Consider the following 54,849-nt stretch of genomic DNA (forward strand, 5'->3'; position numbering starts at 1 on the left):
GCATATGGTGGAGTGGAGGGAGATGTTGGACATAGGGTGGAGGGTAGAGAGAGATGGTGCATGGGGAGAGAGAAAGAAATGTTGCACTTGATAATGAAGGGGAGGAAGGGAGAGATGCTGCATGGAGGGAAATAGAGAGGTTTGACCTGGGGTAAGGGGAAGAGAGAGAGAGATGGTGAACAGTGGTAAAGAAACAAAAATGTTGGCTATGGCAGTGGAAGGGAAGGTACAGAGATGGAAGATGGATGGTGAGCACAGAGAAAGAAGAAAACGTCAAATGGGCAAGAGACCCTGGTGAGCAAGTTAACAGAAGGCAAATAGAAACCTGAGCCAGGGACCAACATGATTTGAATAATAAAATGACCAGACAACAAAAGGTAGAAAAATAAATGTATTTTCTATTTTGTGATTACAATATGTCAGATTTGAAATGTGTATCCTGTCAGAGCTGGTGTTAGATAGTGAGTATGAGCTAGAACCTAACAGAGGAAAAGTCTTTCTTGTTTGTTTATTTTGATTACACCACAGTGTCAGTAGGAAAAGCAAATTGAATCAAATCAAATTGAAAAATCGATTCAATAGGCCACATTGAACTGAATTGAACATTTTTTCCCCTGAATTGGGCAGCACTAGTGCAGAACATACCCATTCTCTGCGCCCAGCACTAAAAAATAACATTTATTTTTTAGCTTCTGGGTAGAACCTACATGTGGCAAAATTACTGTTGATGCCTCAGTGCACCCTTCAGTAAGTATGTGTCGGTGCTTACCTCAGCTTACTAAAAAAAACCCCATAGTTTCCCTTTTAATAAAAGCAATGGAACTGGGTCCTGTAGATTCACCCTTAAGGTTGGAAAAATATTCCTCTTTGTCATTCTATGACCCTTAATATGTAACTCTGCCCCTTTGGAAGAGCAGCCACCTGGTAGATTATGGATGGTGAACTTTAGCCAGTAATAACCATGGCTATTTCTTTACAGTAAAACCAGATCAGGGCTTCGCAGACCTCTTCTGGGAATGCTATAGTCAGTTGGTCTTTCAGGATATTTGCAAAAGAATATGCATGAGATAAATTTGCATACAGTAGGTCTCTTGGGTACACAAATTTATCTCAGGCACGTTTATTGTGCATATCCTGGAGCTAGGTGATTCCAAAGGCCCAAGTGCTGTAACATGGTTTCTTACTGTTTCCAGTTAATCGTTGAACAGGGATTCTCATTTTCTCCCACTTCAACACTCTTTGGGACAAGAGCAGCACAGGAGGAGCTGGTGGAACATGGCAAGCTGAAACTCAGCACTCGCACCCTGTTCTATAAGATAGATCTAAGACTCTTTCTAATCTGGCTGAACATTGGGACCTTTTATTTAACGGTGTTTACTGATTGAACAAAAAAAACACAACCTAAAAATGAGTGTGTTACAACATTGCTGAACATGAACAAGAAAAAGTTAGATTTGATAGAATATATAGAAACATGATGGCAGATAAAGGCCAAATGGCCCATCTAGTCTGCCTATCCGCAGTAACCATTATCTCCTCCTCTCCCTGTTGGCTAAGGTTCTTAACATTTGCATCTCTTCTTCCTATAGGCTAATGCTCTTTGCACCTGTATTGTGAAGTCATAGAGCTGCCCATCCGCAGTAACCATTATCTCTTACTCTCTCCGAGAGATCCTACGTGCCTATCCCAGGCCTTCTTGAATTCAGACACAGTCTCTGTCTCCACTACCTCTTCCAGGAGACTGTTCCATGCATCTACCACCCTTTCTGTAAAAAACTATTTCATTGGATTACGCCGGAGCCTATCACCTCTTAACTTCATCCTATGCCCTCTCATTGCAGAGCTTCCTTTCAAATGAAAGAGACTCGACTCATGCGCATTTATATTATGTAGGTATTTAAACATCTCTAGCATATCTCCCCTCTCCTGCCTTTCCTCCAAATTATACAGATTGAGAACTTTAAGGCCTAGATTCACTAAACTCCGTGGCCGAGTCATGCTGAGCGACCGATTCACTAAGAGTCGTCATGCAAATTAATGTGATCGCACGCATGCCCCACAGCGACCCCACGGATCATTGCAGAGTGATCCAGACGCATGCACAGACCATCCTCTTTGCCTGGAGATGCGATCCGCGCAAGCGCTTGCTCTCCGCACAAGCTTGAGGTCAAAACAAAAGGGTTTGTGTGTGTGTGTGTGTGTGGCTGTACTTGCTGGCCCCACGAGTAGACTTCAGAAATCATTTCAAGCAGCCAGAATGGAACAGGACACGCTTTGCAGCCAGATGCTCTCTAGGATAATAGAGGGATACAGCCTAGAGCAGGGGTGTCCAACCTGCGGCCCAGTGAAGTATTTTGTGCAGCCCTGGTTGAGGGCGATGCAGTGTTTTCCTCTGCTGCCCCCTGGAGTTTACCGTCTTGCCGGCTCCCTCCTCTGTCTTGCTGCAGCGTTTGCGCAGCCCCAGAAACATTTTTTTTTTTCGGCCAATGCGGCCCAGGGAAGCCAAAAGGTTGGACACCCCTGGCCTAGAGAAAAAGCCACCCAAAAAGTTTGATTCCCTTCAGTTGCTAATGTTAGAGACAACACGGAACAGAACATGCTATGCATGGGCTTGCACTGCACTTTTTGCACAAGGGAGAAGTGTTTTAAATGTTTTATTTTTTATTTAGAAACATAGAAACATAGAAATTGACGGCAGAAAAGGGCCATAGCCCATCGAGTCTGCCCATACCAATGACCCACTCCTGATTCTTACTCTCCTAGAGATCCTACATGAATATCCCATTTTCTCTTGAAATCTAACACGCTGCTGGCCTCAATCACCCGCTGAGGCAGCTCGTTCCAATGATCGACCAACCCTGAAACTGGGATTTCAGGGTTGGGAATTCAAGGTGGCAGAGAGCAGGACAGTCGGCAAGGACTTGAGCGACTGGTCCTCAGCAGTCGTTTTTTTTGGATCGGCAAGCCCAATCAGTGTTCCTTCTTCTGTTTAGTGAATCAGTGGCTTCCTACTTTGCATATAGCAAAACCCCCAAGACAAAATATCCTTAAAAGACACCAAAATATAAGTTGGGCGTGCCCTAGGGCCTTGCAGAAAAGTTAACTCCCTAGACTCCACCAAAAATATATAAACCTCAAATCTAAATTTTTAAGATAAGGAGCACCCTCAGCGTGAGTTTGAAAGCTTTAAAGAGCCATTTCCCCTCATTTGCATGTGCAGATCGGATCGGGTGCGGATTGGATTGGGCAGAAGGATAGTGAATCAGGTCAAGGAACGCTCACAAACTAGTCGGGACATGATCGGTGAGCTTAGTGAATCTAGCCCTAAGTCTGTCCCCCATACGTCTTATGACGAAGACCACACACCATTTTAGTAGCCTTCCTCTGGACCGACTCCATCCTTTTCTATATAAAAAAAACCAAGCAAACAAGAAAAAGCACTTAGGGCAATTCTTACTTTTGCTAAGTTAATTTCTCCATTAAGCAAAATATCCCACAACATTAGCTACCGGTCATCTATACTGGAGAGTTTGAAGCATGTGAGCAGAATCATTAAGAGACTCTTTTACTACTTTTTTATGCGTCAATGGAATTAGCACATGCCTAAATACTAAGAAGCCCATGGGTATAAAATGAGCTTCTTAGCACTAGCTTTAGTAAAAGGGCCCCCCTGAGGCAGAAGAGTTGAGTAGAAAATTGAACTCAGGTCAGAAAACCCTACCCCCCAATGTGCAAATTACAACTGCTGAGTTACCAGGCCATCAACACATGTTTTTCAACTGTAGCATTCCAGATTAGCAACCAATTAGCCTTAACTGTTTGACTTGCAAGCCAGATGCATGTTGAAGTGTCACCATACATTTGAATATTATGTATTGTATATGTTTCTGCGACTGTGAACACTCCCTGTTATCTCAAAAATAGGTACATGCTTTGATTCTCTTTTTATTACATTTATCCAGAAATAAATGTCTACATTTATTTATCTTTCTATACCATTCTCCCAGAGGAGTTCAGAACAGTTTACATGCATTTATTCAGGTACTCAAAAGCAGTTTTCCCTGTCTGTCCCAGCAGATTCACAATCTATCTGGGGCAATGGGGGGGATTAAGTGACTTGCCCAGGGTCACAAGGAGCAGCATGGGTTTGAACCCACAACCTCAGGGTGCAGAGGCTGTAGCTTTAACCACTGCGCCACACTCTCCCCTGCATTACACAATTACATCACAAAGCCATTGTGATTTAAGCATGTGGGGAGGGGGGGATTATGTTATGATTATAGTAGCTCCTTGTCCAGGGGATTGGACTGATTCAGTTCTGAATTTGCCTCATGTCATTCAATTTCCCTCCTGTTCATAAGACAGTCAGAGCCAGAGTTACCATATGCCTCCAGAAAAAGGAGGATGAATTGTCCTCTTTTTTTTCTTTCTTTCTGGAGCCACATGGCAACCCTAGGCTCAAGGCTCACAGCTACATCTCCCTGCATACAACATAGGGAGAAACCAGGACTGGCAGAGCTTATCCCCCTTGACATTTGGATTTTGTTACTCATCTTTCCAGGAGAAGTAGGATTTGAACCCTGGCACAATAAACTAGTCTTGAGCAGCCTCAAAGATGTGCTTTGAAAAATAACCTTTTTCTTGGTTTAACACACAAGTGGAACATCTGACTGATAGCAAAGAGAACTATGGTCACTGTGGTGATGCCAGAGCGCCCCCACTTCCTCCTCCAGCCTGACATGAGTTGTGCATGTTTCATTGCAGGCAGCCAGCGGCGTGATCAGACCTGTGGAACGGTGTGCTTCTCATGCCTGCCAAAAGCCCTGCAGGCACAGAGGATGCAGGAGGAGCAAAAGTTGAGGAAGTGAAAGAGCCATCCACCAGCGCTGTGAGCACACAGGTTCAACAGACAGGATCCTTCTGGGAGATCCATCTCGCCAGCTTATACTCTACTTCAACAGAAACAATGAGAACTAACCAGGTTGTCAAGTACACTCTATTTGTGTCTTGCTATTTCTTCTGGGTGAGTAGCTTAGGGTGGGAAGGTTTGCTTCCTGCTCCCTCCCTTATGGCAGTTCCTTTGAAAGACAACTGAGTTTAATAGCCGTAAGATTCTGCTGATCTTCCTTATTTTTCTTATCATTTATATCAGTAATTCCCCAATTTTTTTACTATGGTGGATAGGTTACCTATTCCAGATGGGAGGCTTTTTTGGGCTAGTCCTGGTTTTAATAAAATTACATCCCAAAGATCCTACATTACATTACATTAGTGATTTCTATTCCGTCATTACCTTGCAGTTCAAGGCGGATTACATAAAGGAGTTATCTGGACATTTAGGAATACATAAGGAGTTATCTGGGCAGTTTCGGTGGTATTACATAGTGGAGCGGGTTGCTATTGGGGATTGAGATGATTCTTGCTATGTTAGTTTGTCTTTAAGAATTTCTTGAATAGCAGGGTTTTTATTTCTTTTCTGAAGGTTTTGTAGTCCGAGGTCATGATCAGTAAATTGGAGAGTTTGTAGTCTAGTTTTGCTGCTTGAGTGGCCAGGAGGCCATTGTACATTTTTTTTCATTTGACGTTTCTGATTGGAGGTTTGCGTGAATGGTGTGTGGGTTCTCCTATGTCTGGTTGTGGTTGTTTGGATTAGTCGGTTTAAGTAGGCTGGGCTGTCTCCATTTATGGTTTTAAATAGTAGAAGTAGAATTTGAAAAGTATTCTTGCTTGTATTGGGAGCCAGTGTGAATTGAAGTATACTGCTGTGATGTGGTCGTGTTTCCTCAGTGAGTAGATAAGTCTCAGAGCTGTGTTTTGCACTGTTTGTAGTTCTTTTATCATGGTTGCGGGGCAGGGGAGATAGAGGATGTTGCAGTAGTCTAGAACAGTGTTCTTCAACCACCGGTCCATGGACCAATGCCGGTCCACAGACATTTTCTGCAAGTCCACAGTACCAGCACATGCATCAGGCCCAACACGGTGTGATTGATGCGGCGTTATCTTCGATCCAGCTCCCTTTTCCTAACTGATTCAGTGCACAAAGCCAAGGGCAGTGGCTCCTACGGGCATCCTGCGCCTGAACCGGAAGCCTTCTCTCTGACGTTGCACGGTCAGAATGAGGCACGGGACGCGCAAGGTGCAATTAGTACTATTATGGGGGCAGGGTCTGGGGTGGAGATTGGGTAGAGATGGGCGGGGTCTGGCCCACGACTTAGCCCAGTGTTTTTCAACTGCCGGTCCACGGACCGATGCCGGTCCACAGAATAATTCTTTTATTTCTGCCGGTCCATAGGTCTAAAAAGGTTGAAAACCTCTGGTCTAGAAGACCCAGGACTAGGGACTGGACCACAAGCTGAAATTGTTTTCTGTCGAAGAATTTATGGACTTGGCTTAGGTTTTTCATGACTGCAAATGATTTCTGTATTGTTTTGTTGATTTGTGGCTGCATGATACAGCCTCTGTCTATCAATATTTCCAGAAGTTTTAGAGTGGGTTGAATGGGGTATGTGATTTGGTTTGTTATGGTTGGGATTTTGTTATTTTCGAGGAGGATGAATTTTGTTTTGTCAGGATTCAGTTTCAGTTTGTGCTCTTTCATCCATGTTGCTACTATTTCTACCCATTGAAATCAGTGCTGTAGATCCCATAATGCACCTGGATGATGTTGGCAGAATTGATCAAAAAGTCTCCCTTCTGGAATGGGTAACCTGGTCACCCTAATGGTGGAACCATTAAAATAGTTTTTAAACACAGATGAATCCTCAATACAATCTAATTTTTTGAGGAATCCCTGTAGAGAGTTGAGAAACCCAGTTTGGGAATCACTGATTTGTATAATGCTTGTCAAATGAAAAAGAAGTAGGTTCTTTGAAGGCTGTGAATGCTAAAAATAATATTAATTCATAAGTTTTCAAGAAATCACAAGTTCTTGTTGTAGCTGGTAGTATCCTGGTGGTTATCATGCTCCTGGCCAGGGTTATTCACAGGGTCGGGATCCTGGGTCCAAGCTCTGTAGTAACTATCTGATCTGGTACTTGTGCCATGCAAGATACTGCTCATTGAGGCTGGGTCTGGGAGTCACTTCCAGGTGCTGTTCACAGGATCTGGGAGGGGGATTGGGGGATGACTAGAAGTGCAAGAAGACAATGGCAGAGCCAGGCTGGAGTTACGGTAGGGCGGTGGTGGGGGTGGGGTAGGGGATATGTATATGTGACAACCAGGATAATTGCTGAAGGAGACAAAGCTAAATGAACTGCTAGAGTTTGTATTGGCACTTCCCTTGTACATCATTCACACCTTTATTGTTGTCTGTCCATCACTCCCCCTCCCAATAGTATCTTAGGGCTAGATTCATTAAACTCTTTTTTTTTGGGGGGGCGATCCATGGCCGAGTCTTGCTGAGCGACCAATTCACTAGAGTCCCCATGCAAATGATCTGATTGGACACATGCCCACAAGCCATTCCACATGCCCACGAGCTGCAGAGCGATTCAGACGCACGCACAGACCATCCTCTCTTCCTGGAGATGCGATGCACGCATGCGTTTGCAAAGCTCGCTCAGCTCGAGGTCAAAACAGAAGGGGGGGGGGGGGAATGGCTGCTCTCGCTGGCCCCACGAGAATGTGAATCTAGCCCTTAGATTAGACTGGAACAAAATCACAATCAGACTGGAACAACGCTGTAGTGAAGCCCGCTTTTAACCCGCTGGTTAAAACCATGGGCTCGCAGAGAGGCAGGGCAGCAGGGTGCTTTTTTGCACAAGGGAGGTGTTTTATTTTTATGGTTTCAGGGCTGCAGGCTGGGATTTCAGGGCGGCAGAGAGCAGGACAGTCGGCAAGGATGTGAGCGACTGGTCCTCTGCAGTCGCTTCAGTTTGGATCAGCCAGCCCAATTGGTGTTCCTTCTTCTCTTTAGTAAATTGAGATCTTCCTACTTTGTATGCCATTTCCCCTCATTTGCGTGGGTGGATCAGATCGGTCGGAAGGTTAGTGAATCAGGTCGAGGAATGATCACAAACTGGTTGGGACACGATTGGACTGTTTAGCGAATCTAGTCCTTAATCTTATCTAATCTTAATCCTTCTTCCAATAAGGTCCAAACAGTTGACAAAGAAAAGAAGAAATAAATCCATAATATAATCAATTACAGAGAAAAATAAATCATTCACAACTGCTCTTGAGGAACAGATGGATTTTCAACTTTTTATGAAAAAGGATACAAGAATAAATTTGTTTTATAATGGTGGGAAGATTATTCCAAACTTTCACAGATGTTTCCGGAATTGTTTTATATCAAATTCAGTAACTAAAGAAGCCTGCATTTTATAATTCAAATCTTTTATTATCATTCAATACAAATTAGCTTTATTATAAAACTATATCAAATCACAAATAACAGATATTTACAATCAATTCACAACATCCCCGACAGAAACTACCCCACGCTCCATCCCACCCATCCCCACCCCGGTTCTGCCCTGTCATGCCCCAGCCCCACCCCCTACTGCCTTCTCTCGTCAGGCAAGGCATCCGTGGTTGCGACGCAATGACATCACATGCACGTGTGCGTGAGGTCATTGCAATGTATCCGTGCATGAGCGGATGCCCTCCTATACGAAGAAAAGCTTTTCAAAACCCGGACAAAGTGCCAGGTTTTGAAAAGCTGTCCGACCCCCGGACATGTACTCAAAAGGAAGACATGTCTGAGGAAATCTGGTAACCCTACCACTGAAGCTCCTTGTGACTTTGGGCAAGTCACTTAACACTACATTGTTCCAAATACAAAATAAGTACACGTTTAAAATACAAGTCCATAAACCATTTTGATTGTAGCCACACAGAAAGGCCGTAAATCAAGTCCCATCCCCTGTACACTAGAATTTCTCTCCCACAGGGTCCCCTCCTCATCTTATTTTCTTATTCTCTCCTGCCTTTCCTTCCAATCACTTTGCCCTTCTCAGCATCCACAGAGCTTTTGAAAGGGAAGGGGTAAAACGCGGACCTGACGGACCTCGCGGATCTAAAACCACACGTCCTTAAAAATCTGAGGTCCATGTCCTTGCCATTTGTAGCTTCTGTCTCTGACAGACCTTTATGAGATTTTAGCGCTGACGGATCCGTCTCAGCATAAGGAGGGAAAAGTATTAGGATCCGTCAGCGCTAAAATCTCATAGAGGTCTGTCAGAGACTGAGGCCCGCGTTTTACCCCTTCTCCAAGAAAGGCAGAGAGAGGGGTACATCGAGCAATTCAGAGGAAGGAAAGCAGCCGAGGCTCTGCCTCATGCCTACGATCCTCAGACTGAACCCCAGCAGCACCCAGCAACATTTGGAGACTTCTTTTCCAAAACGCACGTCCCAAACCTATGTTCCCGCTCTCTTTGCCTTTCCGAAAACCTATATATAAGAAGGCTTCTGCTCTGTCGCTCCAGCACTAGTCTCTGGCTCTGACAGACCTCTATGAGATTTTAGCGCTGACGGATCCTAATACTTTTCCCTCCCTATGCTGAGACGGGTCCGTCAGCGCTAAAATCTCATAAAGGTCTGTCAGAGACAGAAGCTACAAGTGGCACGGACACGGACCTCAGATTTTTAAGGACGTGCGGTTTTAGATCCACGAGGTCCGCGTTTTACCCCTTCCCCTTTTGAAAGGAGGTAGGCCAAGTTCAAATAAACTAGACTGAACTCTGAGAGGATCACGAATGCTCCAGGTCACAAATTGTATCAGATGCCACAAAAATAATCTGAGGAAACTGTTGTGGTGTTTCAGTGCACAGTGGGAACTGAAAATACCCTGCTCTACATTTTTAAGTCTATGAATTGAATCTCTGGTGATTAGGACAGGGGAAGGGGTAGAGAAGGGAGGAGGGTTCAGATTAGAGAGTGGCACCAGATCTTTGTCCTGTCCCCTCACTGTCCCTGTAGTCTTAATTTTCTTCTCCACATATCACCGCTCAAAGCAGAAAGATGATTTAATGCAATTTATTGGTCTACTCTAAGGCATTGCAAATAAACATTTCAAGCCTATAGTGTGTATGTGTGTGTGTGGGTTCTACCTTTTAATTTGATTGAAAGAACATCAATAAAAATATAACTAGTGAGGCATGCTGGGTTCTATATTATGCACAGAAAGCCAAACATCAGCTGAAAAGGGCGAACATAATGCTAGGAATGATAAAGAAGGAGATCACGAACAGATCGGAGAAGGTTATCATGCTGCTGTACCGGGCCATGGTGCGCCCTCACCTGGAGTCCAGCACTCGTCGCCATACACGAAGAAGGACACGGTACTACTCGAAAGGGTCCAGAGAAGAGCGACTAAAATGGTTAAGGGATTGGAGGAGTTGCTGTACAGCGAGAGATTAGAGAAACTGGGCCTCTTCTCCCTCGAAAAGAGGAGATTGAGAGGGGACATGATTATCCGGCTCTGACCCACCCCCACCTCCCTGCTGCCTTCCCGGCCTTACCTGGTGGTCTAGAGGGCTTTCGGGGCAGGAGCGATCTTCCTACGCTCCTGCCCCATGCAGATCGCCATGAGGTAATGGCTGTAGGGAGTTCCCGACGTAGTCTCGAGAGACTACGGGAACTCACAACAGCCATTTCCTCATGGCGATCTGCACGGGGCAGGAGCGTAGGAAGATCGCTCCTGCCCCGAAAGCCCTCTAGACTACCAGGTAAGGCCGGGAAGGCGGCAGGGAGGAAAAAAAGATGGGTTATTTTAAAATTAAGACTGCTTTTTTTATTTTCCCCCTCCCCAGAAAAAAAATTGCAATTATATGAAACCGCAAATGGAGAAACCACGAATGGGGAGGGGGAAGTGTAGATAAAGACAGGTTGTTCACCCTCTCCAAGGAAGGGAGAACGAGAGGGCACTCTCTAAAGTTGAAATTAACATAAGGAAGTTCTTCACCCAGAGAGTGGTAGAAAACTGGAACGTTGTTCCAGATTCTGTCGTAGGGATGCATGTGAAAATCCTAGTGAAGAATTCAAACAGTGTGTATTTTTTCTACTTATTCTGGTTAGTTTTTACAGCTGTGCCTTATCTAATACAGCAAAATGATACAACATATCGAACAGAATAGTATTTGCAATATTCTGGAAATATAAGCAGGTATTTTAACATTTGGCTCTCAGTCAGCCCTAGCTCTCCAGTCCAGCATCTTTCTGTTGGCCGTGTCAACAGTATTGTAACAGAAATTATGAGGTTACTGGCAACCGTAAAATAATGTACCTATCAATGTTATAGGTAGGTTACTAAGTGGCCACCAGACTTCGGCTTTGCTAGCCCTTAATTTGCTGTTGAGTTACCAAACATTAGGCATTATGGCCCAAATTCTGTAACCAGCGCCTATTTTGGAGCCGCCTATCTAAATTGAACAAGCCCAATTAAGCTTTTTAATCAGCAATAATTGAAACTTAGGCGCCTATCAAGAAAGAGTGATTCTGTAATAAGGCGCCTCTAAAAATTTAGGCGGCCTTCAAAAAAAAATAGGTGCTACGCATCTTAGCCGTGGGCGTGGCTACGTATTAGGCGTCTTGTTACAGAATCGCTGCTCTTGAGCGTGCTCAAGCGCTCGCATGGCCGCCTAACTTTTAGTTGGGTCTAGAGCTGGCCTATTTATTGGGCGCCTTTAAAATAGGTGCCCAAATAGGTGCTGCTCAGCGTGATTCACTAAACAGCAGCCAACTGTACTTGAATCGTGCTGAACGGTGTCTATATTGACGCCTACCTTGTGGGTGCTTCTGATAGCATTTGCCCCTATCTGTATTAGCTATACCTAAATGTTAGAGCAGCAGGCTGAGAACTAGGGAAGCCAGGGTTCAAATTAGAGACTGACACGGGGAAAAAATCTGTCCCCGTCACTGCCCTGTCACCGGACCACCGTCCCCTTCACCACCCCGTCCCCATCTCTGCTCTGCCTCGTCTCCGTCCCCTTCCCTTTTTCCACCTCACTGCCCTTCGGCACCCCTCGCGCGGTCCGTGCATCTTCCCAACTCCCCCTTACCTTCTGGGCACGTGTGTGGGCGGAAGCTTCTCCTCTGATGCAACCGTAATTCACGTAGGCTCTGGCGGCTTTCAACAAGTACTCTGAAACCTTAAAACGTGCCGCAAAGGTAAGAGGGAGGGAGGGAGATAGATTTGTAGGAAGGAGGAAGGGGGCCGCGCGCGATTGGTGACCGTGCGCGTTCCCTCCCTTAACTGTGGGGACAAGGCCATTCACTGCTCCACAGGGCAGCAGATGGCCTTGTCCCTGCACCTGTGGTGAGCACCTTTCCCCCCTCCACCGTTTTGGTGGGTTACCCATGGCTACTCGCGGCTACCAACGGGTAACGTCCACCGTGCCATTCTCTAGTTCAAATCCCACTGATGCTCCTTGAGGTCTTGGATGAGTCACTTAATCCTCCATTACCTCCAGGGGTGTAGCCAAGCACCCAAATTTGGGTGGGCCTGGACCCTAGTTGGGTGGCCAAAGATCCCATCCCTCCATTCTCCAACTTCCTAGATATGCTGCCACTGATTGCCTCATATGCAAAACTTAAGTTGTAAGCCCTCCAAGGACAGAAAAATACTTACTGAACCTGAATGTAACTTGCTTTGAGCTATTACTAGGAAAGGTGTGGTGTACTTCTAAATCCAAACTCCAATAACAGGCATAATATGAAGTAATACAAACACTACTTATGTCTCAGCATCTATAGAGCAATTCCAACATACCATAACTTCCATGAGTCCCACAACATGAACCTACTTAGGAAAAAACACCACCACTGTGGGTGCTAGAACATCAATCAGTACACCGATTGGAAAACTAAGCATGCCAGATTAGTACAGATTAATCCTGCAGTCAGTGCTGACAGAAAACCATGTCTCTTTTACACATGCAGAACACAGACCTCACCCAGTAAAGAATGCGTAACCATAAAATACAAATTAAACTGAACCCCCAAGAAGCCAGAAAAACATTTGATATCATGTAATCATATTAATTTTGTATTTCTAGACAATCTTTCCAATTTTTTGTTTAATGTGATTTACATTTTTTTCAGGTATAAGTCCTTTCGCCAAAGAGCTTATATCTATCCCCTACCTGACTACACTTGGCTTCCTCCCGCCCCCTTTTGATGATGTCATCATTACTGGCAGCTACATGTACCACCCTAATGTTGATTGCGAATCCCTTTTGAACTAGTATCAATCCTATCATAGGAGCCAGCTTTTTGGGTGCTAGTGGGTGGTGGCCACCCCTAATATTGAGCAAACTCCCTCACTGTGTCCAGGGAGGAGTGATTTGTATTGTTTTTGGCACCCCAATCATTTTCAAATGATGACACCTATGAATCCTATGGTGATAAAATATTCTGTGCACCACCAAATGGAAACAGAATCATAATGCAGTAAAAATGCTTCTTTTCCTTGTGTCCTTTGAAAATGGATGTGGGACACATCTCACTGCCTTTCCATCTCTCTCTGTCTCTCTCTTTACTATCTCTCTCACTGTCTCTTTCTCTCCCTACCTCTCACTGTCTCTCTTTCTCTCTCTCATTGCTTCTCACTCCTTCTCCCTTTCCCTTCCTCTCATCTCTCACTCGTTGCCTCTGTCTGTCTCTCTTCCTCCTTCTTTCTCTCATTGCCTCTCTTTCTCTCTCTCCCCTTACTGTTTCTTACACTCTCTTTCACTATCTCTTTTCCCTTCCTCTCACTTTCACCCTGTCTCTCACTGCCTCTCTATCCCTCTTTCCTTCCCTCTCACTGTCTCTCACTTATTCCCTCTATCTCTGCCTCTCCTTCCCTCTCAATGTGCATGTGTGTTCCTCCCTCTCACTGTCTCTCACATTGCCTTTCTCTCTCTCCCTCTTCCTCTCACTGTCTCTCACACTCTCTCTTACTGTCTCTCTGGACTAGGTTGGCAGTGGTCTGATGATAGCAGTGGGAGTATATGCAAGAATGTCCAAGGAAGCAAGTAAGTGCATTTCTCCATTTCTTTGTCGCATTTGAAGAGGTCATAGTTTGTAGAACAGGGCTGTTTTCAACCCCTGCCTTCCTCTATGCTAAGTGATGGGGCTTCATTTTCAGTAGCTGACTTAACAGCAATATCTGGCAGTGCTTTTGGGTGGGCAGTTTATCTCTTTATGTTTCATCTCTGTATTTATAAACTGTATATGAAAATGCAGGAACCACAGATCCATAGGTACAATGGGGCAGAAGTAGAGCTGGCTTTGGTCAGAAGGGAGTCCTCGTTACACTCCTTATCAGGATGGAACATTCTCTGTGACAGAAATATTTGAAGTAACAATGAATGGCAGTCAATTACTCTTTTAACTCAACTTGTGTGAAAGTTTCAAACAACAATGAATCATTTTGACTTTCTACCCATGAAATCAATATCAGAGGAAGGAGCAGGGTGGTTGTACTCCATTCACGTCTAAACATTATTAAAATAATTTTTGCTAATTTCCATTTTTTCCCCCTGGATATTGGTTTTGTCTGTTTCAGGTGCTGTGGACTCTCTCATTACAGACCCTTCTGTCATATTAATTACTGTGGGAATATTAATGTTTGCTGTCACATTTCTTGGCTGCATGGGAGCTCTTCGAGACTTGCACATTCTGCTGAAAATTGTAAGCAAAGCATGGTCCACACATTCCTTTTTGGTGTGCAGAAGCTAAGCTTCAAGAAAGAAGTTGTAGGTTATGAGAAAAGGTTGAATGCCTTTCTCATGTGTGTAACATAGCAACATAATAAATGACAGCAGATGAAGACCTGAATGGTCCATCCTGTATGCTCAACAGTCACACTCATCAATTCAAGATTAAACCAACAATGAATATGGTTGAAAAGGTGACAGCGAAAGCTAAAAGGATGCTAGGTTGCACAGGGAGAGGTATGGCCAGTAGGAAAAAGGAAGTATTGATGCCCCTGTATAAGAACATAAGAATTTCTGCTGCTGGGTCAGACCAGTGGTCCATTGTGTCCAGCAGTCTGCTCACGCGGCCGCCCGCAGGTCAAAGACCAGTGCTCTAAATGAGTCCAGCCTCACCTGCGTACGTTCCAGTTTAGCAGGAACTTGTCCAACTTTGTCTTGAATCCCTGGAGGAGGTTTTCCCCTATAACAGACTCCGGAAGAGCATTCCAGTTTTCTACCACTCTCTGGGTGAAGAAGAACTTCCTTACGTTTGTATGGAATCTATCCCCTTACAACTTTAGAGAGTGCCCGCTTGGTCTCCCTACCTTGGAGAGGGTGAACAATCTGACTTTATCTGCTAAGTCTATTCCCTTCAGTATTTTGAATGTTTCAATCATGTCCCCTCTCAGTCTCCTCTTTTCAAGGAAGAAGAGGCCCAGTTTCTTCAATCTCTCACTGTACAGCAACTCCTCCAACCCCTTAACCATTTTAATTGCTCTTCTCTGGACCCTTTCGAGTAGTACCGTTCTGTCTTCATGTATGGCGACCAGTGCTGGACGCAGTACTCTAGGTGAGGGCGCACTATGGCCCGTTACAGCAGCATGATAACCTTCTCCGATCTGTTTGTGATCCCCTTTTGGTAAAACCTCATTTAGAATATTGTGGTACAATTCTGTAGGCCACACTTTCTAAAAGATATAAAAAGGATGGAGTTGGTCCAGAGGAAAGGCTACTAAAATGGTGTGTGGTCTTCGTGATAAGGCATACGGGAACAGACTTAAAGATCTCAATCTGTATACTTTGGAGGAAAGGAAGGAGAGGGGAGATATGATAGAGATGGTTTTTGCCTATGATACAGAGCAGGACTGGCTTAAGAACTTACTGGGTTGCCGTCCGTATATTGTTGATAAGTTGAGGCTTTTTCTCCACCTATTATAAATGTACTTTCATTGGGTATCTCCACCACTAGGCTAATATAACAATTTTTTTTGCTGATTGTATTTATATTTTGTTATTGCGATTTGGATTCTTGAGAGATGTTTAAATATCTCCGTGATGTAAATGTGCATGAGTCGAGTCTCTTTCATTTGAAAGGAAACTCTGCAATGAGAGGGCATAGGATGAAGTTAAGAGGTGATAGGCTCCGGAGTAATCTGAGGAAATACTTTTTTACAGAAAGGGTGGTAGATGCATGGAACAGTTTCCCGGAAGAGGTTGTGGAGACAAAGACTGTGTCTGAATTCAAGGAGGCCTGGAATAGACAGTGGGAGAGGGTGGCGCAGTGGTTAAAGCTACAGCCTCAGCACCCTGGGGTTGTGGGTTCAAACCCACGCTGCTTCTTGTGACCCTGGGGAAGTCACTTAATCCCACCATTGCCCCAGGTACATTAAATAGATTGTGAGCCCACTGGGACAGATAGAGAAAAATGCTTGAGTACCTGAATAAACTCATATAAACCATTCTGAGCTCTCCTGGGAGAACGGTATAATAAATTGAATAAATAAATAGAGAGAGAAAGAGATAATGGTTAGTGTGGATGGGCAGACTGGATAGGCCATTTGGCCTTTATCTGCCATCAAGTTTTTATTTTTCTATGATATAAAATAGTTGGTCATTGTCTTTCTGGGACATAGACTATCGTAGTCCGTCCAGTACTCTAGGTTCCAGCTACAGGAGTTGCCATCAAACTCCACTCCAACCTATCCGAATCACCTTCTTATTTGTGGGACACAGACTGTAAAAGTCTGCCCAGCGCTGTCCTCAAATTCTAAATTACTGGCGTTTCTGTCAAAGCCCTCTCTAGCACATCCTAAACTGGATTGCCATATGTGGGACACAGATAATACAAAGGACACTATGCAGGGTTTCACGTTGGAGTCGCCTCCCAGGAAAAGGATCTGGGTGTTATGATTGAAGATATACTGAAACCATCAGCTCAGTGTGTTAGGAATTATCAGGAAAGGAATGGAAAAAAAATGATGAGAATATTATAATGCCCTTGTATTGCTTCATGGTGTGGCTGCACCTCGAATATTGTGTGCAATTCTGGTTGCTGCAGCTCAAAAATAGATAGAGCAGAAGTAGAAAAGGTACAGAGATGGGTGATGAAAATGATAAAAGGGACGGGATGACTTCCCTATCAAGGAAGCTAAAACAGCTAGGGCTCTTCAGCCTGAAGAAGAGACAGTTCAGAGGAGATATGCTAGAGGTCTTTAAAATACTGAATGGAGTGGAATAGATGTGAATCTCTTGTTTACACTTTCCAAAAATATCTAGGTCTAGGGGTCATGCCATGAAGTTACTAAGTAGTAAATTTAAAACAAACCGACGAAAACATTTCTTCACTCAACGTGTAATTAAACTCTGGAATTCATTGCCAGAGAATGTGGTGAAAGCAGCTAGCTTAACAGGGTTTAAAAAAGGTTTGGATAATTTCCTAAAATAGAAGTCCATAAGCCATTATTAAGATGGGCTTGGTAAAATCCATTGCTTATTCCTAAAATAAGCAGCATAAAATCTGTTTTACTCCATGGGATCTTGCCAGGTACTTGTGACCTGGGTTGGCTACTGTTGGAAACAGGATACTGGGCTTGATGGACCTTCAGTCTGTTCCAGTATGGAAACTCTTATGTTCTAAGTTAGAGAATGACACAGGGACAAATTTGTCCTCGTCCCCTCAGGAACTTAATTTCCCATCTGTCCCCATGAGTTTTGTTGCTGTGCTTGTCCCTGCCCCATTCCTTTAAGCTCTGCCTTAATCGCACAAGCCTCGAATACTTAGGGTTTTAAAATGTTTGAGGCTTGTGCAGATGAGGGCAGAGTTTGCAGGAATGGGGCAGGGACAGGAAAAGAACTCCTGGGGATGGGATGGGATGGGAAAATGAGTTCCCGCGGGGACGGAGAAAAATTTGTCCCTGTGTCATTCTCTATTCTAAGGGCTAGATTCACTAAGCCCACTGATCAAGTCCCGACCACTTAGCAACCCCTTTGTGACCCGATTCACTAACCTCTGTCCCGATCATCCTCCGATCCATGCATGCAAATGAGAGGGAATGGCATTCAAATGTAGGCAGGCAGCGATTCACTAAAAAAAAATGAGGGACACCAACTGGGATGACCGATCAAAAATAAGCGACTGCTGAGGACCAGTTCTTTCTGACTGCCCTGCCTTCTGCTGCCTGGTTTTCTGCCTCGCTTCTCTGCTCTCAGCCCCGATCTCCTGCTCTTTGCCCCGCAGTGCAAGCCCGTGGTTTTAACCCGTGGGTTTTAAAGCGGGTTAAAACCACGGGCACGAAAGTGAAGTTAAAAAAAAACAAAACACTGCTTTTGTAAGCATGCGCAGACCATCTACAGGCAAAGAAGATGGTCTGCGCATGCTTCAGGATTGCTCACTAGCGATCCGTGTGGCTGGAGAGGGGTGTTCCTCCGATCGCCCCCATTTAAATACTGATCCATCGTGGATCAGTCGGCCTGCCACGGATCGGGCAAGATCAGCAGGTTAGTGAAACTAGCCTAAAGTCGGTCAGTAACAGTCTTAGTTTTTCACAGCTGGAGTTGCCATATAAGTACCACTTGCCACATCAAACACACATGCAACCATTTAAGTTTGGGTTGTTTTTTTTTTAAATTCTTCATTTTTATAACTTACATCAAGTGCATCAAAGAGTAACATCATTTTGACTTAACAACATCACTTGAAATTCTACATTTCTTCATATTAATTAGAATTATCCCTTTCCCTCCCATCCCTTCAATATCTCATAACACGTATACCATATAATAAAGTCCCCCTCCCCCACCCCATTCTTTCATTTGTATAAATCAGGGAAAATAATACCTATTCATTGCAATAATTTGTTAATGGCCTTCACACATCTTGAAATTTATTAAAAGTCCCTTTCTGAATAGCTAATGTTATTTCCATTTTATAAATATGACACACTGAGTTCCACCAAAAACGGTAGTTTAATCTATTCCAATTTTACCAATTACATGTTATTTGTTGTATGGCGATTCCTGTTAAAATAAGTAAGAGTTTATTATTTTTGGAAGATATTTGGCTCTTAACCCTCATAGACTTGCCAAATAATACTGTATCATATGACAATGCCACATGATTTTCTAACAAACTATTAATTTGGCCCCAAATTGATTTCCAAAAAGACAAAATAAACGGACAATAGAATAATAGGTTTTGTTTTTTTATACCATTCATTTTCTAATTAGAGATTCGCTATGTCTGCTCTAAAAACATGGCTCTTCCACCAAGCATTTGATGCTGTTTAAGTTTATGTTTAAATCTTTTTTATTAACAAAATGAACCAGAAACACACAATGGCAAAATGACAAGCAAAGATTTTACAATGAAATCAACCTGCCAGAGAGGACTTTACTCTGATGTCCTCTTAGACCTCAAGAGAACCCCCCCACTCCCTCATCCCCTCCTATCCTCATCCCCAAACTCCAAGACAAGATATAACTTGGGTCAGAAGGTAGGTTAGGAAACAGCTGAAGTCTATTCAAAATGCGGCTCCGACTCCTTGGAGGCAAAATGTTCAAATAAGGAGTCCAAATGTTAACAAAGTCTCTACTTCTGAGGCGAGAGGAGTAAACCATCCAGGCCTCCCATCCCATCAGTTCATGTAGTTTGTTCCTCCAATGCCAGAAGGAGGGCGGCTCATCAGCCAACCAATAATTCAAAATACATTTTTTTCCCCAGAATAGAACATTTACTTAAAAACAGTTTTTCAGCCGAGGTATACATAGAGAACCTGGAAAATTGAGCAAACAGCATATGAAGCGCAGAGAGAGGAACAGGAACATGCAAAAGCTTCCACAGAAAGGAAGCCAAGGCCATTTTGTAAGCCCTCACAAAGCCAAAGGCCATGAAAGTAAGAAATCACTTCAGTAATGCACTTAGTACAAAGTGGTGTGTCAATACAGCCCATTTGGCAGGCCCGTGACGCTGTTTAGGTTTATTGCAGTTCCTTACCACAATTTTGCTCCTTGCGCTACCTTCTTCCTACCCCCTATTTCATTCATCCCTCTTTAACTCAATAAACTTAATCACCCTCCTCTCTGTTTTCCCCTTTTAGATGTGAATGGTCTTGAATGAATGTTTTCTTTTCTGGTTGAAATTTCGTAGTTTCTTTCTTATTATAATTTTAGAATTGTTTACTGCTTTGATCTGCAAGCTAGCAAAATTAGTATAGCAAATGTTTAAAAAAACCTCTAATTTCTGTGTTCATCCCACATCCTTTTGAATTCCATCACCAGTTTTGTCTTCACCACCTCCCTTGGGAGGGTATTTCAGGCATTAGCCATCCTCCCCATGAAAAAGAAATTCCTGACATTACTCTGAAGTCTACCACTCTGCAACCTCAATTTAACTGCCCCCTTGCAAGACGGCGCCTCAGTGACTTACAAAAATGGCAAAAATGCTTATGCTTCTCATTTTCCTTAGTCCAAATCATGAAGTAGTCATCAATGTACCTACAATATCTGAATTCAAAAATGTCACTTCCAATGCTGTCATGAAAAGGTTGGCATGTCATGTTGGTGCATACAGCAGTTTTCATGATCTGTAAATAGATGTTATTACTGAAATTAAAATAGTTATGGGCCAGGATGACTTCAGATTCCATAGCAATAGTTTTTGCTGGGTGTTGGTGGGCCAGGATAGTTGTCTTTAGCAGACAGGAGTCTGTAATGTGCAGCTGTATTAAGCTTCTTGCATGGGAGATGTCGTTGTATAATTCCCCTGTTCCAGGGGATTTCATCTATTTAGGAAATCTGTAATGTCTTATATGACCCAATTTGTGTGTGTGGTTTGGTTTGTTTTTACTCTTCTTTAATATACACAGAAAATATGATGGGAAATGAAGCCCAAATGGACCAGTCTATCCATCTGCTCGGCCTTTTCAGCTTTACAATTTCTTTCCCCCCCCCACCCCCACATAGATTCTCAGTGCTTGGCCCATGCATGCTTTCTTGAATTCTGATACAGTCCTCTTCTCCACTACCTCAACTGGGAGGCTGTTCCATGTATCCATTACCCTTTCTGTAAATAAATATTTCCTTAAATTAAGCCACCTTTCACCCTTATCTCAAGACCGCTACTGCCTGCTGTACATTTATACTTTGAGGTATTTAAATATCTTTGTTATGCCTCCCCTATCTCACCTCTTCTCCATGTATCTTTAAGTGTGTTTTATGACAAAGACCACTGATCCTTTTAGTAGCTTCCTTTTAAACTGACTTCATATTTCTCTATGTGTTCTAATGGATTAACACAGCAACATCACTGACTGTGAATGGCCAAAAATAGTACAGTCTGAGGTTGATACAAAGTAAACCTGACTTGCAGGGCAGGATTAATTCGTCGAGGGCCCCTAGGCACACAAGTACACTGGGCCCCTGCCCCACCCCACCCCACCATGCACCCAGGCGGAAACAGGAAGCTGCGTCAGAGGGAAGCTTTGGGCAAGCAGCACCGCTTGCACAATTACAGTTCCCGTTGCCTTCTTACCTATGTTGCTTGCTTATCTTACTTTCTGTCGATGGGGGGGGGGGTGTTGCCCATCGGGGTGGGGCCTGCGTTGCCGACTGGGGGTAGCCCACGTTGCCGATCGATGCTGGAGGGGCCCATTGCCGTTTGGAAAAAACAATGTTGATGCCCTCCTTCATCGGGCCCCACTGACCATTTCAGGCCCTAGGCATGTGCCTACTTGGCCTATTGGTTAATCCTGCCCTGCTGACTTGGCTGAAGTTTGCCATTTCTAGAGAGGGCTGGACAAACTGCAGTCTTAAATGTAATCATCAGATATTCATGCAGATTCCCAGGCTGTGGGATTTGACCAATCACAGGCAGAAGAGAACGGAAAAGTCCATGAGAAGGGCAGTGAGTATCTCTGGGTAATGGCAGGCTGCTGTTGAGGTGTGATATAATGGATTCATCATCCACCCAGTTGACTCTTTGTTCGTTTCAGTTTGCCTGGCTGATGCTCCTAATTCTGGTCCTGCAGATAGTAGCTGCTGTGCTGGGGTTCTTCTTTTCAGGCTTGGTGAGTACTGTATAAAAGGGACTTTGTAAACCCATTACAGAGAAGGCTTTAGATTCCTTTCAAGCTTTTTTTTTTTAAACCATAGTTGTTCTATGGTTAAAAAAAAAAATTGCTTGGAGAAAATTTTGAGAAGCCATTTGGTTTATTGTGCTATTACCAATGAATAGGGTTGCTAGGATATAGACTTAATAGAGCAGGCCAGTAGAGTTAAGGGGGCCAGTAGACTTAAAAGGGTGGGTCAATGGTATGGGCAGACTTGATGGGCTGTAGCCCTTATCTGCCGTCATCTTTCTATGTTTCTATGTTTATTTGTTCCTAGAACTACACTGTAAGAATCAGAACCCAACCCAACTTACTTAGCATCTAACGTAGCTTAGAAAAAGAGTCCCTAACACACACTTAATGTAACAAAAATGGCATAAGGTGGGACTCATTAAAGCATTCCTTGCTAGTTTTGCCATCTGCATGTGCTTTTTTCTTTTTGTTTGGAGGGGCGAGGCAGAGAATGTGTGTGGATGCGCTAGCCAGCTATCGTGCTCACACTATTGCTATGCTGACTGGTTAGTGCATCTATAATGCAGAAGCCCTAAAACAGAAGGTGGTAAGTGCTCCCACGGTCATTTTAAAAAATGGTCATGTGTTAAATCTAGCATTAGTGCACGATCAGAAATAAAACAAATTGAAAGAAAAGCCCTTTTTGATGGCCACACTAGAAATGGGCTTAGCACGAGAAAGGCCTGCATAAGGGCATGCTAAGGCAATTCTTCGTGAAAGGGCCCCTTATTTATTTACTTTATTTTACTTCAGATTTTTAATGAAATAGGAATGGATAGGATTATTATCTACAAGTACAGAATTAAAGTGCTTGATACATTATCAGCCCCATGGGAAGTACCTCAGGATTCCTCATTATCTCCCATCTTGTTTATAGTTTGGTGGGATCTCTGGGGGAGTATGTTAACTGAAGAAAGGGTTGAAGTAGATATATGTAATATAATGTAATTTATTTCTTATATACCACTAATTCCGTTAGGTTCTAAGCGGTTTACAGAAAATATACATTAGGGTGCATTAAAATTATAAGTAAGATAGGTACTTAGAAATTCCCTTCTGTCCCGAAGGCTCACAATCTAACTAAAGTACCTGGAAAAATGACAATTAGTAGAGTAATAAAGAAATAAAAATAGAGATAGAGGAGAAAAATAAGAAAATAAACATTCTAATAAGACTACAATGATCTAAAGGATTTTGAAAGGTTGAAAAGAGGGGAGATAGGAATAAATGCAGAAGGGAGAACCGTTGAAACAATAGAATTCTGGGGAAATTTAAATGAAATTTAAATGATAAAATAAAACAAAACAAGTGGCAAAACAATGAATGAGATTCAAAAATATATCATAAACTAAAAAGAAAGTGAAAATAAAATCAAAACAGTCAAGACTGAAGTCCAGCTTGAAATGACTTCACTGCTTTGGCTGCCAAACTTCTCCAGGTGTCATCCAATCCTAGTCAGCATAACGGAAGCCCCAGATCCAGTGTCTCCGGTCCTCAACTCGTCTGAGACTTTCACACCTCCTCCTGCAAGCCGACTTCGATGAATCTGTCTCCTTTCTGGACAGGCACCGCGCCTCTCTGATAATATTTCATCATTAAGTACACTCCCTGAGATGCAATCTGATAAAAAAAATGACTGGACTTTTTCATAAAGTTGAGAATTGGGTATCTTTATATTTCCTGAAATTAAATAGAGATAAAACAACATTTCTTTGGTTGGATCCTCCCAGAATTAACTTTGGGTGCAGTTAGTTTCACTCTAGAGCACTTTAAGGATCTGGGGAGTCACATTAGATTCTGCGTTATCCCTTGAACCACAAGTGAATGGATCAATGAAGATATCTTCTTGATACTGCAAAGACTTTGAATATTTTAGAGTTTTAGCTCAGACATTTGTCTTAACACAACTAGGTTACTGCAATGTTATTTACAGCGGTTGTTCAGATTCTTTGAGAAGGAAGTTACAAACACAGCAGAATGCTTGCTATGATAGGGTGACTCTGTTACCTCAAAATTTTCATTGGCTTTCAATACAAGAGCGAGATATTTTTAATTTATGTACTTTGATTTATAAACTATAAACTATTGTATGATCAGCTTTAAAATTATATGTCTCACTTGTTACCTTTGTTAGGATGAAATGGTAGAGTTTTTCAAAATATACACTATACTTTTCAAATCCAAGAGGAGTGAGATATAGAAAGATATTTGAATAGTGTCTCTTATACCAGATAGCTAAAGTCTGGAATGCCCTTTCAAATTAGATTGGTTACAGACTACGAGGCTCATAATCAAGACTTTGAAATGTACAGAAATCCACTTAAGTAGGCACTTGGACATCCAAGTGCCGATTATCAAAACCAACTTTCTGAACATTCAGCAGCACTTCTAAGCTGCTGAATGTCCAGAGCTCAAAGGAGCATGTTGGGAGGGAAGTGTGTTATGAGTGGGCATCGGGTGGGCTTAGACCTGAATGTCCTGCAGGGATAATTGAAGCTTTCTCAGGACTATCCTTGGCAGAACTTAAATACAGTGAGTTAGACCTGTTTTAGTTGGGTCTAAGTTCCACAAAGGTGCCCAAACTGACAAGAAGACCATTGGAGGGTTTAAGGCATGACCCCCCTTACTTCCTCAGTGGTCACAACCCCCAAAGAGGGGAAAACCCCCCAGTAGGCTTCCCATCAGCTGATTGTGGCAGGGGAATCCCCCATCAGTTGATCATGGTAGAGGAATCCCCCCATCAGCGGAGTCAGTTTTGGTGCCGTCCTGTCAGCTCAGCTGATCGTGGATTCCCCTGCCAGGATTAGCTGAATCGGTAGGGAGAAAATACATTTGTCTCTCCCTCCCTTACACCCACCAATCCCCTACATCCCTCCCCCTGACATCTCCAGACCCACCCCAACATCCTTCCCAAATCTCTGGACCCCCAACGTCTGCCCCAACATTCCCCTGACATCCACCAAGATCTCTGGACCCCACGACATCCCCCTACATCTCTGGGCCCCCCAAATCTGCCCTGACATCCCCCAACATCTCTGGAACCCATAGCATCCCCCCAACATCTCTGGACCCCCAAAATCTTCCCTGACATCTCCCTGACATCCCCCATCTCCTGACCCCACGACATCCACCTACATCTCCGGACCCCCCCATCATCACCCAACCCCCCGTACCTTCTGCTGACAAATTAGCAAGAGGGAAGTCTTGCCTTCTTGCCTATAGGGCCACGTGCTCAGAATGATGGGCCTTCCCCCTCCCAATGCATCTTGGTATGCAGTGGTAGGGGCCTAAGACCCTGTTTAGCTCAAAATTGTGATTTTGAGCCAATCAGGTCCTTAGGCCCCTCCCACTGCATCACAATATGCTTTGGGGGGGGGGAAGGTCCGTCATTCTGAGCATGTGGCCCTGTAGGCAGGTGGAAGTGGGCTTCCCTCCTGCTGATTTCACAGTAGAAGGTACAGGGGTGTTGGGATGTGTGTGTCAGGGGGTCTGGAGATATTGGGAGGATGTGGGGGGGAATGTTGGAGTGAGGGGTCTGGAGATGTCGGAGGGGGAGGAGGGAGGGGATCAGTGGGTGTGAGGTAGGGAGAGACAAATCTTTTTCTCCCTGCTGATTCAGCTGATAATGGCAGGGGAATCCACAATCAGCTGAGCTGGCAGGACTGCACCAAAACTGGTTCAGCTGATTGGGATTCCCCTGCTGCAATCAGCTGATGGCCTTTCAGACAAGGTAGTTTGATACATCTGAAAAAAACTTGTTTTTGTGTGTTTTTCATGTGGAAGTTTTTATATTTAAAGAATAGCCAAAAAAGATAGACATACTAAGGATCAAAATGTCTACATAGGTCATTCTCAAAAATAAAAGATAGACGTCTGGCTGTTTTGAATGGACATTTTCCCTAAGGATTTTCTGGACTTTTTTTTCCAAAACGTCCAAATTAGACTTAGATGTCCTATCGAAAATGCCCCTCGTCACATCCTTTCAATGTTAATTGAAAATTATTTTTATTTCAAAATTTTTTTTGATTTGTGAGCGTTTATTGGGCCCAGAACTGAGAGCTGTAGTCTTCATAAATCTCTTTCTATAGGTAGATTAAGCCCTGCATCACCCTCTTATATCTGAGAGCAGCAAGCAGCTCACTCCTAAGATGTTTCCGATGCTGTCATTTGATTATCCAGTAGGTGTTGCCACAAGAGCAGCACTTAGCTTCCATCTTCCCCCTGGGAACTGAGATCCACTCTGGCCAGCCTGAGGACTTGATTGGAACCTAGGTGTCTGTGTGGCCTTTGGGTGTCTAAACCTATATCTGCAGTCTATAACACAACCTTTGTCTTTAGGTTCTGGATAAAGTGTCATACGTAATGGGGAAAGCCATATCTCGTTATCGGGAGGATCTGGATCTACAGAATTTTATTGATTTTATTCAGAAAAAGGTACAGTGGGACATGCTCAGAATGATTCTGGCCTTTATTTTAAGAACTGTATTACTAATCTCTGATTAAAGCTGTGCTGTTGCTTCTTAATCGTCTCCTGGAAGCAAATTTGGCCAGGTGGGTTTCAGGATTAACCCAATAAATACACGTGAAAGAGACATTCATATAAAGGGCCTTCGATATATGCAGAATTATCTCATGTATATTCATTATGGCAACCCTGAAAACCTAAATGGTGAGGTGCGTCTCCAGGAGAGGGTTTTTATTTATTTATTTATTTTTATTTTTTTATAAATCTTTATTCATTTCAAATCTTAAAACAAGTACAATAATTCCATTTATCAATTGAACTTTCAAATACACTTGAAATCTTACAATGAATTCTCGTATTATAAAATAAAATCCCCCTCCCTTATACATTTATGAAAATGATTTATTTTAGTAATAATCAATAAAAATTCCCTCCCCCCACCCCCCTTAATGTCTTAAAATTTTTTTTTTTTTTCAGGGAAGAATATTTTTAATCTTTACAATAATCTATTAATGGCCTCCACACATCTTGAAATTTGTTATAATTTCCTTTTTGGATAGCTAGTGCCCTTTCCATTATATATATATGGCATACAGAGTTCCACCAAAAACAGTAATTAGGTCTGTTCCAATTCTTCCAATTATGAGTGATCAGTTGAATGGCAACCCCTGTTAAAATTAGTAATAACTTATTATTATTAGATGAGATTTGTTTCTTTGCCCTCATTTCTATACCAAATAAAACTGTGCCATATGATAATGCCACATGATTTTCTAATAGGGAATTCATTTGATTCCAGATTGATTTCCAAAACTCTAATATATATGGACAACTAGCTGATGCCCCGGCGTTGCACGGGTATTTAATTATAGCAATAACACTGTAAATGGATTCAAATAAAGATACTTTATAGTGGTGAATGAAATTATTTTTTTACAGCTTAATAAAAAGTACAATATTCAAATTATAATGTGAAATATTTGACAAAATGAATACAATACAACTAACGCAAAACGTGATTATAAACAACAAATTTAGTTTCACTTCCTGGAGCAAGAACATATAAATTCACCCTTGAGCAAGCAACATAGAGTTGTGGGCCGCGAGACCCCCAGAACATATCACCCCAGGTAGTGAGGGATCTGCATACCAAGTTTCGTTCAAATCGGTCAAGCCGTTTTTGAATTACTGTGAGAATGGCAGCTTTTTACATATTTTCCATTGACATGAATGGGTGAAATCTGATTTTCTGTTTGTAGCTCCGCCCACGTGTGCAGGTGGGCCGCGAGACCCCCAGAACATATCACCCCAGGTAGTGAGGGATCTGCATACCAAGTTTCGTTCAAATCGGTCAAGCCGTTTTTGAATTACTGTGAGAATGGCAGCTTTTTACATTTTTTCCATTGACATGAATGGGAGAAATCTGATTTTCTGTTTGTAGCTCCGCCCACGTGTGCAGGTGGGCCGCGAGACCCCCAGAACATATCACCCCAGGTAGTAAGGGATCTGCATACCAAGTTTCGTTCAAATCGGTCAAGCCGTTTTTGAATTACTGTGAGAATGGCAGCTTTTTACATTTTTTCCATTGACATGAATGGGTGAAATCTGATTTTCTGTTTGTAGCTCCGCCCACGTGTGCAGGTGGGCCGCGAGACCCCCAGAACATATCATCCCAGGTAGTGAGGGATCTGCATCCAAGTTTCGTTCAAATCGGTTAAGCCGTTTTTGCGTGATCGCGGCACATACACACATACACACATACATACCTCCGATTTTATATATATAGATAGAATAACAAATGATCTAAAGTCCCTGCTTCAAGATGACAAAATGCTAGCATTTATCAGATTTAGAACTATCTAATTTTTTTTAAACGAACAGGGGTCCAGAAAGCTCTATGCAGCAAGAGCCATTTGGAGCATTGAGATTAAGCACAAAATTATGGCATCTCAATAGCCATGTATTTGGTCTTGGAGGATGAGATGTACAATGTCTGCATCTAAGAGACAAACGTGGTTTTTCTTGCTGCATAGAGCTTTCTGGACCCCTATTTATTTATTTTTAAATTTCTTTATTCATTTTAATGCCATAAGTAAGTGCAAAATAAAATACAATCATATAATTCTATAAAAGCACTTAAATACAATTACAATTATAATCTTTGACAAAAAGATTATCACCCTCCCCCATAATTATATCTAAGAACCACACTCAAATTGAGAATTGAAAAATACATTCCAACCCGCCCTCCCACCCACCCACCCTGGACGTGTATGACTAAAGGGCATAATCAGCTATCATTCTTTGCAAAATTATAGGAGCCCTATTTCCCTCAAAAGAAGACCACAATTAAAAGCTAAGTATCCTTGAAATATGCTAGAAGGGTTGTTAAATAAAAATGTAAAAATAAAGTTTGTGAGTAAAAATTGATAACGGCTAGTGAGGAAGTAGTACATAAAGCCTAGGGCTGTGAAAGCTTTTGAGCCCAGGTGGTACTTCTGAGGAGCTAGGGATTATATATTAGGATTGAGGAGTTTGAGGTATATATTGAGCTTGATATATATCTTGGTGAGAGTTTGATTGCTGATACTCACAAGAACATTTATATATAAAAATTGAGTGCCGTTTGGATATAAAGAAATTATACCATGACCATACAGGGGATGCTTTAGGACTGCATTGTGCTGCAGTCTGAGCCATTCCAATTTATAGTATTAGCTTAGATCACATGTGTCAAACACAAGGCCCGCGGGCCAAATCCGGCCTGCCAGGCCTTGCAATGTGGCCCGCACCGCGCTGTCATCACTGCACGCCGCTGCGTTCCATCACAATGACGCGCGGTGACATAGGAGGCTTGTGATCTTGCCGGCCGTACTTGCTATCTATCTCCCCCCATCGACCGCCCCCCCCCCAAGAACCTCCGACCGCCCCCCCAGCCGACCCGCGACCCCCCTGGCCGACCCCCACGACACCCCCACCCCCCTTCCCCGTACCTTTCTGTAGTTGGCCGGACAGACGGGAGCCAAACCCGCCTGTCCGGCAGGCAGCCAACGACGGAATGAGGCCGGATTGGCCCATCCGTCTCAAAGCTCCGCCTACTGGAGTCGGGGGGGCAAGAGGGCTTGAGCTCCCTCTTGCCCCAATCGTGTTGGGAGTCGGGGAGTCGGCGGTCCTTCGGGGTGGGGGTGCAGGTGCATGCGAGCGGTCCTGCTTGGGGTGAATCGGACGTCGGGGGGGGGGGGGGGGGGGAACTATGTAAAAAAAATACACAGCAGAAGCTGCCAGTTCCTGGCATAAAGTGTAGGCATAAAAATCGCAACAGAATCTGCTATCTGTACCCAGCCAGGCATTTATTGACTGACTTTTTCATTCTAACGCAGATTTCCAATAAACTACATCTTTTACTGCCAATATTGATCCCAAAATGTCCAGGAAAAGAAAAGTTGACGGTGAAGGCAGACAATTTAATGACAAATGGGAAAATTAATACATGTTTGTGCTTAGTGAGGGCAAACCAGTGTGTATATTGTGTTATGAGACAGTGTCGGTGATGAAAGAGTACAATATACGTCGTCATTTTGACACCAAACATAATGTTAAGTATGGCAAATATACTTTGGAAGAAAAGCATAAAATTGTTAAAGAACTAAAAGGCAAACTACAATCACAGCAGCAAATGTTTACAAAGGCTACAGCGAAAAATGATGCTGCAGTGAAAGCAAGCTTTATAGTGGCTGAAGAAATTGCCCGTACTTCAAGGTGTTTTTCAGAGGGTGCCTTTTTGAAGCAATGCATGCTAAAAGTGTGTGAGAAAGTATGCCCAGACCAGATACAGAGTTTTCAAACTGTCAGTTTGTCAAGAAACACCATTGCAGACAGAGTTCAAGAACTCTCAGGAAATCTATCATCACAGCTGGCCGAACAGGCATGCAGTTATCTCGCTTTTTCACTTGCTATCGATGAAAGCACAGACAACACTGATACAGCGCAGCTGTCCATCTTTATACGTGCTACGAAGACCGACCTCTCTGTCACTGAGGAACTTTTGGATGTAGCTGCCATGCATGGGACGACGACTGGTAGAGATATATTTGAGGCTGTGGAGAAATCTATAAATAATTTTAAATTACCCTGGGAAAAGTTGGTGGGGCTAACTACCGATGGCGCACCTTCAATGTGCGGAGAAAAGAAAGGCTTGGTTGGACTAATGAAGGAAAGAATGCAAAAAAGTCACTGCCACACACCCTTGATTACTTATCATTGCATTATCCACCAAGAGGCTATGTGTGGAAAAGTTCTGGACATGAATGACATAATGACCACAGTCATTAAAACTATTAACTTTATAAGGGCACGTGGCCTGAATCATCGCCAGTTCCAGCAGTTTTTACAGGAGGTGGGTGCAGAGCATGGAGACGTGCCATACCACACAGAAGTAAGATGGCTGAGCAAGAGCGCAGTCCTCAAAAGATTTTTTGAGCTCAGAGAACAAATTGCTCTTTTCATGGAAAGTAAAGGAAAGCCCTTGCCTGAACTGTCGGATCCCGCCTGGCTATGTGATTTTGCTATGATGTGTGACATATGCGAGCATCTCGCCCAACTGAATCTGAAGCTGCAGAGACGCAAACAAGTCATCACGAAGATGTCTGACATGATCACAGCATTCCAGCGTAAACTTCAACTATGGAAGTCCCAACTGGAACAGGACAATCTTGCCCACTTTCCCGTTTGTTTGAGTATCTCAACCACTATTTCTGGTACTTTTCCTTGCAGTCGGCTGGCTACCAAAGTTAGCCGTTTACTAAGTGAATTTGAGCGGCGCTTCTCTGACTTTAGAACACAGCACTCAGGCTTTGACATCTTTGCCAATCCTTTTACAGTTGATGTCAACAATGTGCCCCATCACCTTCAGATGGAGATAATCGAGCTTCAGTCTGACAGTGGCCTGAAATCAAGGTTTCAGGATGTTGAAATTGAGGACTTCTACCCTCTACTGCCCCCTGACTCAATGCCAGAGCTCCGACTTCATGCTGCCCGTATTCTATCCATGTTCGGGAGCACCTATCTTTGTGAACAGATGTTTTCAATAATGAATCTGAACAAAAACAAGCACAGATCACGCATTACCGATGACAACCTCCATGCTGTTTTGCGGGTTGCTACAGCCCAAGAAATAAAACCGAACATTGACTCATTGATACGGGGAAAACGGTGTCAGACATCTAGCCAGAAAACAAAACAATGAGCATTTTAGGTACATTCCAATATTACTGTTTTGCTTGATACCAATATTACTGTTTTGCTTGATAGCATGTGAGTTGGTTAACAGCACTGTTAAGGAAAAGATTGTTCCACTCATTTTAAATTCACATTTCTGGTTAACATTGTCAGTTTATGACTGTTCAGTAAACCATTCGGCCCGCGATTTAGGCTGGATTTTAGATTTTGGCCCCTTCTCTGATTGAGTTCGACACCCCTGGCTTAGATAGTCACATCTGGACTCAGTGTTCCCTCTAAGCCACACACTGGTCAGAAAGGGAGAACACATGCCTAGCAACTGCACACACAAACATTTTGCTGACTTTCTTCATTATGAACATAGGCTATATTGCACACATTGAGTTGAGGCTGAGAACTTGAGCACAAATTGTTGCTCATGTGCACCTGGGCCAGCAAAAATGAGAGAGAACATTGCAGTACAGGTTAGGAGCCCGCAGCTATACCTAGGTAAATGCAAGGTAAATACTGACATGGCTCAGCTGCTGCAGAACGGGAGTTTTTATGTACACTCCCCCCTCCAGATTCATGGGAGTTGGGGGGCAAAGCCTGCCTGCGCATAAGAAAAATTTGCGAATAACTTTAGGATTGACTCAACCACCCACACCTCCCGGACCTCTCCACACCTTACATTTAAAGCCTGGTGGTCTAGCGGTGACGTGTGGCAGGAGTGATCTTCCTACACTCCTGCCCCATGCAGAGCCGCAATCAAAAATGGCTGCCATGAGTTCCTGCTGCAGCTCGTGATATCACGGGAACTCATGGCAGCCATTTTTGATCGCAACTCTGCATGGGGCAGGAGCATAGGAAAATCGCTCCTGCCCCGCTTCACTGCTAGACCACCAGGCTTAAAGCCTCCCAGAACTCTCCCTACCTTACTTTTAAGAAGAGATCCGGGAGGCAGAGTGGTTTAGGGACTTGCGAATAACCAAATTTGCAAATCCTGAACCTGCGAATATGGAGGGGGGGGAGTGATTTCCTAAAGCCAGGCATGACTTCTGTTCATTCAAACATGGACTGCGCTCTCAAGTGACCTGGATTGGCCACTGTCAAACAAGCTGCAGAGCTTGGTAAACCATTGATATTGCAACGATTTTGCATTCACACCTCTTATATTCATAGGGCTGTCACCTTATAAAAAGCAAACTAACCCCCCCAATACCTCCCTTCCACACCCAATACAGGGAAACCCGTATCATGCAGATTCAATGGGCCCAATATTTAGCTCGCAGGAAGCAGCCCAGCCACCTCCCACAGTCTGCAGTGATCCCGAATATTCAATGCCGGACACTGCCTTAGCATTGAATATCCAGGGCAAAGTTTGGTGGCTTACACTTAATTGGCCAAGCTGATTGTCATCGGGTAGCCGGCTAAGGCTAATAGTTAAAGATAGACCTGTTTTTTAAGTGGGTTTATCTGGCTGCACACCTTAGCCAACCAGAAGTTGAAAATTGGTGATGACCAACCTTGTGTGACCAGTGGTGTAGTAAGGTGGGGAAGTGGAGGTGGACCACCCTGGGTGACATCTTGGTGGGGACATGAGCACCTCTCCACCCTTTCCATGTTACACTCACGCCCTCCCTTCCCTGCCCCCCTGTACCTCTTTAAATCTTCTCCAGCATGAGCAACTTCTCCGGCCTGCTGCTCATGTTGGTCTGGCTCCCTCTGAAATCACTTCTGGGTTGCGGGGCTAGGAAGTGATGTCTTAGGGAAAGCCAGTGCCAGCGCAAGCAGCAGGCCAGAGAAGCTGCTTGAGCTGGTGAAGATTTAAAGAGGTATGGAGGTGGGAAGGGATGGTATGAGTGTGGTGTGGTGGCTCGGAAGGAATGGGGAGTGGAGAGAAGGGCGCAGGGGGGTTTGGTGCAGAAGAAGTGGGGGGGGGGGGAGCGTGGACAGGAGGGTGCGGGGGGGGGACACCTCCTACTCTCGCTACGCCACTATGTGTAACATAGATGGTCACCAGGCTAGCCAGCAAGCTAGATATTCAGTGGGAGATATTCAGAGGGAGATAGCGCATAGTCGGCCAAACAAGGCTTAGCCAGCCAGGAGCCATTTCCAGCTGGTTAAGTCCCAATGAATATCAAAGGGGGGGGGGGCTGGATTATGTTTAACTGAAAACTGGAGCAACTAAAGACATGGTTGAGCATCATAGCTTAAGGGGCTGGAAGAAAGCAAAATCAATCAGCTGTAAAATAGAATATTTTGCTTGAGATAAGACTTTAGGTGATGTTGTAGTGCCACCTAGAGGCTTTAATGTGTATGCAACAAACTAGAGACAAACCATGGCTCAAAGCAAGATGACTTGCAGCCAGTTCTGAGAAAGGGCGGAGAAGGGAAGGGCTTTGAGAACTGCAGTTCCACAACTTTGGCAACAGCATCCTGGCAAGGGATCCCCCACACTTTGCAAAACCTGTCTGAGTTGTCCTTACTATAAAACAAGTTAAAAATTTGTTTTACCAAACCAGTTTAGTATATGCCTGGAAGTTTTTAAAGCTAGTCAGAGTTACTTGAAATGGATCCAAGAGCAACCTTGTGCTGTGTACACTGTAGCATAGTAAGACAATATCAGAACAATATTAAAACATAGGACAAAAAGAACAGAAGGACCTGACCTTGAACTCATTCTGGAAAAAGTATGAAATTACTCTTTTCTAAAACCAAATTATAACTGGTTAAAATGAAGTTACAGTAGGTAGTTATCTCGACTATGGGACCTAGAAGTGTATCTGCAATGTGCCAGCACCTGTTCTTCCTCTGCTGCTCTGCTCTTCCCTCAATATGGAATTTTGTTGCCAGAGAATGTGGTAAAAACAGGTAGCTTAGCAGGGTTTAAAAAGGTTTCAATAATTTCCTAAAAGAAAAATCCATAGTCATTGTTAAGGACTTTGGAATATCCACTGCTTATTTCTAGGATAAGAAGCATAAAATCTGTTTTACTCTTTTGGGATCTTGCCAGATACTTGTGATCTGGGCTGATCACTGTTTGGAAACAGGATTCTGGGCTTGATAGACCTTTGATCTGTTCCAGTATGACAACTCTTAAGATCTGTGAACCCTCATCTTTTTTTCTTCCAGTTTGAATGCTGTGGAGTGGGATCCTACACTGACTGGTCCCAGAACATTTACTTTGAATGCCGGGATTCAAACCCCAGCTTGGAGCGCTGTGCTGTGCCTTACTCCTGCTGCATCCAGGAGAAGAAACAGGTGAACGTCCAATGGCTACAGGGCCTCTCTGTCTCAGCTGAATGAAATATGAAATATGTGGTGATTTGGTTTAGGGTGAGCTGGGGAGGGCTTTGATAGAAGCTCCAATGACAGGATGGTTAGGATAGGCTGGAGTGGGCTTGAATGGCAACTCCAGCAGTGGGAACCTAAAGACAGTACCAGGCAGATTTCTATGGTCTATTGCCCAGAAATATTAAAGAAAAGATAATTTAACCATGAATGTACTGTATAATGAGTGTGGCTATTGGGCAGATTGGATGGACCATCTGCTGTCATTTACTAAGTTACTATGTAAATAGCAAGAGCTGTGGCAACCATTGTCCAAAGTCAAAATATCAGTGCCAGTATCAATGGGGGAGATTCTGTATAGGTCACCTAAAGTTAGGGGCTTAATTATATAAGAACATAAGCAGTGCCTCCGCTGTGTCAGACCAGAGGTCCATCATGCCCAGCAGTCAGCTCACGCGGTGGCCCATTAGGGTATAGATCCTCTATCTATACCCTTCTATACGCCTTTTCCTTCAGGAAATCAGCCAATCCCTTCTTGAACCCCAATACCGTACTCTGACCTATCACACCCTCTGGAAGAGCATTCCAGGCGTCCACCACCCGTTGGGTAAGAAGAACTTCCTAGCATTGGTTCTGAATCTGTCCCCTCTTAATTTTTCCGAATGCCCTCTCGTTCTTGTAGTTTTTGAAAGTTTGAAGAATCTGTCCCTCTCCACTTTCTCTATGCCCTTCATGATAAGAACATAAGAAGTTGCCTCCGCTGGATCAGACCAGAGGTCCATCGTGCCCAGCAGTACGCACCCACGGCGGCCCATCAGGTCCATGACTTGTTAGGTGGTCCCTGACTTTTCCTATAACCTATCTCTACTTCTATCTGATGATCTTTTAAGTCTCTATCATATCCCCTCTAAGTCTCCGCCTTTCCAGGTGAAAAGAGCCCAAGTTTCTCTAATCTTTCAGCATATGAAAAGTTTCCATATCTTTTATTAATCGCATTGCTCTTTTCTGAACCCTCCCGAGTAATGCCATATGCTTCTTAAGGTACGGCGACCAATATTGGACGCAGTACTTCAGATGCGGGTGCAACATCGCCTGATACAACGGCAGGATAACTTCTTTCGTTCTGGCTGTAATACCTTTCTTGATAATACCTAGCATTCTATTCGCCTTCTTAGAGGCCGCTGCGCACTGTGCCGATGGCTTCATTGTCTTGTCCACCATTACCCCCAAGTCCTTTTCTAGGGTACTTTCACCCATTACCAGCCCTCCCATCGTATAGCTGTACTTCGGGTTTCTGTTTCCTACATGCAAGACTTTACATTTCTCTACATTAAACTTCATCTGCCATCTCGTCACCCACTCTCCTAGTTTGTTCAGGTCCCTTTGTAAGTCTTCACAGTCCTCTTTAGTCCTAACTCCACTAAATAGTTTGGTGTCGTCTGCGAATTTTATTACTTCGCACTTCGTCCCTGTTTCTAGATCATTTATGAATACATTGAACAGCAGCGGATTTATTAACCACCTTTATGAAGAGATTCACACAAGGCAGTGTAGATTTAATGAAGGACTATTTTCTATGACCTCCTCTGTCCCCTATTGTCCCTTCACCTCACCCTCTGGCCTTGTGGGTGTTGCTTTTGAACCTGTGTCCTCATGAGATCAGACACGCTCCATCTTTTCTCGGAAGCACATGTGCTTCTCTACTTCCCTTTGGACTAAACCTGTCTTTTTACTACCTGCTCAATATTGCACAACTCAGCATCTCACCTCTGGAACTACCTTAATCTACCTGATGATTCTTCCACCTCTGCCATAAAACCTCTCTTTTCAAATTTCTACCTTCACCTACCGCTGCAGCATTTAGAACTACAAAGTCTCTTGCCTTAGGGCAAAAAGCTTCTGAGAATCTAAGAACTGTGAGTAAATCGGCTACATTTATTCAATAAAGTAAATTTCAGAAAAGAACAGAGACTCCTTGTGTGTTCTGATGCACTAAGGTTATATTCTCTGGAAATTATAACACAAGTCTACTGTAAGAGTCCAGGATCAAGGCCAGGACATTACGCTTTAAGAGTCCAGAGCAGATTTTGTAGATCTGTGCACAAAGTAATTGGCTTAATTGGTGATAGCAATCAGTAATTGGTGTTAGCAAATGCTTAATTGGCAATCATTGGGAGTTACGCACGGATCAGCTCTGCTCCCTATTCTATAACAGACGTGCCTAATTTTCGTAGTGCACAACTTCAAAGGGCCATGGCCATGGAAGAGACATGGGGGGGGGGGCCGTGGGTGTCCGGAAAATTTAGGAACGGTGTTATAGAATACCTGCATTGCCACATCTGCCATTAGTCGGGCACAAACATTTACACTAGCCGTAGGCAGGCATAAATGCTGATGCCCAACGTTAGGTATGAAGGCCCGGATTCTGTAAATGGCTCAGCAGGAACTTATCTAACCTTTTCTTGAATCCCTGTAGGGTGTTTTCCCCTATAACAGCCTCTGGAAGAGCGTTCCAGATTTTTACCACCCTCTGGGTGAAGAAGAATGTCCTTTCGTTTGTACGGAATCTTTTCCCTTCTAATTTTATCGAGTGCCCTCTCGTTCTCTTCACCTTGGAGAGGGTGAACAATCTCTCTTTGTCTACTAAGTCAATTCCCTTTAATATCTTGAATGTTTCGATCATGTCCCCTCTCAGTCTTCTCTTTTCAAGGGAGAAGAGGCCCAGTTTCTCTAGCCTCCTGTACGGCAACTCCCCCAGCCTCTTAACCATTTTTGTCGCTCTTCTCTGGACCCTTTCGAGTAGTACTATGTCCTTTTTCATGTACGGCAACCAGTGTTGGACACAGTATTCTAGGTGGGGGCGCACCATGGCCTGGTACAACGGCATAATACTCACAGTGTCAGCTAAATATAGTATAATGAAACATTCTAATAGGTAAAAAAAAAGGAATTGACCCCAAAATATCCACAGAGAAGAAAATCCGGAGAAAACCAAAAAGCTCTGAGACTCAGCAGTGATGGAGCCAGACCCAGTATTTTGGAAAGACCCACAGTCACTACTACTACTTATATTATTTCAATAGCACTACCAGATACACACAGGCAGTACATTAAACATGCAAGTGACGGTTCCTACTCAAACGAGCTTACAGTCTAATTATGACAGACACACAGGACAAAGGGAGCTGCTCATGAAGGGAAATACAAAGGAATGAAGAGATAGAAAAAGAGATACAGCGTATTACAAGTTCAAAGGTTTAGGACCTAAATGCAGCTTTGAAAAAGTAGACTTTGAACCTGGATTTGAACACTGCCAGGGATGGAGCCTGGTGTACTGATTCAGGCTGTTAACTTGGATGGGCCCTTCCACCACTCCCCCCTGGAGATATGAAAAAGAACCCCAGGTTTCAGATTCAGATTCAGATTCAAAACAAATGCTAGGAAGTTCTTTTTTACCCAACGTGTGGTGGACACCTGGAATGCGCTTCCAGAGGATGTAATTGGGCAGAGTACGGTACTAGGGTTCAAGAAAGGATTAGACAAATTCCTACTGGAAAAGGGGATAGAGGGGTATAGATAGAAGATTACTGCACAGGTCCTGGACCTGTTGGGCCACCGCGTGAGCGACTGCTGGGCACGATGGACCTCGGGTCTGACCCAGCAGAGGCATTTCTTATGTTCTTATGTTTCTTTTTACCCCTCTCCCACCTCTCTCTGCTCTCTCCTCCACAGCCTCCTGGCACCTGCCTTCCGATTTCTGAATCTATCCCTCCAAAGAGTTCCTTCCAGGTGTCCCTGGCACCAGCAGCAATTCATTTTTGCTGCTGGCGCCCTCACTGACTTTACTTCCTGTTTCCTGTCCAGCATGATACGGTAGAGCAGGGGTAGGGAACTCCAGTCCTCGAGAACTGTACTCCAGTCGGGTTTTCAGGATTTCCCTAATGACTATGCATGAGATCTATTTGCATGCACTACTTTCAATGCATATTCATTGGGGAAATCCTGAAAACCCGACTGGAATACAGCTCTCGAGGGCCGGAGTTCCCTACCCCTGCGGTAGAGGGAAGCCTGGGAGACTGGTGCCAGCAGCAAAAATGAATCACTGCTGCTGCCGGGGATGCCTGTAAGGTACTCCGGAGAGGGATGGGATTCAGAGATTGGAGGGCAGAAGCCAGGAGGCCACGGAGTTGAGAGGAAGAGAAGGTAGTGTGGTGCCATTGCTGGATGGGCACGAGCCAAGAATGGGTGGCCTTGGGCCATCGTAGCTTCACCACTGGAATTCAAACAGGATGGGTAGGACTATGGCATTGGGATAAATATAATATTGATGGGAATTGCATGTAAAATTTCATAAGGTATGGGTAGCAGGCTTGGGAGCTGTCAAGGTCATAGGAAGGAGTTTGAGACTAGGATTAAATTTTGGACTTGTAGGAAGTGGAGTTAGTGACCGGCACTGTAATGGAATGTTTGGAACTGGCTAAGATACATTGGGGAAGGGGAAACAGCTGTTGTCGGTTTAAGTAGGGAAATTTATCTGCTTATCCATCTAAAGCAGTGGTCTCAAACATGCGGCCCGGGGGCCACATGCGGCCCGCCAGGTACTATTTTGAGGCCCTCAGTATGTTTATCATAATCACAAAAGTAAAATAAAACAGTTTCTTGATCATATGTTGCTTTAGCTATAAATTACAATATTATTATTAAGACTTAGCCAAAAGGAAAGATTTATAAACTATAAAGAGTTTTACCTCATGCAAAATTGTCATTTCTTTAATAAGACATTAACTCTTTTTTTCTGAGGCTCTCCAAATACCTACAAATCCAAAATGTGGCCCTGTAAAGGGTTTGAGTTTGAGACCACTGATCTAAAGTGATTAAAAAACCCCCAGAGAAGAGGGCTACTGAACTGACTGGAAGGGCTGGTTTGTCCTCATCTGCCTCTCCTCATATTTGTCCCTCGTCCTTTCCTTAGGTCATGAGGAGAGAAATAATCCAAGTCACCAGCACGTTTTAAAAATGTTATGTTTTGCAGGTGGGGTTTTTGTTTTTTTTTCTTTCACCTAATTAGGGGGTCCTTTTACTAAACTGAGGTAAAAAGTGGCCTTTGTGCACAAGAAAGACCTGCACCAAGGTACAATTTTTTGCATTAATAGCCATGTGCTAATATTGCCAATAGCGTGTGGCCATTAAATGAACCGAGCATGTGTGCACTTATCGCCACCCATTTTGTAGTTAGTGTGTGATAATGTAGCTATGCTAACTGATTAGTGCAGGAGTGCCTAGGTTTACCAGACGCCCAGGAAAACCCGGCCATGTCTTCGAGGACTGTCTGAATTCCTTGACGGACTTTCCAAAACCCAGCAATTTGTCTGGGTTTTGGAAAGCCACAACATCCGGCCGCGTCTGAAGAGCCTTCAGTAAGCATGCACGGATGACTTAGGTCCTCCAAATGTGGCCGGAGGTCAGAAAAAAAAGGGATGCGGCTTTTGGGGGCGGGGCTAGAGGCAGAAGGGGGCGAGACCATGCGTTCAGGTTTCTGATTCTTCACATATGGTAATCCTAAGGAGTGCCCACTCTCTGTCCCCAAATACACCCCTCAGAATATGTAAAAACGTTCTTTAGTGTGCAGTTGGCACAGTCACATTTGGCACTTACGTACTGCAGGTCACCTGAGCGCATCCCCCGGTACGCCATTTTAAGCTATGTTAGGGTCATTTTAGCACCTAACGCAGCTTAGTGAAAGGACACCTGGGTGAACGCATGCAGAATGTGATCCCGGCTATGAAGCCACTGGCTACTTTTCTTTCAGACCATTTTCAACACCATGTGTGGCTATGAAACCCAGAGCCTGAAGTCTTGGCAAGCAGAAGACAGGATTCATGTGCGTGGCTGCTTAGACAAGCTCGTCACCTGGGGGAAGGCGAACCTGCTGTTTCTGGCAGGAATAGCAATGGCATTTTTTCTGCTGGAGGTGAGTGAGTCACATTTCAATGAACAGTCAGGGAACAATGGAGTGCCTCATTGCTAGAAAGGTGACCTCTAGGTGGTGAGAACCAGTGCAATCCATGTCTAACGCCCCCTCTTTTACAAAGGTGCGCTATGCTTTTTATTGCGCGCTGAATGTTAACGTGTGCATGTTTTCCTATGGATATGCATGTTAGCAGTTAGCGTACGTGTTGATTTAGCATGCGCTAAACCCACGCTAAAACGCTTAGCGCGCCTTTATAAAAGAGGGCCTTAGTCTAATGAAAATGTCGAAACGTTGCTGTACCAGAGATGTCAAGGGTGAACCATTCCAAAGAGTGAGATTTTTCAGGCAATACCTCCAGCGAAAATGATTTGCGTAACACAGTAGCATTGCTTTGCAAATGAATCAAGGCAGCATTAAATGACAATGGCTTTTCTTTGGAGCCTCTGAAAGAAATCGGACACGGTGGGGAATAATTTGGGGAGATATTTTGAGCTGAAAATGGTCTTCCAACAAGTAGTTAACTATGGACATAGGTTTCGGAGTACATGCACTTGCAATAAAGGGAAAGGGGAACCAGTAGGGCAGGAAGGTGAGCTCAGATTTCTTCCAACCAGATCAGGGTATCGCAAACTGTGTCCCGCGTTAGATTCCAGGTGTGCCGCGAGATGCTGGCGAGGAGGAGAGGCACCGGCTGACTGCATTCAGGACGTGCCTCTCGCAGCGAGAGGCGGTACATAGATGAAAGCGCGCGGGGCAATCACGTGGGGACAAACTAGCTCAGGCAAATGCACACAGGACGTCGGCGTGCCGGATTAAAAGTTACATTTAAAGCGCTCCGAGGGGGTGTGTGGGGGGGTGGAACCTCCCCCCAGTTTATTTAGAAGTGTTGGCACTGTTGTTGTTGGGTTCGGGTGGGAATCCCCCATTACAGAGGAAAGTGTAATTTTTCCCTGTTATAGGGAAAAATTACAGTTTCCTCTCTAAGTGTATGTGGAGGGGGGGCCAATGGCAGCGCCAACACTTCTTAAGTAAAGTTCCCCCCCCTCAGAGCGCTTTAAATTTAACTTTTAATCTGGCGCGCTGATGTTCTGCGCGTATTTGTCTGAGCTCCTTTGTCCACATGCGATTGTCTGGCGTGCTTTAGTCCCATCACCGCAAGAAGCACATCCTGTAGTCAGTCAGCCAGCACCCACCAGCGTCTCTGTGCCTTCTCCTCAGCTCTCCTTCTGCAGCAGCCCTCCCCCCTCCCCAGCAGTAATAGGAGGCTCAGGGCTGCAACTGGAGGACATCCATGCATGCGCAGACGTTGGCACGATGATATGCGCGTGATGTCATCGTATCGACATCCGCGCGTTTCTGGGTGCCCTCTAGCCGCGGCTGCGAGATTAGTGTGCCACACTTTAAAAAGTCTGCGACACACTGTACTAGACGGGCCACTTGGTTAACTTCTCTAAGGCTTTCCCCTTCATGAAAGTAGTGATCAAAATTAGTGCACGGGTACTGAAGGTCTGCTGAGAGGGCAACAGGGCTCAAAGAGTGTGAAAGTAAGAAAGCTTTGAAATGAGTGCGACACCCTTCCAATTGGTGAGATTTGGCATCCCTTCTATACAGCATGTAAACCACAGAGAAAAAGGCAATATTTCAAGCCCCTTTACTCAGGTTCATCACTTTGAGCCCCTGCTTTAGAAGGTTGATGAATAGAGGAGACCAAGGAGAAGAAGGAAGGAGAATTGACAGCAAATAGTGTGGGAAAGAGTACAAATTTAGACTATCATCCCTACCCCCATTCTTAAAACACCACCAAACTGAGTTAGTTTTCCTTCTTGGCTTCTAAGGCCCAGTTCTTCCTCAGAAACTCCTTCCATTCTAAGTCCCACTCTGGATTTTGTCTTTTCTTCTGTTCCTCAGGTCCTTGTGATATTTTTGGCAAAGATGTTGATTTACCAGATCAACTTTATAGTGCTCAAGAGGAGACTGACCATTGCGGACCCATCTCTGTAGGATGAAATGGGGGAACAAAGGGTCTGAAGCCTTTTTAGAGATTTTGCCAGTGCTGTGAAGAACCCTCTGCATCTGTTTATTGAGCCAAAATCTACAGCCGATATTGGAAGAAGGTCAGAGCATGGTCTGAGACAATATTACAGAGGAATGAATCAAGCAAGAAATGGACACAAATCCTCTCTCGTCGTTAGGGGCACTGAATGAGAAGCTGAGCACATAGCGGGTCAGACAAATTCTGATTGAGAAGGCTTTCAGAACACAGTGCTGGGTGGTCATAGTGTGACATCCCTGGTGCAGAATCAAAGAGGGATAATTAAACATTTTTTGACAATTATGTGGGTTACAACACTGATGTTTTCAATTAATTGTGCTCTGAAGATCTGCTCTGCATCTGTCTGTGCTGTATTCCTCTTTACCTATGTCACTGTGATACCTGCATGGGGCTCGATGAAGATCCAATCTTTAGCTGTCCATGCTATATTCATACCTCCCTGGGGGTGGGGGAATGGAGACTCTGAAGATATTAAGAACAGTAAGACCTCAGTTAATTTAGGAGTCTTTTTACTAAGCTGTCCTTCAAAATAGGCTTAGCGTGTCCATAGACAGGACTTTCCTAGGCAGCTTTTTTAATATTTGTTGAACATATGGCTGTGCGCTAATGTTAACTTTAGCATGTGGTGTAAACAGGAGAGGTGAGCACCAACCGTTACATTTATTAAACTGACATATCAATCAAAGTATTTGACAACATATATAGCTCTCCCTCCGGATTTGCGGTCTCCCTACTCATGAATTCAATTATTTGTGATTTTTTTTTTTCTTTTTTTTGCAGGCTGCCCTAACCTCCCCAGACCTTACCTGGTGGTCTAGTGTCGACGCGGGGCAGGATCGGTCGTCCTACGCTTCTGATGACTGCTCTGCAGGGGGCAGGAGCGTAGGAAGATTGCTTCTGCCCCGCGTCGCCGCTAGACCACCAGGTAAGGTCCAGGGACGCAGGAGGGAGGCGGGGGTGGGTCAAAGCCGGCCCAAAAAATTATTCATGATTTTTCCCTATTCGCGGGCTCTGCACCTAACCCCTGTGAATATGGAGGGAGAGCTGTATGGGACTTATATCAGAAAAAGTCCCCAAGTCTTTGGACACATATGTCCACACGTGTCCAGAAAGGTTCATAGACAACCCCACGAAAGACAAAGGCGCACGCCGACAACTGAGCGCAAGTTGGAGGCGTGCGCCGAAGAAAATTACATTTTTAGGGGCTCCGACGGGGGGTTTTGTTGGGGAGCCCCCCCCAGTTTACTTAATAGAGATCGCGCCTGCATTATGGGGGGTTTGGGGGGTTGTAACCCTCCACATTTTACTGTAAACTTAACTTTTTCCCTACAAACAGGGAAAAAGTTAAGTTTTCAGTAAAATGTGGGGGGTTACAACCCCCCAAACCCCCCACAACGCCACCACAACGCGGCGCGATCTCTATTAAGTAAAGTGGGGGGTTCCCCCCCACGCCCCCCCGTCGGAGCCCTAAAAACAGTAATTTTCTGCGGCATGCGCCTCCGCACTGCGCTCAATTGTCTGCGCGCGCCTTTGTCCCGGCGCGCTTTTGACCTGACACCGTCCAGAAAAGGTCCCAACTTGGATCTGAGTTTCAGCAATGGGACTGCCTTCTTCAGGGGTCCACAAGTAACTGAAATATTATATAAGGTAACATAAAACCATAAATAGAGGTAAGATGCATGTACAGTAATATACTCATAAAAATGTATATGTGTTATAAAACAAATAAAGTAAATGAAACTCGAGCGTAAAATCTAATGGAAACATTCACATACATAATTAAAATCACATGCAAAATTTAAAAACAAACCAGCATTAGAACGAACCAAATGAAAAGCATAAAAATGACCCATGCTGTGAAATATAAGACGACCGATGAGGCACTGAGGTGACTGAGTGTGTCAGTTCTGGAAAAACAATATGCAAAAAATAAGAGGGACACCGGCGGAGTGCAGCAAGTGACGGTAAAAATGCGTGGCAGCACGCGCGATGTCAAATACTTTGGCTGACATGTCAGTTTAATAAATGTAAGTGTTGGTTGGTGTTACACATCGCGCTCGCCTCTCCTGTTTGCACCATTCTTTTTCCGAGGCGAGATCTCTTCTTTTCTTTCCCAGCTTTAGCATGTGGCCATTAAAAAATTCACAAGAGCACTCGTATTGTCAGTGTTATTGAGTTAGCACACACCCCCACTCTCCGCCCCTGACATGTCCTCTCAAAAAAAATTTTTTTAACAATTACAAACTGCAAAAGTACGGATTAGAGAATGACACGGTGACAAAATTCATCACCGTCTCCGTCCCCGTGGATAACCACGGGAAACCATCTTCATGTCATTCTTTAAGGACAGAGGAAAGAATCAGAGTATAATTGGGCACAACCACTGACCCGCAAGCTTTGCTTTGAAGAATGCTGGTGTAGAAGGACTGAGGTTGAAACAGACACTACAGAATGACAGTCTCTGGTATCCAGAGCAGATATTGTGATGTCATAATGCCTCATTCCACCAGTGCCTAAGAGCCAATCACATCAGTGATGTCACAATGGCTTCATTATCCTTGGCTCACATAAGAATGAGAGTATGAATGGCCTCAACCACTGACCCGCAAGCTTTGCTTTGAAGAATGCTGGTGTAGAAGGACTGAGGTTGAAATAGACACTAGAAAATGACATGGGATTATTTCCCGCGGTTATCCACGGGGACGGGGACTGTGACGAATTTTGTCACCGTGTCATTCTCTAGTACGGATTATTTCCTTATTCTTCCATTCCTTATTAACAGTGAAATTCAAAAGATCAAAGTGTAACCAGAGACCTTATTCTTATGCCCCCAGTTATAAATACTAACAATGGAATCGTAATACCACATCTATTAAACCACTCTTTGTCCTAGAAACCTAATCATATTTGATAACAATTTACTTGACAACCAATGAGCAGGTAGAACAAAAGTAAACCTTTCTGAGCTCCCTTGGGAGAACAGTATAGAAAACTGAATAAATAAATAAAGCAAAAACCCACAATGGAAGCTGAATACATATATATATTTTTAATTATTATTCTTTATTCGTTTTTGGTATCAAATACATAGTGCAAACATATGAACAATCAAGTAATATAACTTACTGCACTCTATTCCAGCAAATAATATAAAGCTGTTTAACCCCCCCCCCCAACCTAACCTTCCCTCCGCCCCACCTGGATGTGTATATCAATCTTTCATGAATCAAAGGGAAATAAAGTTAATAATAATAATAATATTGTTTTTCCAGCACTGACACACTCAGTCACTTCAGTGCCTCGTTTTATATTAATAAGTCACATTCATAACTTACAATAATTTGTAAACGGGCCCCAAATTTCCTTGAATTTGCTATGGTATCCCCTCTGCAAAGAATTAATGTTTTCAAGCTTATAAATCTGATTCTCACCAGAAACTATAATTTAAGTTATCCCAGCTTTTCCAATTTTTCATTATCAGCTGCATGGCTAAACCTATCATGATGAGGAGCAATTTATCCTGGTTTGCATTAATTGGTTTCTTAGGTAATAGTATCGTTCCAAACAATATTATGTCATATGATAACGAAAGTGGAACTTCCAATATCGTAATAATTTGACCCCCCCAATGGATTTCCAGAATTTGAGTATCAGGGGACAATAATATAGCAAATGATCCAAAGTCCCTACTTTGTCCATAATGTCTCCCATTCTATAAACAGCACCTAAAACATTGGCGCTGAGGAATGCGGTGCATAGCGCATGTCAGTCCTGAGTTAGGTGCTATTTACAGAATCAAGCCTAATAGCACCTAAATTGGGCTTTAGGCCCTGGTGAGCATTAAAACCTTAGGCACGCCCTATTTATGCCACGGTTTTCTTGGTCTAAATCAGTGTTCTTTAACCGCCGGTTCGTGGACCGGTGCCAGTCCGCAGAAATTTCCTGCCGGTCTGCAGGGCTGGCACGTGCATCGCGCCCTAGACAGTGCTCTTCAGCACGGTGCGATTGACGCGGCGTTGTCTTCGGGCCGGCTTCCTTTTCCTCAGTGCTGCAGTGCACAAAGCCGTGGGCAGAGTTCCTATGCGCGTTCTGCGCCTGAACCGGAAGCCTTCTGTCTGACGTCGCAACGTCAGAGGGAAAGTTTTCAGATGAGGCGCTGGACGTTCGAGGAGCTGCTGCCCACAGCTTTGTGCACTGCAGCACTGAGGAAGAGGGAGCACAAAATGGAGGGAGGGAGGGAGACAACAACGGTAGGGGGAATGATTTTTTTTTAAATTTAGTGATTGATTTACATCTGCTGTCTGTTCAGGAAGAAATGCATTTGTTTCTTTTCCTCTGGGATTATAATGCAGAGTCTTGCACCTTAGGGTTTGTTTGTATATATTAGTACTTTTAATTTTTGGTCTCATATTTTCATAGGGTTATCTGCAGTGGTGTACCAAGGGGGAGGTGGGGGGGTGGTCTGCCCTGGGTGCAGCCTTAGGGGGGGTGCACAGCCGGACAGGTCCGGTAAATTCCTGGGCTGCGACGGCACTCAGCGGCATCGGCGCCCCCCCCTGCCCCGCTACAGCACTCAAGTTCGGCCTCCTTCTCCCGGCATCAGCAGAACTTCAGATCAGCAACAGGTGCTCAGTCAAAAGCTTCCTCTGACTCAGCTTCCTGTTTCCGCCCAGGCAGTTCAGTCAGGGGAAGCTTTTGACTGAGCACCTGTTGCTGATCTGAAGTTCTGCTGATGCTGGGAGAAGGAGACCAAACTTGAGTGCTGTCGTGGGGCGGGGGGGTGCCGATGCCGATGAGTGCCATCACGGAGGGGGGGAGGGCGCTGATGCCGCTGAGTGCTATCGCAGCCCAGGAATTTTCCGGACCTGTCCGGCTGTGCACCCCCCCCTAAGGCTGCACCCGGGGTGGACCGCCCCCCCCCTTGGTACACCACTGGTTATTTGTGTTCTGGTAGGAATGAATGTTGAGAAGCATACAGTGTGCTTTGTGTAGTTTAATTTTGTGGTTAACCATTATGTGTTGTTAATACAATTATATTGTGTGTATATATGAAAAATGAATGGAAAAAATGGTGTTACTAAACTAAACTATACCTTAAGTTTATATACTGCGTCCTCTCCATGATTATAGAGCTTGGCACAGTTTACAAGAGCTTAATAAAGGAAGGTATAGCACATTGGGTTTGGTGGTTGAGTATAGGGGGAAGAGAGCATTACATTTTTGTGAAAAGCCTAGTTTTCAGGTGCTTACGGAATAGTTGGAAGGAGACATGATTCCGTAGTGGGGTAGTAAGGTTATTCCAAAGCCCTGTGATTCTGAAGAAGAGAGATTTTCCCAATTTTCTTTTAGTGAGGGGAAGGATAGTTTAAGTTTTTGGGTGGGCCTGGTGATATCAGGACTCGAGGAGTTCCAAGATAGTGGGATTAGGGGAGGGAGGATGCCGTGTAGGATTTTAAAAGCTAGGCAGGCACATTTAAAATGAACCCTGGAAATTATTGGGAGCCAGTGGAGTTTGGACAAAGGTGCGCTGATCATTCCCTCTGCTAGAAACACTCCAACCTTGAGATGTCCTGTCTGTCCATATTAGATTGTAAGCTCTTCTGAACAGGGACCATCTATTGAATGTTAAATGATACAGGACTGAACTTAGTGTTGAATATCAGTACTAACTGGCTATATCACAAGATATAGCTGGCTAGCTACCATGTACTAACTGCAGTATTCACTAACCAGTTATCCCTCCACTGAATATTTGCAGTTAACTGGTAAATGCTAATTTAGTGGTCAGAAGCTGTTGCCGACTGGGGGGAGGAGGGGCATTGACTCAAAAACAGGGGATGTCTTAAAGTTTGTTTCAACTGCATTGTGCAAAAATATTGTTTTAAAACTCAGTGATTCTGGAAATACAGGCTAGATCAAACACCACTGTATGTATGCTCAGTAAAACTTTATTTTCTAAACCTTTGTCGTCTAATCTGAGTTAATGCTGATTTTATGCACAACATACTCTTTATATTCCACTCAGCTCTTGTGTGATATTTTTACAGGAGGTGCAGTAAAATCCTCATCGTATATTATTTATTAAGGAGGTCAGTTATACAAAAGACCCAGGTACAGGGTACTATGGAAGTTTAAATAAGTCAAAGTACACCAGGAAAGGTGGTTAGTGACCCAGACCAGGGGTAGGCAATTCCAGTCCTCGAGAGCCAGAGCCAGGTCAGATTTTCAGGATATCCACAATAAATATGCATGAGATAGATTTGCATCTCAAGGAGGCAGTGCATGCAAATCCATCTCATACATATTCATTGTGGATATCCTGAAAACCTGACCTGGCTCCAGCTCTCGAGGACTGGAATTGCCTACCCTTGACCCAGACAACTTCTGATCTGAGTGAAGAGTCCTAGAGCTTCATTTCTGTCTTTTCATGATCATCAGGAAGCTACTAGACTCAAACAGGGGTCTCAAAGGCCCTCCTTGAGGGCCACAATCCAGTCGGGTTTTCAGGATTTCCCCAATGAATATGCATGAGATCTATGTGCATGCACTACTTTCAGTGCATATTCATTGGGGAAATCCTGAAAACCCAACTGGATTGCGGCTCTCATGGAGGGACTTTGAGATCCCTGAAGGGGGAGAACCAGCATAGACCATCAGCTTCCTTTACCCCTCACATCTCCTATACTCAAAACAGTAGTGTAGCTTGAAATAAATTTTTGTTTGGTGGGGGGGGGGGGGAGGCATCCATTTCCTCTTTCCTCTCTCTCTCTCCACCCTACCAAACTTAAAATACCTCAACTAGTAAGGATCTCCAAGCCCTGCCAGCTGAAGACATCCAAGTCTGTCACCCCCACTTAAAAAAGCACAACAGCCAGCGGAAGCACTTTGTGCCACTGACCCCTGGCACCATGGGCATATTCCGTTCTCATGTCTACTCAGTTCATGCATGATAATTGAACATGCCCACGGTGCACAGTGCTGCCACTGCCTGCTGCTCTCTGTTGTCTGGGGGACAAGAGACTCTGAATGCCTTCAGCTGGCAGGGCTCAGGGATTCTCACCAGTTATATGAATAGTGTATTGATTGCTTGGTGGGCTTAAGATGACAGTAGAGGGGGCCAGGCCATCCTGCCTATGCCCATGAATGAAAAGCAAGAAGAAGCTACAGAAAGTATAGCTGAGACTACTTTTCAGAAGGTGTGAATGCCCACATAGATTCCCCTTCCCACCCAATAAAACTTTCATGCCAGGGGGGTTACTGGGAGGGTTGGGAAGGAAACACATATACACACTATCACACACAAGAATGTGAAATGCAGCGAATCCATGAAATCTCACATTGGCGTTCTGTGTGGCCTTGGCTGTCACTTTATCTCCCCTTGCCTCAGTTATTCACAGGGCTCATTTTCAAAGCACTTAGATACACAAACTACCACAGGTTACTATGGTACTTTGTGTGTCTAAGAGGAAGATTCTCTAAAATCGCTGGAAAAATACGACAGGCCGCTGTTGCGACCTTTATTGTAATGATTTCAAAAAGATGAGTCATTCTCAAAAAAAAGTGCATGCAATCTAATCTAATCTTCTATTTGTGCATCGCTTATACCTATACAGGCTCAAGGCGACTGTAGAGAGGTAAGAGGGGAGAGAAAGAGGAGGGAGAGAGGGGAGAGGAAGGGGAGAGAGGAGGAAGGAAGAGAGGAGAGGTTAAAGGAGATTAAGTATCGAACAGATGGGTTTTCAGTTTTCTTCGGAAGATGATGTGGCAAGGTTCAGTTCTGGTCCTTTCTGTAAGGCCATTCCAAGATTTTACTCCTAGAAAGGTAAGCATGGAGTGAGGTTTGTGGAGTTTCGCAAAGGGTTGCTAAATTTATATGTGATGAGTCGCTGGTGATAGCGTTCGGCACATGCACAGAATACACCACAAAAAGAGGCTTAAATGTGCGCAGGTGCCGGGAAAAGCAACGCCGTCGTCATCATCTTCGGGTCCCATTGCATATCTTTTCATCAGGGCAGCATGGAAATCGTGAGGGTAAGAACCACCACACAAAATGCCATCCGCTATTGTAGTACAAAAAACACATGCCGCTCACAAACGCCTATAATTCACGGCTTTTGAATTTGTAATTTTTTTTAATGTCAGATTTTTATCATGATACCTAATAATTCTTCCGATGGCAAAAAAAAGGGAAAGAAAGTAGTAATACTGAAGTAACCAACGTAAGTTATAATTTATGTATTTATTCGATCCAGCGCTGAATTCAGCTCGCTGTTGATGGCCTTTTATTTGTGACCAGCACGCCAATGTCCATAGCGAGATAAGTACATCATTTATCATTTGAACTTTCGTCAGCATTATAAAAGCGAATTGGATACATCGGATTTTTGAGAATTCAGACGCTGGATGATTGTTTTCATTGACGTTCCAACTTAAGGATGCACCACTTTATTATTTTGTTTTGAACACGTTTGTATCACACAGGAGAGATTCGGGGATGTTTCACACACGATGACCCATTTGGGTGAACACAATCTACAACCCTGGTTGAGGGGTCTAGTTCCCTAAGGAGTCTTTAACTAAAGTGCGCTAGCCATCTTAGAGTGCGGTAAATGCTAACACGTCCATTATATCCTGTGGACGCGTTTGCACTTGTTAGCATTTTTAACACGCGCTAAATTGGCTACCGCACCTTAGGAAAAGGACTACTAAGTGAGCTGTGAAAACTGAGGTCTCTCACATTACATATATTGCTTTACTAATTAATTTGAGTGGCATGTTCAAACAGTTTAATTGCAGGTGGGCTTGTCTTATTCCCTGCAGTTATAACTTGCGTTGGTTCCTTCAGTATTACTACTTTCTTTCTTTTTTTTTGCCAACGGAAGAATTATTAGGTATTGTTTGTGGACATTCTTTAGTTATTGGGTTAATTTATTGAAAATTTTTTATCATGAGTCACAGCCAGCAACACATGAGACATGCCTATAATACACACACTCAAGAAGTGTGCTTTTGTTTTCAACCCCCTCCCCCCAAAAAAAAGACTACTATAATTCATGTGAATCTTGTAATTTTTTTTATTATTTATTTATTAATAAGTTTTCAATTTATACAATCAAGATAAACTTGTACAGAAAGAAGATTCATGATAAGAAAAAAAATTTTATCAAAAGACAATTAAACAAGCAATTAAAATAATTTGACATAAACCTTCTCAAGTCCTCAAATAGATCCAAGATGTAAATCAAATGCGAGTACATCAAAAAGAAACGATCTTTGTAGAATCATAAGATATCAGAGAGTAAGGACATCTAATCTATTTAGCACTCTCTTTCTCGAGTCGGGACAAGGACAGGAAGGTTGTCAGTTGGGGAGGTTCAAAGAAAACATACTTCTGAGTTTTATAATGAATTGCACATTTACAAAGATGTCTAAGAAAAAAGGTTGCCCCTAGGGCCAGAACACCAGGTTTTAACAAAAAAATTCTCTTCTATGCTTTTGAGTCTCCCTTGCTAAGTCTGGGAACATTTTTTTATCTTATAACCAAGAAATTATTTTTGTCTTTGTTTATAGAACATTCTCATTAACCAACTCTTATCAGGGGTAAGTGCAAGCGTTAAAAGTAAAGTAGATGGAACAGACATTTCTCTACCAGATAATTCTAATACAGCTGAAATGTTCATAGGATCTTGATTTATTACTTGTTGAATATCTCAAGTCTTTTTTTTTTTTTTTTTTTTTTAAACTTATGTTTATTAACAGTGAAGCAGCACACACACTCAGGCGGCAACAGTGCCATAATAATAGACTTGCGTAATAGGTGGTAATGCAGACTCAGGTATTTCCAATATTTCGTGAAGATATCGTTTCAACATCGTAGAAACTTTTGGAAAGTTAATCAATCTTAAGTTATTATTCCTAGAAAAATTCTCCAATGATTCAATTTTACTTCTTAAGCTTATATTATCTTTAATCAAAGTCTCCTGAAGTTTCTTTGATAGTCCTATATCTTCTTGAAGATTATTTGTTAAAGATATAGAAACTTCTAAATCTTTTTTCAAGTTCCCAATTTCAGTATCATGATTCTTAATTTTCCCTTCTAATTGTTGGAATTGAGAGTTAAAAGTCTTTCCCAAGTTAGAAATCAAATCCCAAAGGGATTCTAATGTAACTTCATGGGGTTTTTGAGGTAAGAAAGCTTGTAAATTTATTCCAAATTGCTCACCAATTGCAGTCTCTGTTCCGTCTGGGCTGTTCTTACTCCACCAGATGTTGAATCTTCACTTTCTAAGTTCAGGCTCTGTTGAGAAAACTGAGAACCTAAACTTCTGCTCTCTGGATTGACTTCTTTGGCCTCAGGAGTAGAATGTCCACCATCTCCTGGCAACACTCCCTCCCTCGGGGAGCTAATAATGTGAGGTTGTAGGGGCGGTGCTCTGGCGTTGGGACTGAGCATTGTGTCAAGACCCAAGGAGGCCGCCGGCATCTTGCCTTGCTGCTGCACCTCCAGCGGGGAAACTGCCGCCACCGCCGTGATGTCCTGCATCCGCCGCAGGAGTTCATCAATAGTGCCGACTGCTACTGGTCTGGAGTGCCGCGAGGCCCCAGCCACGCTCCTTCCTCTTTGCTTCGGCATAGCGGAAGATAATAATTCTCAACGAAGGAGTACAAGGTAATTTATTGGCGAGCTTCCTGGCGTCCTCTCGTCAATCTCATGGAAGCGCCATCTTGGATTCCAGGAAAAGGATTTAAGTGCTGAATCTTGTAATTTTTTATGTTAAATTTTATCTTGAGCCACAGCCAGGAGCACATGAGCCACGCCTATAATACACACACTCAAGAAGCGTGCTTTTGTTCTCCCCTCGAAAAAAATAAACTACTATAATTCATGTGACTCATAATTTTTTTTATAATGTCAGATTTTATCTTGAGCTACAGCCAGAAACACATGCCTGAGATGCGATTTTCACAGTATCAGCAGCTCTGAAGCAGTCAATGATTTTTGATCGCCAAAAGCCGGCACCGCACTTGGGGGAATCACACAACGAGGATAGAGAATTGCCCGGAGTGCTCCTACGAATATTGATGAGCCCATTTTACTACCATTTTAATATTAATGACCTTGTTGTACTTCATTTGCATGGCAGAGGCGGAAACTGCTGGAAAGCTCAGAAAAGACCACAGTGAGCCGTTTTAATAATCAGCCGCTAAAATACTGGCACGCTAAACCGGCTGGAACAGGTTTAGTGACTATTGTTAAGGGGACAGTAAGTTTTGAGAATCTTTCTCTGAGTGCTTTGAAAACAAGCCCCTCTGAGTGCAAGCCCTTTGAGAAAGGAACTTATAGCTCCTGAATTTGCATAAATCTATATACCACCTTAAGCATCATTAGAAAGGTGGCTAAAACCCCAAATTATTCATGATTCAATCCAGGTGGGTTTAGTGCAAGCTACTGCAGGAAGAAGCTTCTTGGCTTTAGCGAGAGAAGCTCTGTGTGCCAGGTGCCTGTGGGACTGGTATTTTCAGGTCCAATGTTCTACTACATAAGTAGTGAATGTGTACATACATATGAGATATGAGTCCCTCTAGGACTAGGAGAGCCGCTGATCTCTGGTGACACACAGCCGTTGTTATAGAGATCCCCACCAGGCTCACAGGAGAGAAGAAAAAGAGACATTTGCTCACTGCTCAGGTTGTAACTGTGAACTTGAAGCCGTGGCTGGAGACCTTTGTTGTGGATGGCAGATGGGATTCACTGAAATTTTCAGTGGATAGATTCTGGTTTTCTTTAAATATGATTTTCTACAGGCAAATAGCTTTTGGATGAAGATGAG

General features: G+C 43.7%; 1 protein-coding gene across 1 annotated transcript; it reads left to right on the plus strand.

Annotated features, from left to right (window-relative positions):
* The first annotated feature begins 4,934 nt into the window (after positions 1-4,934).
* Positions 4,935-43,711, plus strand: LOC117364512 (tetraspanin-33-like). The gene is made up of 8 exons (XM_033953764.1): positions 4,935-5,023; positions 13,901-13,958; positions 14,492-14,616; positions 21,890-21,964; positions 26,357-26,452; positions 34,836-34,964; positions 40,804-40,965; positions 42,874-43,711. The coding sequence occupies exons 1-8, from the start codon at positions 4,967-4,969 to the stop codon at positions 42,964-42,966; spliced, it is 795 nt and encodes a 264-aa protein (XP_033809655.1). The 5' UTR covers positions 4,935-4,966; the 3' UTR covers positions 42,967-43,711.
* The last annotated feature ends 11,138 nt before the right edge of the window (positions 43,712-54,849 follow it).

The sequence above is a fragment of the Geotrypetes seraphini genome, chromosome 8 (assembly GCF_902459505.1).
Source record: "Geotrypetes seraphini chromosome 8, aGeoSer1.1, whole genome shotgun sequence".
NCBI lineage: Eukaryota > Metazoa > Chordata > Amphibia > Gymnophiona > Dermophiidae > Geotrypetes > Geotrypetes seraphini.

What these genes read in the sequence shown, in the direction of transcription:
- LOC117364512 (XM_033953764.1), top strand. Translation starts at nt 4,967, where the DNA reads ATGAGAACTAACCAGGTTGTCAAGTACACTCTATTTGTGTCTTGCTAT. An exon ending in TGCACATTCTGCTGAAAATT is followed by an intron (nt 14,617 to 21,889) that starts GTAAGCAAAGCA and finishes TGTTCGTTTCAG; the next exon opens with TTTGCCTGGCTGATGCTCCT. An exon ending in TTGATTTTATTCAGAAAAAG is followed by an intron (nt 26,453 to 34,835) that starts GTACAGTGGGAC and finishes TTTTTCTTCCAG; the next exon opens with TTTGAATGCTGTGGAGTGGG.